The sequence below is a fragment of the Camellia sinensis genome, chromosome 6, assembly GCF_055761805.1.
Source record: "Camellia sinensis isolate YWXY chromosome 6, ASM5576180v1, whole genome shotgun sequence".
Classification (NCBI taxonomy): domain Eukaryota; kingdom Viridiplantae; phylum Streptophyta; class Magnoliopsida; order Ericales; family Theaceae; genus Camellia; species Camellia sinensis.
Window position 1 is genome coordinate 183,209,411 of NC_138966.1, and position 72,089 is coordinate 183,281,499.

A 72,089-nucleotide genomic window follows, 5' to 3' on the forward strand; every position below is an offset into this window, starting at 1 on the left:
TGCTAACATTACTGTATGAGGCAAACAAGTATAGATCACGTCACTTACTTTGGAATGCTTTGATTTCATGCTTTCTTGAAAGAGTTTTTGAATATGTGCAACTCAAAAGGAAAAATGAGGTCATATGTACAATAATCAAAGTCATTCCAATTTAAGCAAAATGGCCTCCATCAACAGGTATTCTAAGAGATATTTCAAGTAAGAAAGTAGCCTCATGGTAGTATGCTCGACATGGTAACACAAACACACATATGATATGCTAAAGAAAAAATGCTCATCGAGTACCTAATCGTGGCAAGCCAAAGAAAAGAAGACAGTTAGAAAAAATGCATGATCCTAATATGCAAAATGGCTAATGCAACTATTAGATTCGGCTACTAACATGACATGCGAATCAACTCAAAGCATGAGGTTGTGCACATAATTAAGTAGGAAATGATAGAAACATCAAGTATGATGAGCACCTTAATGCATGCAAAAATTGATACAAGGCATGGAAGTGATATGAAACAAAAACATGATGTTTTGTACAACCACAATAAGCATGTAAATAAAAGGGAGAAATAAATGTAGGTTGGAAGACATACATCAAGTGTTACAAATTTGCCCCCTTACAAGAGGGTCCAAAGTGCTTCTAAAGAATGTTCATCCTTCCTGCTCCCTCCTATCATAGAGATATTCAAGGAGGAAATAGGTTTGCTTCACAAATCATCAAACATCCCGAGGGTATTACATGATGATTAATGAAGCAATGGAGTGGAAGATTTAATGAGAATTAAAGCTAGAAATTTCAAATGAAGAAATGGCTCAAACCTACTACCTCCCATAGTGAATAAGAGTAAATGAGTATTCGAATTAGAAAGAATAGGTTAATGAGAACCATTTTTGAAAGAGAAGCTTGTAAACAAGAGATTACATCATTGAAGAAAGAAATTAGAGACTCTTCTCCCTACTCATGGAACATGGATTGACATCCATTTCCATGCTCCAAAATAAAACTAGAAGAGAGTTTATAATATTTCGATAAAAGAGCTCCCATTTAGCTTCAAACCAAAATAATAATAAAAAATTAAACAAATGAATGAAAGCCATAAAAAGTTGTTGCATGCTCATCTTCCTACTCATGGAATATGGATAAGACATCCATTTCCATTCCTCAAAAATGGAACTAGAAGAGAGCTTACAATACTTTAAAGAAGAAAAAAGAGAAAATAAAAAATTAAGCTAACTATTTAAAGCTTTAAACACACAACTCGTCAAAAATTGTTGATAACTCCTCTTTTATTCATGGAACAAGGATGAGACATCCATTTCCATGTTTCGAAAATGATCGAGAAGAGAGTTTTTCAACACTTTTGATACGGAAGCTACTACCTAACTTCAAGGTTAACAACAATAGTATGAAAGTGAAAGATTTACAACTAGTTAATCCAACTTGTGGCAAGGTGGCTAAGCTCTAAACCTCTCATGACCACAAGGTTCCAATATACTTAAGAAAAGCTATAAAAATAAAAGAAAAGCTATTAACTCAAATGGATTGGGGGCTACGTCCTAAACACACCAAATCCATGAGGACTTACAACAATACAACTATAGTATTCAAAACATAAATTAACATATTAAATAGCCCACAAAAAAAAAAAAAAAAAAAAAAAAGTGCTAAAACTAATAGAAAGCAAGAAAAAAAGTAAAAAAATAAGCTATAGGTAATAAATAGTAACCAAGCCGAAGGAATAGTGGATAACCCCTCCACCACTTTTGTAACTTTTAATCACATATTTTAGCCCCAAAATACTATGAAAAAAACAATATGTAAAGACAAGAAAAAAGAGTAGGAGAAAAGATGACGAAAAAGTTCAAAGTTCACCTCTTGAAGAGAGGAATATCTTCTTAGTTAACAAACTTGATTCCAAACACCCTAAAGTTTCTTAAGTATGGATTCCACAGCATAACATTTCATCATCGGGTGTTCCAAAATGAAGCGGCCAAGTTTTAAGGGCGGTCAGAATGGGGTGTCCACAACATGGCTAAATTGATCAAAATTTAAAAAGTGTGGGGGGCAAATTGAAATTATACGAAATCTGTGAGTCAAATTGAAAAGAGCGTGAAAGTTTGGAAGGCGAAATGATATTTCTTCAAATTAAAATTAAAATTAAAATTTTATAGTCGTCTTGATTTGCAAAGAAACTTTGTTATCTGAGTCCACATACTAACCTTGCATTCTAATCCTTTTTGTTTTTTATTTAGTTACTTTTTTCAAAATGACAAATTTGACGATTTTTTTTGTTCATCCCAAACTCACCCTGAACGTATATCCTCTATTGTATTATAAGCAATACTACGTATACAAAATTAATATTTAGAATCCAATAATGATTGAGACCTCCAATTTTGGGCACCCCAATGACTCCCTAAATGATCTGGATCACTTATGTGAGGGAGATAGAGAAAAAAAAATAAAACAAAACAAAAGAAAACAAATACATGAGTGGTCCAAATTATTTTGGGGGTTATGGGAGTGCCTAAATTTGGGAGTCTCAATCATTTTTGTAAATATATTTAAAAAAATAGTTGTATAATGTGAGCTCTACTATATAAAAATTAAAATTTGACCATGTATTATATTTTTGAATATTTTTATGTGTACATACCTTTAGTGTTATAAACTCAGGCCTTTTTGGAAAGATGGAAAAAACCAGTCTATTGACTTATTGACTTATTTGAATTATATTACATTTTTACTTTCTTTACATGTTTTTTTCATAATAAGTCAATAAGTTAAAAAAAAAAAAAAAAAAAAAGAGAGTCACTTCTCAACATAGGCCTAAAAATACATTACTATAGATGAGGTGACTAATTTTTTTTATTTTTTATTTTATTTTATTTTATTATTATTTTTTTAAAATACCAAGAGAAAGCAACGCTTTGTAAATTGAAAATATAAATACTAAGGGACGTATCTTTTTTTGAGTAAAATTATGACAATTTATTATTTAAAAATAAAATTACACATAATGTAATAATATTATATATTTTATAGTAATGTTACACATTTTGTGATTAGCAACTGTTTGAAGAAAAAAATATGTAACATTACTATAAAATGTGTAATTTCATTTTTAAATGACAAATTATTGTAACTCTATCAAAAATTTACGTAACATTTATCACAAAAATATAATATATATCACAAAAATACATAACAAATAAAAGGTATATATCATAGCATTACCCATACAAAATAAGAAGATAATTTTTGTACAATTGTTTGTAGTAGTAACAATCCCCCTAATTGTCACCTAGCCCTGTTTTCAGTATTTATTCTTGAATTAACAAATTCTAAGATCGTTATTAGTTCAACCGTGCTCCGGACCCCAGGACCCCTCCACATCCACGTGGGGGCAGTGAGAGGAAGGGAAAAAAAAAATAATAAAGTTTTGAGCCAATCAAAAATGAGTGGGGGTGGTGGGCTCACCAACCCCGAAAGTCTAAGGCATTTTTGTTATCAACAATGATAGAGACCACTAATTTTAGAATTCTAAAAAGACCACTAATGACATGACACTCAATAAAAAAAAAATACAACACCAAGACTAAAATATCAAATCATTTATGGTGAAACCTACTGCCACATTGTTAGTGGGAGTACTTTCATTTTCCTTTTGTTATTATTTTGCATTTTCCCATGTATATCACTTAGCAACAACATGTGCAACTCCATTCTATGGACATCTATTAAAGCAAAACGAAACCTTCTCAATCAAAGTAGGAGTAGAAAAAATATTATGAATATATGACTAACAGTGCTTACTCGTCGTCCATGAATTCAAAAGGTCTCTCCTTATTGTTCAACAAGTTCGGAGTGGTGAAAGATGTGTTCATACCAGATAAGACTAGGAAAGTTACTAGGACAAGGTTTGGATTCATTAGGTATGACTGCTCTGTAGCCACAGAGGTGGCTATCCAAAAAGCTAATGGGATATGGTGTGACGATAGAGCTCTTAACGTAAAAATGGCAGAGTTTGGGAAGACCCAGTATCGTGGCCAGAATGTGTCCATTTTAAAACCAGGGGCAGGCAAAGACAAAGACCATGTTTCCGACGCAGGGTGGGAACATAAACAACAGCCATATGGAGGAAATGGAAAAATATCATTTGCTGAAGTTACAAAAGCTAAGAACGGTGGTGTTGTGGCAGTTTGGGAAAAAGAATAGGGTAATGTGGATGATGAGGTGGCGCATACAGATGGGATGTTGCCACGAGTTAGGACTGGGATGGGATTGGAAGTTGGAAAGGCCAGTGAAGTTGTAAGGTCCTCCCCATCAATGGTGGAGGAAACGGGTGTTAGTGGTCTTGGAAGACCGAACGAAGTGCCAATGAGCAGAGATGCTGGGTTAGCTGGAACTCAGTTTGGGGTTAATGTGCAACGGCATGTATTGAATGTGGATGATGTAATTATTACACCTGGTTTCATTAGGAGTGCAAATGGGTCAGAAAGTGGAAGGCATCATGTTAATGTTGAGGTAGTGCTGGATAAAGCCCAAGTGCTTGGGCCTGTATTGGGTGAAGCTTAAGTTGGTGGGCCTTTTAGTGGATCGTGTACTGAAGCATGGGTAGGTGATGTTGTGGGCCATAGTCAGCCACTAAGAGCATCTCCAACCCACTAGGCATATGATGCTTGTTAGTCAAAATGCCTAATGTGACTCACTTTTTTCAACTCCAATGCACTAGGCATATGCTTAGGCATTTTGGCTCAGCTCACATTCACTAGCTACATGTAGCTAGCCTTCAAGGCTAGGCAAAATGTATTTAATCATTAAGATTATTTCCCTCCATCTTTGTTGCTGACGTGGCATTCTATAAAGTTAATAGTATTTGGATGAATAGCTAAAATAAAGAGCATGGTTGGGGTAAAAACATGAAATCGTTGATAGGCAAAATAAAATGTATACTTTATAGTAATATTTAGATAGGTAAAATGCCTACTACCATTGGAGATGCTCTAAGGGATCCAAATCAAAACCAGATTGGGAAGGTGGGCATTTGGTGAAAGATGCAAGCAACCGAATAAGGGGTTCTGTGTGCCCTACGTCACAAACTAGGGGAAATAGATCCAGAGGAGGAAGGAAATTGTCAAAAGTAGAAACAATTCTGGTTCGAAGAATGGCGACAAGGGCAAAGTTTACGAGGATAAGAGGGCCAACGCCAGCTAGGAGTTGGCATAGGGGAGCTTGGTGTCAAGCAACTATGGTGGCTCTATCCTTATCCTCATCAACATGCAATCGGAGGGGGAGGTGGTTGTTGGATGAAGCTAATAGAACGGTGCAGCTGGGTAAATGTCTTGGGCTCAATTGTAATAGGAAAGAATCAGAAGTTTTAGCTAAATGTGTGAAGTTGGAGTTGAAGGATGCGGAGCTTACAGCAAGTTGTGGAGGGGCAGATTGTCCCTGAATCCCACGGTTAGGTGGTTTTCAGTGTTTGACCAATTTCCAAATGAAGACTCTGTCATTGAATATAAGAGGGTTTGGCAGGGATAGGAAGAGGAGGAAAATTAAGTCAGTATTACGTGATCGATGTTAGTTTTTTCCAAGAAACAAAGAATGCTAGAGTCTTTGACAATTTCATCTGATCTATCTGGCCAGGGACTGAGATGGCTTTCATGGTAGTTGATCCTGAAGGGCTTGCAGGTGGATTACTTTCTGTTTGGAATCCATTAGTGTTCAGTATGAGTAGTTCCTGCAGTAGTAGGAATTTTCTCCTGCTTTCAGGCATCATCCTCCATTCTTTTGATTGCATCCTACTGAATGTTTATGCACCAAATGAGGTGTTGCGAAGGAAATGCTTATGGGACACAATCATAAGGTTAAAACCGTTGTTTGTGTTCCCTTGGTGCCTAGGGGGTGATTTTAACGAAATAAGGAATCTTTGGGAAAGAAAAGGGTGCTCAATTAGGGGTCGAGGGATAAGGGAGTTTAACCAATTCATTGAGTCATTGGAAGTGTCTGATTTGACAATGCTGAGGAGAAAGTTTACGTGGTGTAATGCCTTAGAAGGAGATAAGTGGAGTAGAATTGATAGGTTTCTCATATCTCTGGAATGGTTGGGAGTGTTCAATTGCAAGGTGTGAGGGTTACCAAGAGTTGTATCCGATCACTGTCCAATTATATTAATGGGAGATGTTAGGGACTGGGGGCCGAGACCGTTCAAGTTCATTAACGCTTGGACCTTGCATCCACAGTTCTTCCAAGTAGTGAAAACATCTTGGGAAGAATTAGTGGTCTCTAGATGTGCAGGGTATGTCATTCATGCCAAGATGAAAGCCCTTAAAGCTAAACTAAAGAAGTGGAATACTCAGGTGTTTGGTAATGTTAAGCATAAGCTCAAAGAAGTTGAGGATGAACTCCATTCGCTGGATCTGTGTGCGGAATCTAGGGAACTTAATGAAAGTGAAGTGGCTAGAGCAAGATTGCTTAGAGAAGAGGTTTGGAAGTGGAGCAAATGACATGAATGGATGTGGCTTCAGAAGTCTAGGTTGTCATGGGCGTTAAAGGGTGATCGTAATACTAAGTTCTTCAACATTATGGCTTCAAGTAGGCAGACTAGGAACTTGTTAAGCTCTTTAGTTGCGGATAGTTCTCAGTGCGATGATCCTGCAACAATTAAAAGGGAAGCACTCAAGTTTTTCGTTACCTTGTTCACAGATGACTGGAAGGTTAGGCCTTTGTTGGATGGGCCATTTAGCACTATTGGGAGTGATGCTGTGGCTTCGGCAGTAGAAAATGAGTTTTCAAAGGTAAAAATTTGGATGGTTATAAAGGAGTGTGATGGTAATAAAGCCCCGGGCCTGGATGGTTTCAACATGACTTGCGTTAAAAAATGTTGGAAGATCTTTAGGCTAGAAATTCTGCAGTTCTTCAAGGATTTCCATCGTCATGCAAAATTATTCAAAGGTATTTCCCATTCCTTTATCACTCTTATTCCGAAGAAGGATTGGCCTGTTGCCTTGATGGATTATCAACCAATTAGTCTGATTGGGTCGATGTATAAAATTCTCACTAAGGTGCTTGCAAATAGAGTGAAGAAAGTCCTACCTAGGGTGGTCAGCAGTGTACAATCATTATTTCTGAAAGGTAGGAACATTTTGGATAGGGTCCTGATAGCCAATAAAGTCATTGATTGGTAGAAAAAGAACCATAAGCAAGAGGTGATATTAAAACACGATTTCCAAAAGGCGTCCGACTCAGTAAATTGGGGATTCCTGCTGCATATGAAGCAAAACTTCGGGTTTGGTTCTCGGTTCATTGGGTGGATTAAGGAGTGTATTTCTTCGACGAGTATTAGTTTTGGTTAATGGGTCGCCTACGAATGAATTCTGCCCTGAAAAAGCGCTTCAACAGGGAGATCCATTGTCCCTTTTTCTCTTTATTGTTGTGGCTAAGGCATTCAATATTTTGATGATCAGGGCTAGGAACTTGGGCCTATTTAGAGGTGTGAAGATTGGAACTGTAGAGGAGGCTTTATTGCACTTACAGTTTGCTGATGACACGATTATATTCTGTGAAGATAACAGGGGTGAGATTCTAACAGTCAAAAGAATTCTTTGGTGTTCGAGTTAATGTCTGAGCTTAAAATTAATTTCTATAAGAGTAGTGTTTGTGGTGTGGGTGTGGAGGATAGTGTAGTGGAGGGCTTCGCTAAAATTCTAAGGTGCAAGAGTCAAAAACTTCCTTTCATATACTTAGGACTACCTTTGGGGGCAAGTCCTAGAAGACTCTCTACTTGGAAACCAGTAATTGAGAAGTTCAAACTTAAGTTAGCATCATGGAAAATAAAGTTTCTATCCTATGGGGGTAGAGTCACACTGATTAAAGCAATTGTAAAAAATGCAATGTATAAAAGGAAATAAAGAAATGTATTTATTGATTGATATATTGATTGTTATACTGTCTATTACAAATGGTTCCTTATATAGATGTAGGTGTAGTGGATGGTGGTAGTGGTGTAGTGGGTTAGGTTTAGTGGAGTAGGTGAGGTGGTAGTGGTGTAGTGGGTTAGGTTTAGTGGAGTAGGTGAGGTGGTAGTGGTGGTAGGTGATGGTAAATTCTAACAGCCCCCCGCAAACTCAAGGAGGATAGAAACTAACCAACTTGAGTTTGAAGAGAGGAACAAAACAAGAAAATACATAAAAATAAAAGAGGATAAGAGACACTGTATGGTCGTGTCAGACCATTGGTGAAGACACTGGATGGTGGTGTCATAACGTTGTAGAGGACACTGTATGGGGGTGTCATAACGTTGTAGAGGACACTGTATGGTGGTGTTATAACGGTGTAGAGGACACTGGATGGCGGTGTCAGACCGATGTAGAAGACAGTTTATGGGGTCATGTCGGACCGTTGTAGCAGACAATGATGTGACAGTTTACGGAGTCTTGCTGGACCCTTGTAGAAACTAACCGGAATCAATGTCGGGACACTTTACAGAGTCTTGTCGGACCCTTGTAGAAACTAACCGGAATCAATGTCGGGACAGTTTACAGAGTCTTGTCGGACCCATGAAGGAGCTAACCGGAATCAATGTCGGGACAGTTTACAGAGTCTTGTCGGACCCTTGTAAAAGTCGCACCCTCAAAAGGTGTGCCCAATCTGTCAAAAGGCGTGCCATCAAAAGGCGTGCCCAATTTATCAAAAGGTGTGCCGGACATGATGGCGAGGCACGTGGGCGCCTTGGCTTGCGCGCCCGTTTTGTCGTCTGGTGGCAAGAGGCGCGCGATGCGCGTGGCTGCCTCGGCTATTTAACCAAGACGGAGGCTGAGGCTGAGGCAGACAAAAAACTTCTGAAAATTCTCTGAAACAAACTCTTCCTTTGCTGAGAAACTCTGTAATACTCTGTAACTAACCCGTCTCTGAAACACTCAGCAACATGGCCTCTTCTTCCCGTCCAGCTACCCAGAACATGGCCTCCTCTTCCCGTGGTCTGCTCACGCTCTTTCCAGAACTGAACGAGTCCACAAGAGAAATAACTGGTGCGATGGCCAGTGAACCTCAACCAAACACCTCTGGTTTTGCTCCATTGAACTTTCCGATGCGGTCGGTGGAGCAAAAAATGGCGGTGCAAACTGATATTGAGGCCAATCAGTATACTCTGAAGTCATGTGTGGAAACCATGACGGCGGTCACAAACTTGTCGCACCGGCTGCAGAGCAGGACAAATGAGGTGCAACAGTTAAACTCCCAGCTGGCTCTGCTCCAACGCATGTATAAGGATGCGCGAGCAGAGATAAGTGTGTTAAAGACAGAAAATAAGGAGCTGAAGCGGAAGGCCACCGTGATGTTTCGATTTGGAGGTCCTCCATATGCTGCAGTGGAGGAGTATGGGGGAGTGAACGTGCTCGGTGGACAAGCAAACACGGAGGCAACACCGGCAAGGGCCGTCCAAGACGGAGGCAAGAAGAAGAGACCTACAGCAGAGTAGAGAAGAAAAATCCCACTGTGCCGATTTGTGTTGGTTTGGTTTTTTTTTTTTTTTTTTTTTGGTGTAAAATGGTGATCGGGGTGAGCCCGACATAAATAAAATAAGTTCGTCTTCTTCCTCTGTGTTGTTTTGTTTTTTTTTTGTTTTTTTTTTTTTAATTTATTTATTTATTTATTTTTTTTTGTTTGGGAAAGGAAATAAAAGAAAGAGTGGAAATATCAGAAGGCGTGGGAATCGGTGAGCGAATAAAGGGGATATAAAAAAATAAAAAAAAAATAGACAAAAAGGTAGTGGATTGAAATAGTGAATAATAAAATAAGAAGAGAAAGTGGACTGTCGGTGTTGGTTTTGTATAATAATAATAAGAATAAGAAGAGAAAGTGGGGTGTGCGTAAGTGGAGGCAGACACTGGCGTGATTGGAAAGACAAAAAGTAGGGGATTGAAATAGTAAAATAAAAAGAAAGGAAAAGAGACAGTTTAAAGTGAGAAATCAATGGGCATCTGTGACTGATGGCCAAGTGGGTGGAAATATTAAAAAAAAATTGTGGGAAAAAAAATAATTGATTGAGGAATGGTACTTTTAAAAGCTTAAAGAGTCTCTCACGTTCTTGCACCAAAGCCACTTTAACCTTCTCGAGATAGGCCGGATTCTTTAGTGCTGCACATGCAGAAACTTATGCAGTAACAGACACATTATATGGTTGTTTTGCTCTCCAAAGATACTCCACAATGCTCGAAGGAAATGCACCATATCCAATCTAAACGAAGGCTCAGCAGTACAATTACCATTCAAGAGACCCAACACATAATTGTAGTATTTGATGAATGACCAATTCCCCAAAGGAGTACTGGAGCCTCGATTTTCTTGCTTCCCAAAAGCACTTCAGACTGAATGAATTCAGCACTAGCAATCAATGTAAGATTACCATCTGTGTCTGAAACTGCATAGCTGATGTGATCAATAACCATAGCTCCCGGATCCTCATCAAAATCAACTCCGCAGTCGGGGGCAATCTCTCGAATTAGATTAGAGGCAGAAGAATTAGCCCCCATAATCAAATCATAACCAGCATCGACGAAATCCATAATAGCTGCCAAATCAATGGATCCCCCGAAACGCTCGACCGCTGGAGAGAAGAGGATCAATCCGTCGTACAAGTACTGGTTGTATCTGTGTAAGGAGATCTTGGGATCGTCGGCAAGTTTGAAATCAAGGTCGAAGCCGCGAGATTGAAGAGAATTGAGGAAGATGGAGTGCGAAGATCTGATGGCGAGGTCATCGAGCAAGACGAGAGTTCGAGGATCGGTGGGGTGTTCGGGAGAGAAGGAGCTGCAGAGTGTGGCGAGAAATGGGATTGCAGTGAGGAAGATCAATTGTAGCGTCGACATCGTTGGTTCGTCGGGTTTACGAGCTCTCCAGATTTTTCCCACTCACAGAGATCCGGGACTTGTCGAGTGTTTGTTTTCGAATAGACCCACGCCGATTTGCCAACTCCACTAACACCTGGACTGGTTCTCCAACAACCCAAATCAGCTCATGCGTACTGACCCAGAGAGAGAGAAGGTTCAGCCACTTGAGTCATGTTATGTTTATCATTAACAGTGGTTTGGCTAAGGCTTGAAGGGACTGTAGCAGACACTGGTGTTCCACGAGGGGTTTTGGGGTTGTTCCGGCGAAGTGGTGAAGAAGAATTTCAAGGTATGTGTAGAGGTCCGGCGGACGGCCAAGGCGAGGCTGCCGCCCGCCGGTGAAGCAGAATTTTTAGATTTTAAACCTGCTCTGATACCATGTAAAAAATGCAATGTATAAAAAGAAATAAAGAAATGTATTTATTGATTGAGATATTGATTGTTATACTGTCTATTACAAATGGTTCCTTATATAGATGTAGGTGTAGTGGATGGTGGTAGTGGTGTAGTGGGTTAGGTTTAGTGGAGTAGGTGAGGTGGTAGTGGTGTAGTGGGTTAGGTTTAGTGGAGTAGGTGAGGTGGTAGTGGGAGTAGGTGAGGTGGTAGTGGTGGTAGGTGATGGTAAATTCTAACAGCAATACTAAATTGCTTGTCGGTATACTATCTATCCTTATTTAAAATTCCAGAAGGTGTAGCAAAGGTAATTGATAGGGTGGAAGCAGCCTTCTTATGGGGAGGTGCTGACCACATGGTGAAGTGGAGGGAAGTAACGAAAAACAGGATTCTTGGAGGCTTGGGTATCAAGGATATTAGAGAATTCAATGATTGCTTGCTAGCAAAATGGTAGTGGAGATTTGGTAAGGAAGACAAGGCAATGTGGAAGATTGTCTTATGTGCTAAGTACGCATCATCAAGTGGGACCTGGTTACCTTTCGTGGATGAATCATGTAGAGTGTCCACTGTGTGGGGTGGCATATTAGCAGTGATTAGTCGTAATTCACATCTGGGGAATTTTTACTCATTCAAACTGCATGATAATCCCAGGGAATGGGTCTCGAATTCGATTCTGGGTTGATACTTGGATTGGTAGTCACAGTTTGAGTTCTGAGTTCCCAAGACTTTATTCTTTGTCTGTCGAGAAAGAGGTTTCTTTGTGCCCCATTGTGGAAAGGAAAAGTTTGTCGGATGTATGGGTCTTTAATTTTAGGAGAGTCCTCAGAGCTTGGGAGGTGGATGAGCTGGGTCGACTTTGCGCCATGTTAAATGCAGAGAGTTTTGCTCTGTTTGAGTCTGAGGACAGATTATGTTGGAAAACATCCCCCTCAGGTGAATTTTCGGTTGCTTCTCTTTATAGTAGGAATGTGGTAGGTGTCTCCTCTGAAGTGCCCTCTTTGTTATGGAATAATCTGTCCCCTCTTAAAATGCAATTTTTTGGGTGGTTAGCTTGGAAGGGTAGGATCAAGACAGTGGCTTATCTCTAGAGAATTGGAGTTCTAAGTGGAAGTGTTTGTAATCTTTGTAAATTCTGTAACTATGAAGTGGAGTCCATTAACCATGTGTTATTGTTATGCCCGACAATTTGGAAGGTGTGGTCAAGATTGGTGGATTGGTGGGGCTTGTAATGGGTTGCTCCTGGGACAAATGGGGGCCTTCTCGACTGGTGGGCTGGGTTCAAATTTAAAAAGCTCGAAGGATCAGTATGGAAGTCTATTACATTGGCTCTGTTGTGGTCCATTTGGAAATGTAGGAATGTAGGAATGACTCTGTGTTTTCAGGTTTGCAACCACAATTGGATTTGTTGTCTGATCTTATGAAGGTTAGGATTGCTCTTTGGGTCAGGTATCATTATCCCAGATGTAATTTTTCAGTACATGATTTGGTGTTTAACTGGCAGCAAATCAGATGTTCTAAGTGACACAGATGGGTTGTCCTTTGCAGTGGAGGTGCTGTTTCCTCTGCTTCGGCTAATTGCACTGCTGGAATTTTGCTTTGGTATTTCTATCCTCTGAGTTCTGCTTCGGTACAGTTGGGTTTAGCATGTCAAAAGGTGTATCTGTTAGGGGATGGTCTGAGGTGAGTTCTGAGCAGAGAAGATCTGTTGAGGATGGTTGTTGCTGCCGCAGTTTGCTGTAGGTCTGTTTGGGAAGTGATATATTGAGAATGACAGCTCCTGATGGTGATGTTTACTGCTGGTTTTTTGTTATCGGTTACTGGGTTTGATCTGTTTGGGCAGTGATCTGTGGAGCAGGATATTTCTCTGGTGTTTTTGGTTTTGTTTAGCTATTATTTTGGGTGTGGTTGGTTCCTGTGTTGGTTACTCGCCATTTTTTAATGGTGTGCTAGCATATGATTAGGCGGATCTATCGGTGCTAATCTAATTGGAATTGATTTATTTTGTTATGATACTTTTTGCACTCATCATTTTTTTTTTATTATTGATGTAATATTCTTAATTTATCAATAAAGTTTCCTTCTTTTTCTAATAAAAAACAGTGCTTACTTCTTGAGCCACTAAATTAAAGGAATGACTTTTCTTTATATTATTGTCCTCCATGATGATGGTTGACTAATGAGGATAAAAATATTAAATTGACATATTAAACAAACTGGTTTATAAAATAAAACTAATATTAGGAAATACGTCTGTTTCAGCATTTTGGCATACAAATCATCAAATACAAGAAAAATAAAAATAAATAAACAAAGAAAAAGTTACATAACTGGTTTACTTAAATTTTTTAAAAAAAATGATTTCAATAAAATAAATGAGAAATGAGATGCAACCAATAAGACATACAGAAATTGCGAGGCCTAAGGAATGTGCAACCACTGCAAACGAACCTGTAATGAAGGCGACTATCATCGCTGACTATATTTCTCCCGCCACTGCCAGCAAGTAAGTTTAATTCCTGTTTATTTTTTTGTTATAAGATCAGTTTGAAAAGTCGAACTTAATAATATTCTGATGAATCTGAAGTATTATGTTAATACTACAAAGTGTTGTAACTAATGGCATAAAAATGTATCATAACTAAACAACATTTAAGGTACAACCAAATAATTAAAAATCTCTTTGGTTATAATTAAAATAATCAAAATTAAAATATAACTAATATCATAATAAATCATGACTAACACCATAATAGATTATAACTAAACAACCATTTAAGTCATAATCAAAGTCATCTTAGATCATAATTAAAAAAACAACCACAAAAGATAATAACTAAGTCATAAACCACACGACAGTGTATCATACATAAATCATAATTAACAGTACAATATATAAGAGATTTAGAGACTAATTTTTTATCCTAAAAGTGAAAATTTTGTTTCAAAAAATATATATTTATAGTCATTAAAAGATAGTCCCGAAAAAGTAAAAAACAAAGCTTTTAGTTACAAAATTTAGAGAAATGTCGCTAATAAATGTAGAAAAAATAATTTAGTCCCCAAAAAGTTCATTTTTTTGACAAAAAATTTGGTCCCAAAACATATCTAAATTTCGTCGCTAAAAATAAAATAAAGATACTTTTGACAACAAAAAGTTTGGCATCTACTAAATAATACAAAAAATCAAAAAGTCACTATCGTATTTAAGTCACATCATCTTATTTAAATCACATCACCTCTCTAACACATCACATCAAACCCAACCCAAACCCAACCCATATAAGATAATAAGTCAAAAAGTGTACTTTTTTAGAACATCCCAAACCAATAAAATGTAATTTCATTCCTAATTTTTTGTAATAAAAGATGACAAATGTAATAGCTAGAGAATAACGTATACCCTGTTTTGAGTGTGTATTATAGAATTTCCTTACAAAAAAAAAAAAAAAAAAAAAGCCCCAAATAATTTACTTATAAAGTAATTGTTAAGGCTATTTTTGCTATAGAAATATATTAAATATCTCTACAAATTTTAATGAGAATAATTCTGTTATTTAAAATTATTTGTCAAAGACAATTAGATATTATCTATGAATTATTTGTCAAAAATATTCCAACATAAGGTAGAGAAGAAATTATTGGTTGGTTTTGAAGTACCGCCATGTGATATCCCAAAAGTATTGTGATTGAAGAAAGGGAATATAACCTACGAATTTGTGTGAGGTAATTGAAGAACATGGAGGAGTATGATGAATTACGATTGGTAAGGATGTGATCACGTAATATTCCTAGACAAACTAACAATTTTTCAAGACGAAGGTGCTAATTAATCTTATGGTATTATCTACCGGGAATTACCTGCCAGCGATGGTAGGAACAAAAATATTACAAAACAGCAGGTTACTTTCAGAAATTTCACTTCAATGGTCCTGTTTGGTGTAGTTGTTAAAACAGATTATAAATTATAGCTAACAGATTATAGATTATGACTTTAATCAGAAGTTGCTAATCTGTTTGGTATAACTGTTGGATTGTAGATTTAAGTTACTGAGTAGTGTTTGTTAAATAAACTGTGAAGTAGCTTTTTCAATTAATTTTTATATTTTATTATTCACTATTTGTCTACATTTCTCATAAAAAATAATAATAATATTTTATAGTCCATTTATGTCTTTTTTCTATTTTTAAAAAAATAAAAAATAAAAAAATCTAAAAGTATAACCGTGAATTAACATGTCCACAGCAGAAGCTGATAATCAGAAGCAAGGGGTGAGCAGCTTCTCAGAATCAGTTTTTTTGACTTAAAATAAATTGTTAGAATCAGAAACTGTTTGAAATAAGTTTAACCAAACAGTCCAAAATAACTTTTTAAAAATCAGAAGCCATAAATTGGCTCAAAAAAACCCTACTAAACACCCCAATGAAGTGTAGAAAAATTATTACAGATGTATCAACCTTTTTGATTAATGGATCAAATTACTCTTTTCTGGTTTTTTTGCCTCACACTCTTTCGGGTTGCTCATCTCTCACATGTCAAATCAAAGTAAGTTAAAAGTTAGTTTTTTTTAATTTTCTTTCATTTTTTTTTTGAAAAAAATATAAAAATGTAGAGAGTTAATGTGACTCAAAAAAAACCGAGAACCAAAATGCTAGCTTTTAGCCCAGTTCCCGAAAGAGGTTAAAAGTAACTTTTTTGTTTTTAACCTCTTTTGGATCACATCACCTCTCTATTTTTTTACATATTTTTTCAAAAAAACCCAAAAAATTCAAAAAACTAGACTTTAACCTTTGTTGTGATGAGGTTTTTTGGCTTTTTAACTTTTATGAGAGAAAAAATAAAATGATTATGATTTAAATGTGATATTTTGTCTACTTTTTGATCTTTTTTTTTTGTAATTATTTTAACCTTTTAACCCCCAAAATCTCTCTCTCTCTCTCTCTCTCTTGTTTTTCATCACTCCTATTATTTATTTTGATAAATTTTGTATAACTCCTAAACTATAAACTTGATTTTTACAAAATTAATTCAATTACAAGTTATCAACAATATCTTTAAAATAAATTAATATTAAATATATTTAATAATAATTTTAAAATAATTAAAATTTTATATTATTTTAAAATATTTAAAAAATAAAAATGAGATGTGTAATTAAAAAGTGTACGGAATTTTTTAAAAAAATGAATATAAATTATTTTAAATTACTTGAATAAAAATTTTATTTTTTTTCTTTAATACATAAGCATTAATAATTACTATTTGCTTACGCATTCAATATTAATTTTAATTTTTCCTATAAATTATTTGAATAAAAATTCCATTTTTATTCTTTAAGCCGTAAACATAAATACTATTTGTTTACGCATTCAATATTAATTTTAATTTGTCCAAAGTATAAATAAGTTAGATAAAAATAAACGTAAAAAAGATGTTTTCTAAATTAAAAAATTAATTTTCCTCTAAAATATTATGAAATATATTTTTTAACTTAAATTATTGGCATTAATTTTCAATTTAAAATTAACCTTTTTTTGTTTGTTTTCATCAAACTGATTTCTATAGTTCTTGGAAAAAAATTGTGAAAGTAATTTCTTAAATTATCTAAAATTTAATAAAAAATATATGTAAACTAGTTTGATGAAAATAATAGAAAAAAATATTAACTCAAATTATACAGTTAAAAATAAAAGTAGGAATATTCAAACATACAAGTATTAGCACGTGTTTTTGTTCAAAAAAGATAGATTCATATGAAAATAAAAATAATTTTTTTTTACCAAACTATTATTAATATTTTTAGAAAAAGAAGGAAGACAAAAATTTAAAAATTTAACCAAATATTTTATATTTCAACTTTAAAAATAGTCACAAAAATTAGTTTAAAAAAAATTAATTGCACAGTATATTTCAAAATTATAAATAGTTATAAAAAAATAAAAATCAAAATCAAAACTTAGTTGCAAAAAAAAAATGAAAGAGAAAGAATTCACATAGTATGTTTTTAGCTTTAAAAATATTCGTGTGGGATGCAAGTCCAATTTGTGTGAGGTGCAAGTCCACTCTGTGTGGAGTATAAAGCAAATCTGTGTATGGTACAAGTCGAATCTGTGTGGGGTGCAAATTAGTGTGTTGAAATTTTGTAAATGCTCTCACAAACTAGACTTGCACCTCCACACAAATTCGACTTGCACAATACACAAACTAGACTTGCAGTCCATGTAGAATGGACTAACAAACAGATTAAACTTGCACCCCACATAGATTCAACTTGTACTTCACGGAGACTTGCACCCAACACAAAATGGATTTGCAGCCCACACAAATTGAACTTACATCTTTGCACCCTACACAAATTCAACTTGCAATCCGCACAAATATTTTTAAATTTAAAACATATTATGTGAATTCTTCTTTTTTTGTGATTAATTTTTGCTATTTTTATAACTATTTGTAAAGTTGAAATATATTGTGCAATTAATTTTTTAAACTAATTTTTGTAACTATTTTTAAAGTTGAAATATAAAATATTTGGTTGAATTTTTAAATTGTCTTATATTTTTTTTCTTAAAAAAAAATAGTTTGGTAAAATAAATCATTTTCATTTCATATGAACCTATCTTTTTTGAACAAAAACACATGTTTTTAATATTTGTATGTTTGAATATTTTATTTTTATTTTTAATTGTATAATTTGAGTTAATATTTTTGCTTTTTTTTTTCGCCAATCTAGTTTACATATACAACAAAATAGAGTGATAATATTTATTTTATTAAATATATTTAAAATTTTAGATATTTTAGGAAATTACTTTCACAATTTTCTTCCAAGAACTAAAAATTAGTTTGCTGAAAACAAACACAAAAAGGTTAATTTTAAATAAAAAAAAATTAATTTCAATAATTTAAGTTTAAAAATATATTTTAAAATATTTTCGGGCAAAAGTAATTTTTTTAATATGCAAAATATATTTTTTGTGTTTATTTTTATCAAACTCGTTTGTAGTTTTTGGAAAAATTTAAAATTAATATTGAATACGTAACCAAACAGTGATTACTAGTGTTTACATCTTAAAAAATAAAATTTTAATTCAAGTAATTTTAAATAGTTTATATTCATTTTTTTTTCGTACACTTTTTAATTACACATCTCATTTTTAATGTTTTAAATATTTCAAAACAATATAAAATTTTAATTATTTTAAATTATTATTAAATACATTTAATATTAATTTCATTTTAAAGACATTGTCAATAACGTTTTAATAAAATTAATTTTGTAAAAATCAAGTTTATAGTTTAAAAGTTAGGCAAATGCTAACAAGTTTCTCCAATGCATTGTTTAATATTGGAAAGTGTGTATATAAAGTATTTTAAAATATGTAAAAATATTAAAAATGTGTATTGATTTCAGTAAAAGTGTATTAAAATTAGCCAAAAATATCTTTTTTTCTTCAAATTTTTTGTCATTTGCTTGTGTCATATGACACTTGTTAGTAAGACCTCGCTTTGTACCCCACACATATTCACTTTACATCCTCACAGAAACTGAACTTGCACTCCACATAGATTAGATTTGCACTCCACAAATCCAAATAGCGGCCTCCATTTTATTATACCACACAATCTATTATTTAAAAAGGAAAACTTGTTTAAACTTTTTTTATTACTTGAACCCCTCGATACTGTTAATCACATCATCACTACACCTATATGCATACTAAAAAACTTGTTTAGTTATATTTACTTTTTTCTTGGGGGTTTTTTGTTTTTTTGTTTTTATGGTGTGTGATGTGCGCGAAAGATAACGTGGCATAGCCAAGGCAAGATGAAAGGTATGCTTCTCAACATTATGGTATGTACGATGCATGCCATGAGAAAACATGTCATATGCTGTCAAAGTTTGTATCCTTACCTTCTCATATATGTCTCTTGGGGTCTCGTTTTTATTGTTTCTAGCTTCCTGATCTCCACTACGTTCGACCCAGAGCTTGGCCCAGAGCTTTCCCATGTCGCCCCGGGACATAGGAGCAACTAGATGGAGTGGTGTGTTTCCTTCAATGTCTTTCTGATTTATAAGGCAGATAATCCATGGCTTTTTTAAAATATATTCAATCACCTCTACCTGCTCCGTATCCAGAGCAATGTGAAGGACATTTTGTCCTTTACTATTGACCATCTCCCAACAATCTGGACAGCATAATAAAAGCTTTTCCATTATATCTACATTTCCATGAGCAGCAGCTATATGAAGAGCCGTCTTTTCATCACCCTCCTTGCCGGTTGTAATGTACGCCACTGATGTATCTTTTTCTAGCATCAATTTAACTTTATTGTTATTATCATCTAGTGCAGCATAGTGAAGTGGTATACACCCGTACTCATCTGTTTCCTTGATTAGACCTGGCTTCCATTCCAATAAAAGTTTTGTACTTTCTGAAACAGAAAAATCAGAGAAAAAGTATTAAAGCTTCAACTTTCATTTTTTTTTTTCCTCTATTTTTTTTGGAATTAATTTTGAAAACAATTTCATTTGCAAGTGCCTATGTATCAGTCCTAAGTTGGACATTTGTCCTCTCACTTCAAAAGACCTACTATGCTAGACATGCACTTGAATTTGAATCTTTGTTTCAGGTTTGATTAAAAAGACATCCTCTTTTTCAATTTTAAGCTCTTATCTACGATACATGTAACTTCAATTTTTTCGAAAGATATTTTTGATGCTATTATTATGATGAAATAAATGATTACTGCAACTAATAAATGAACAGAGCAGGGGTATATATGCCTAGAAAAATATTTATTTCTGTAATCCAACTCTCTACCCCTCTTTTTTCTCTACAATTGTACATGTAATTAAATTGGTTGAAGAAATTGAAGTAGCCACAAACCTGATTCCCATCCGCTAGTTACTGCCGCGTGCAATGCCGTCTGACCCTTCGGGCCACCATAAGCTGGCGATGTGCAATTTTTCAAAATCATAGACACCATGTCACTGTGTTGTCTCTCAGCGGCCAGGTATAGTGGAGTTTCTTGGGCATTATTGGGTGGATGTGTAAACTCAGGATCTTCTTTAGTTAACCATCCCACCACATGTAAGTTACGAGGATTTCGCACGGCCATGTGCAAGGCAGTGTCATTGTCCTTATTTTGGGCCCTCAACATCTCCATGGCTGCTCCACCCCCGCTTTCAACTTCTTCATGGTCTAGTCTTTTTGCACATTCTATGAGTGCTATCACTATGTCCACCTGTCCTTCCCTCGCTGCAATATGAAGAGGAGTCTCGTCATCGATATTCAAGCAGCGTAACAACGATGGTAACGGACTCTTTTCTAGGATTATTTTCACATATTTTTGGTTACCGAATTGGGCTGCGACATGGAGGATTGTGTTTTTATTTGAAGTGAATGGTAGTTCAAGTTGTTGGTCATTAATGCATCGCATGAGGTTGAGAACATCATCATCGTTGTCTTCATTCTCTTTGCCTCTCATTTTTTGTTTTGATGACTCGGTATCTCGCCCATTGGACCAATTAATCCAGGGGAACAATCGGCTAGACCAACTAATCTGGGGGACCAATTCAGGTTTCTCTTCACCTCCCATTTTCTCTTTGTCTCCCATGGCTCCTCTGTACAACTTGGGATCCATTTTGGAGGCTGCAATAAGATAGTAATAAGAATGTTATGATCTATTCGGCTCATACCTTTTACAACATCTATTTATATGTATATTAAACAAAATGAAGTTTCTTACAACAAGCCTTTGGGAGCTCTAAATCCTCAAACTAATTTTGTTAGTTTTCTATATTTTCAAATAATTAAAAATCTTTCTATTGGTTAACCCAAAAAAATAAAAATAAAAAACTCTAATTGTCCAGTAAATTTGAATTTCAAATTCAAATATCCCATTAATATGGAAAATCATTAACATATCTCATATATTTGCCTCCTAAATAATGCCAATAAAAACCATAAAGTAAAATTAAAAGACAGAGAATTTTGAAAACACTAAAGAACATATAACAACAATTCAACATGAAAATCATTTTAGAACAATGCATAATCCTACACAATCGAGCAGTATGCAAAATGTATTTAGAAGAAGTTAGTTTTATAAATATATTTGTCTCTTTTATCATGTACAAATATTTACATTTAAATGAATGTTTGAATAACTCTTCTTTTCGTATTCTCTTTTTCTACCTTTTTCCTTGAGTATCTAAATGTAATATGTTTATAAATAATATATGTATGTGATGTTAAATATATTTGCATATGTATAAATGTGTACATTTTGTATGTATATATGTCTGATGTCGATTATATATAATGTATCATCACTTATATGCATACCTTTCCTTTTAAATCGTTGTTCAATTTACTTTGATTAATAGATTGATCCTCCATATATTACTATTTCACAAAATTTTGTATTGAAATCCTTCTTAACTATCTTGATCCTCTTCAGATGTTTATCATTCAAAATATATAAAATATAGCACTCAAAATCTCAAATTTCATAAAAAAAATATTTATGGTGAGGGGAATATAGATTTTTAAAATCCTGACATAGTTAGAAGCACCATGCCTCATATTCATTGAGTTCATTTAATTTTTTAAAATTTAAATGAATTGCTTAGTTATCAAAAATATAAATATAAAATTTAGAAGTAAATAATTTTAAAATTTTGAAATTATATAAGATTAAAGTTATATTTAAAATTTCCTTTCAAAGATTTTCAAATTTTGAATTAAATATGAGTTGGATATGGCTATTTTTCTCTCTCTCTCTTTTTTTTTTTTTACTTTCTCTATTAAGATTTTTAAATTCCAAAATCATAGATATGATTAGATGGATTAATATTTCTATGCCACATGCATTACTTAATGTTTACAAATTTTTAAAAAATTAAGAACTTTCGATTAATGTTTTGAAACTAATGAGAAATCCCTTTTGCTTAATCCATAGTATAGTGATGTCTGAAAAACTAAAAAAATTTTGAGTGTCAAAATATTTATAGCACATTTATTAATTAAAAGAAAATTTTGCATGACATATGTCGTGCAAATGTTTATGCCATATCAATAGATACATATATCGTATTTAAAAAATATGTATTTTAAATTGTATATATTAATCATATCTAAGCCTTCTATTTTTAAAAAAAAAAAAAAAAAAAATTAAAATGTCTGCCATATATAAGATATTCGTGGTATAGAACTGTTGGTCTATCTATTTTTTTTTAATTTTTTTTTTAAATTTAAGATTTTGCAGACGGAAAAAAAAAATGTAATCATATCTAACTGGGAATTTTTTTGATAAATCTATTTTCTAAGAGTTTTATTCCATCAAACCCATATTCTTTTTTACTATTCCATTAGGTCCTATTTGAGATAAGAAAACCAAAATATCATTTTCATCTACTTATGTTCCATTTAGTTCACATTATTTTTTTATGTTTCAATAAGTCCTATGGGTGACATAATTACCAAAATACCCCTAATGTGAATGTTCATACCGTCAATATGAATGTTCATATCGTCAATGTGTAGGGGCCCAGCCCATTTCGATCCTCGTGGGTGACCGAAAAAATTCAAGTCGGGCCGGGCTGGCCCACAGGCCAAAAAAATAGGTCCGGCCCGGCCCGTTGATAATGTGAATATTCACATTGACATGTTAACATTCACATTGATAAGAGTGTAAAATTGACTCACGTCCCATGGGTAGCCCGAAGCCCGTGGGCGGCCCGGGGTGAGCCCAGCCCGGCCCATTGACAATGTGAATATTCACATTGACATGTTAACATTCACATTGATAGGAGTATAAAATTGGCCTGCGACCCATGGGCGGCCCGAAACCCGCCCCGCCGCCCGGGGCTGGCCCGTTCACAATGTGAATATTCACATTGACATATTAACATTAACATTGATAAAAGTGTAAAATTGGCCCGTGACCTGTGGGCAGCCCGAAACCCGAGGCGGGCCCGGCCTGGCCCGGCCCGTTGACAATGTGAATATTCACATTGACATGTTAACATTCACATTGATAGGAGTGTAAAATTAGCCCGCGGCCTGTGGCCGGCCCGAAATCCGCCCGCGGCTCGTGGGCTGCCTGGGGCAGGCCCGGCCCGACCCGTTGATAATGTGAATATTCACATTGACATGTTAACATTCACATTGATAAGAGTGTAAAATTAGCCCACACCCCGTGGCTGCCCGAAACAAGCCCCCCGCCCGAGGCGAGCCCGGCCCGACCCGGCCTGGCCTGTTGACAATGTAAATATTCACATTGACATGTTAACATTCACATTGATAAGAGTATAAAATTGACTCGCGTCCCATGGGCGGCCCGGGGCGAGCCCGGCCTGACCCGTTGACAATGTGATATTCACATTGACATGTTAACATTCACATTGATAAGAGTATAAAATTGGCCAGCGGCCCAGGGCGAACCCGACCCAGCCGGGGCCGGCCCGTTGACAATGTGAATATTCACATTGACATGTTAACATTCACATTAATAAGAGTGTAAAATTGGCCCGCGTCCCGTGGCGGTCCGAAACCTGCTCGCGGCCCATGGACGGCACGGGGCGGGCCCTGCCCGGCCTGTTGACAATGTGAATATTCACATTGACATGTTAACATTCACATTGATAGGAGTATAAAATTGGCCCGCGGTACATGGGCGGCCAAAAGCCCGCTCGCGGCCCGGGGCGGGCCCAGCCCAGCCCGTTGACAATATGAATATTCACATTGACATGTGAACATTCACATTGATAGGAGTGTAAAATTAGCCCGCGCCCCGTGGCTGCCCGAAATCCGCCCACCATGGGCGGCCCGAGGCGGGCCCGGCCCGGCCAGTTGACAATGTGAATATTCACATTGAAATGTTAACATTCACATTGATAAGAGTATAAAATTGGCCAGCAGCCCAGAGCGGGCCCGACCCGGCCCGGCCCTGTTGACAATGTGAATATTCACATTGATATGTTAACATTCACATTAATAGGAGTGTAAAATTGGCCCGGGTCCCGTGGTGGCGTGAAACCCGCCCGCGGTCCACGGGCGGCTAGGGGTGGGCCCGGTCCGGTACGTCGACAATGTGAATATTCACATTGACATGTTAATATTTACATTGATAAGAGTATAAAATTGGCCCGCGGCCCGGGGTGGGCCCCACCCAGCCCGTTGACAATGTGAATATTCATATTGACATGTTAACATTCACATTGATAAGAGTGTAAAATTGGCCCGCAGCCCGTGGGCTGCCCGAAGCCCGACCGCAGCCCGAGGTGAGCCTGGCCCTGCCCGTTGACAATGTGAATATTCACATTGACATGTTAACATTCACATTGATAAGAGTGTAAAATTAGCCCGCGCCCCGTGGCTGCCCGAAACCCGCCTACGGCCCGTGGGCGGCCCGGGGCGGGCCCGACCCGACCTGTTAACAATGTGAATATTCAAATTGACATGTTAACATTCACATTGATAAGAGCGTAAAATTGGCCCGTGACCCGTGGGCAGCCCGAAGCCCGGCCCATTAACAATGTGAATATTCACATTGACATGTTAACATTCACATTGATAGGAGTGTAAAATTGACTCGCAGCCTGTGGGTGGCTCGAAGCTCGACCGTAGCCCGAGGCGGGGTTGGCCCGACCCGTGACAATGTGAATATTCACATTGACATGCTAACATTAACATTGATAGGAGTGTAAAATTTGCCCGCTGCCCGAAGCTCGCCCGCGGCCCGGGGTAGGCCCGGACCCAAACCCGGGCCGCCCATGGGACGCGAGTCAATTTTACACTCTTATCAATGTGAATGTTAACATGTCAATGTGAATATTCACATTATCAACGGGTCGGGCCGAGCCCGCGTCGGGCCGCCCACGGGCCGTGGGAGGGTTTCGGGCATCCACGGGGCACGGGCTAATTTTACACTCTTATCAATGTTAATGTTAATATGTCAATGTGAATATTCACATTTTTAACGGTCCGGGGCCGGGCTTCGGGCTGCCCACCGGTCACGGACCAATTTTACACTCTTATCAATGTTAATGTTAATATGTCAATGTGAATATTCACATTGTCAACAGGGCGGGCTGGGCCTGCCCTGGGCAACGGGCGGGTTTAGGGCAGGCACGAGGCGCGGGCTAATTTTACACTCCTATCAATGTGAATGTTAACATGTCAATGTGAATATTCACATTTTTAACGGGCCGGGCCGGCCCGCCCCGAGCCACGGACGGCCTTTTGGCCGCCCATGGGCCGCAGACTAATTTTATACTCTTATCAATGTGAATGTTAACATGTCAATGTGAATATTCACATTATCAACGGGCCGGACCGGGCCCGTCCTGGGCCGCCCATGGGCCGCGGCGCGGGTTTTGCGCCGCTACGGGACACGGGCCAATTTTACACTTCTATTAATGTGAATGTTAACATGTCAATGTGAATATTCACATTGTCAACGGCCCGGGCCGGGCCGGCCCAGCTTGCGGGCGGGTTTCATGCCGCCCACGGGCCAATTTTACATTTCTACGAATGTGAATTTTAAAATATGAATGTTCACATCATTAAATTGCTAATCGTTCAAAAAAGATTTATAAGGGCATCAAAATTAAATATAAGGGCATAAGCGTCCAAGAAAATAGTATAAATCTAGAAAAAAGGACTTTATGGAATAAAACTATACATATATGGGACTAAATGGGTTAAAAAATTCCTTCATGGACTTCTTGGGTTAAAACACTTCTAAATTGGACTTATCAATAAAAATCCCTATCTAAATTGCATCTAATTTGAGTTTTTTTTTTTTTTTAATAAAAAAAAGAGTCCAAATAAAACTTATTTATTTGTAATTTAAAAAGATTTAAATAGAAAATATGAATGAATTTTTTAGTTATATATAATTGGTTAAACTTTAACATAAAATATACTAAAACTGAAAAACATTATATTTTAATTTTATTATAAATATAATTTTTGTAATTTATTCTATTTTTTTCATGAAAAATGTTTGGAGGCCCAAATTTTGTGGCTCAAATGTGGCTCAAATGGCCAAAACGACGTCGTTTTGGCCATTTTGATGTTGTTTTGTACTCAAAACGACGTCGTTTTGGCCATTTGAGCCACATTTGAGCCACAGAATTTGGGCCCTCTACCATTGCTCTTTTTTCATCTCTACCAATCAAATTATGACATCGATTTCTTATTGAAAACTTAGAATATATAATTAATGAAATAACTGCAATATATATATATATATATAAAAGAATCCAACGATTGAATTTATTATTCATTAAATATGTATATCTTAATGAAGATTATATCTTAATTCAAATATTCTAATGAAATGGTTAAAATTTAATTCATTCTAAATTTTTTTTCTTTTTTTATTATATGCACGGGTCATATGCTAGTATATTAATATTTCAAAACTTATTTCTATAAACATAAAATATTAGGACAATTAAAATTTATACTATGTGTTTTTGTATCAATAGTTAAGGTCAATGTAAAATGTTTAAATTACCAAACTTCTGCTCCTAACAAATCTTCTATTTGAAATGAAAAAATAAAAAATGGTTCAAAGCTACATGAGAATTTGAACTTAAATATAAAAGTCATACCAAAAAAAAAAATTTAACTGATTGACTTTATTAAAATTGAATTTGCAGAGTGGTTCAAAGCTGCATGAGAACATGACACATATAAAAATATATTAACAAGGCACACAAAAAGAAGAATTTGCTTTGTTAAATTTATATAGCTGCAGATGATCAGTTCTCTTTCAAATTGTTTGAGTGAGTGTAAGGCAGCTCTCACTGCTGGAAATTTTACATTTAGCGGCGTTTAAAAAACGCCGCTATAAGTGTGAAAAACGCCTCTAATACTTTTTGCGACGTTTAGTATCAAACGTTGAAGATGCGGCCGTCGCTATAGCATTATGACGTTTTGAAAACGTCGTTAGATTAGTATAGGCGGCGTTTTTAAATGTGATACATAACGGTAAAATGACATCATTAGTATTTAGCAACGTTTTAAAAACGCCGTGATAGATTTTTTCCTAATTTAAGAGTATGACCGTTAACACTGTAGTGGCATTTTGGAAAAACGCCGTTAATAGCTTTTTTTTTTTTTTTTTTGAGATTGTGCTAATTCTGTTGGATTTAACTAAAAAACATAATTGTAATAAAGCTGAAAATTAGTAATAATATGGATAAAACTTTACTGCTATTTCAATATATTGACTAAAAACATTATATGATTATTTCTAAACTAAAATCAAACAACAAACACAACAAAAAATAAAAGTAAACAATATATCAAACTCCAGATGTATGCAAGAGCGATCAGACTCGAGTTTGAAGTTCTCTCTGAACAGCAACACTAACTCTTCAAGCAATTCAAAACACTTGAAGGTCAGTTAAAAAAAAAAAAAAAAAAAAAAAAAAAAAAAAAAAAAAAAAAAAAAAACCTCTACCCTTAGTATCTATGTACATCCACTCAAGTTATAGAAATCATAATTTAACACATGAACCTTGCTGTTCTCCAAAACAAATTTGGATTTTGTTTGTGTCACCAAATCAAGCTTAGCGATGAGTGACATTGAAACTTGATTCATACCATGTCCTTTTCCAACCAGTCTCAACTGAGTGACAAAGTCTGCAATTTTCTTAATTGCTTCCACCTAACGAAGGAAAAAAATAAGAAAGAAGTCGACAATATTAGAAAACTCATAGAAAATTATTTCTTCTTTAAGAAGCACGGACACTTCTAAGAAGGTGACGTATCCGTGTCGTGTCCGTGTCGGACACCGACACTCTTTGGACACTCTTAGGACACGTGTCCGATACTCTTCAAAACGTGTCCTATTTTTTAAATATTTTTAAAGACCCGGACACTCTTTGGACACTTGGAGGACACACGTGTCAATTGTTTAAACACATGTTTCTATTGATTATAGATATGTAAAACTAATTATAAGTTTGAACAAAACAACTTAAGATACAATAATAAAACAAAAACCATATAAATTTATAGGAAATAGTGCTATATTGCATTTTTTATTATCTTTGAATGATATATTCATATATATAACATATAATAAATATATAAAATTATATATTTCATGCGTGTCCTCCACGTGTCGTGTCCTGCATTTTTTTAAAATTAACATTTCGGCGTGTCCGTGTCGTATTCGTGTCGTGTCACTTGTTCGTGTCCATGCTTCTTAGCTCACAGTGTTTTCTTCCAAAGTTTTGTTTGTTTAGGGATGAAAAAAAAGAAACATTCATGTGTATTAACTGGTACACGTAAAAATGAGGTTCAGATTTGTGGGCAATGGGGATAAGATATATATCAGCCTATTCACGGTTCTAATCGGCACAGTTTCTGGGCAATGGGGATAAGATATATATCAGCATTCAACAATGCAAGGGACTGAAACAAATACCGTGCCCACAACGTCTCCAACTTCACTTGGATTCAGATTTGTTCTCTCTCTCAATGCCTATACCAAATACTCATCATAAGAACAGAATATTCTAAATCTCATTGAACCTTGTTTTACAGGACATATCAACACATTAGAAGACAACAAAGAAAACAAACCCTCAGAACAGGTGCGAGTAAATCATCAGGACAAGTATCCTTGAAACCCCCCCTCTTTGACTTGCAAAGTGCAGTCCGATATGCCCTGTACAGAGCGAAAAGCACAAAAAGTGTAAAGATATATTACTTCACAAACTTGAGCAAAAAAGAGAACTTTAAATAGTGTGAGTTACTAACGTGACAATGACTACATCATCCCCATAAACAGAACTCCTACGGTATGCTGCACTATCCCCAGCAGCACAGATAGATTAATGTCATTCATCATGTAGAAATGAAATCAAGGAATGCTAAAACACCTTATTGTACAACCATTCAATCCATGAGGCAGACTTGCATAAACGGGATACAAGTATCAAACCAAGTACACGCTCTGTATATTTGATCTGTAATACATAACCTTGAATTAAGCAATCTAAATACCATTCTAAAACACATAAGAGTAGCAAACAAACAAATGTATCTATGTGGAAAAAAAAGTAAAGCATATAAGTGAAGCTCCCTAGACAGTATGTGTTTAACAGGTAATTTAATGTCGACAGGAAGATCATATTTCTGCTCAGGTTTTTTGTTATCAGAAGGAGCAGCAATAACTACAATTGCACAATCATTTCAAATATAAGGACCTCTTTATGGGCTCTAATAGCTACAAAATGGAAGGGGTTCAAGTAAATAAGATCTAGTAGTGATTGAATCCTTCTAGTGTTCCAAATAAGAAAAATGTTTTCATGTATGTCCAATTGAACTTTTAAGTTATGTATAGACCTTCCACAGGAGCATTTTCTAGACTAGCAGGTTGTACACCTTCAATAGCCAGCCAGTGACAAACAATTGAAGTATAAAGCAGTGTTTTTGGCAAAGGCGCTTCAATCACCTACATGTTAAAATTTAAGGGAAAAAAAGCAATAAATAAATAAATAAGAAAAGAAACATGGAAAAATGATCTGGCCAAATTAAGACAGTTGGCATAAGAAGCAATCTCTTACATCTTTAAATTCCAAATCCTTGTCATCAATGTAAAACAAATCCTTGTGTCCAGCAGTTCTTCTGAACCGCAAAGGATCCCCGGAGGCAAATCCATAAATTAGCTGAGTCAAAAATAGTGGCCAGAATAAACAAATCCTTGTGTCCAACAGTTTTTCACTAGATTTTTTTACTGTTACACACAAAACAATGGGTCTCACTTGTATTCATTAATTTGGACTATTAACTGTGTAAAATAAAAAATAAAAACTTGATAAAAAAAATCCATTTACGTAGAGCAGCACTCTAGTAAAAAAATCTGTTTATGTAGAGTATTTTCCTAAAATATAGCATTTTATGCATAAAAGTGAAGTGCATACTCATATATTAAATTTGATTATTTACATGTACTTGTTTATTGTATGTCTAAGTAGGTGTATTGGACATAAAAATAAAAAGTAAATAAAAATAAAGACATACAATTTAAAATTTAAAAAAAAAATGAATAATATTTAAACTACCCACCTCATTCAATTCACTTCTAGACTCTAAAATTCAAATGAATAATATTTAAACAGAAGTCCTAATCAATGCCTTCAACCTGACCCCTCCCATACGATGGAACAATCTCAAAAAATGTCATTGCTGCATTTCATTCCCCACCCTTTACTTAATATGAGGAATCAATAGATGACAACAAAATGAAAATACTGGATATGATATTATGTTTTAAAATTTGTACGTAATTAAGGAAAAACCAATATTTTTAGTGGTAGCGAGTATCTTTATTCCATTGTCTGCTGTAGTAACAGCGAGAAGATTTCCTTCCTTGTTGAATCTCAAGCGAGGAAGACTCTTTTAAGGCAAAAAAATGTCATAAAGTAAGAGCTGAATTCAAACAAGCTGGGTGTTTCCCAAAACAACTATAAAGATTACACTGACCGGAAGTCCACCCTCTGCATCCATACAAGTGAGAATGTCATTATTGTCCATGTTCCAAAACTTTATTTGCTGATCTTCACCCACGGCCAAAAAGTGGTTTTGAGTTGTGTCAAACTGCACAACACCAACAGATTTCTTTCTGAACCCAGAGTATGTCCTCTTTATTGCTCCTTCACTTTCATTCCATTCAACAAGGAAAGAATCCCCATCTTTACCCGTTCCACAAGAGAACAATCTGAAAGAAAGGATAAAGAATGAAGACAAGAGGCTGAATGATTAACAGGATTTGACCAGCTATATTTCATCAAGGGATTCAAAAACACAAAAGAGCAGGGGTACAAGAAAATGATCAAGGAACCAACCTACATCATGTTTGATATCTTTAATTTCAATAACCTTACCTACTTCCATCGGCACTGTAAAGCATAGTAGTACATGAGTGTCCAGTAGCATCGTAGTCAACTCTAGATCCACTAAAAAACTGAACTTCCACAAAACAAAAGTCTATCTCTAACAGCAATAACGGCCTACTGTTCCCATTAATTAAGAGGTAAAATGGTGGTTGAAAATAGTACCTATCTTATCAATATCTTACAATTCGTGATTTGATTCACGATTCAATTCATGATTCATGCATAGATCGATGTGAATCTATTTTGGGACAGAATCGATGGTGAATCGCATGATTCACAATTCGAGTCATGTTAAACGATTCAAAATGAGTTTCAAGGGGATGGTTTCCAAGATTTTCTTCTCAATGTCTCCCCCAAGCTTAGCAGTCATATCAGATGCAATGAACCTTGGGGCAACAGCATTAACCTGTTGAACCAAAAAACAAAAAAAAAAACCTTCAATAAAATTGGTTTCTATTTACTACTCGCCTACTCACTAGAATTTAGTGGACTACTTTGCGAGGACTAGAATTTAGAATAATGAGAATCGTAAAAGCAAAAAAATGCATATGAAAGGTAAAAAAAAATCTAATAAAATGCCCATACCTTTTAAACATTCCACCTTTGGCTGCCTTTGGATACTTGAAAGGGCAGCTTTGAAGTTCTCTAGTGATAGGAACCCAGAATCCAAATCCATATGACTAACAGTAGAGAACCTAGTGTCATGGACCACCAATACTCATAAATAAGGTTTAGGATGAAATTAATTACAGCTGTACAACTTCAAACTAGAATTCTATGCTTCCAGGACAGAAAAACTTACAGAATATGTGGAATCAGAATTTGATAATGTATCAATAATTCGTTTGAATCTCTCCTGGGCCAATACATTCTGATAGATGTCAAGGAGTTCTTACCGCATGCCCCACAGCATTAAGATTCAGGAACAATAGATATTATCATCAAAGCTCTAAAAACTGCCCTGGGAATACATAAACAAATAATTTCTCTAGTGATAGCAAATGCACTCAGCGTGCAAATTATTAAGCCTAAGCTTGTGGTGCATGGGAAACTAGTTAGTTCTTGACTGGACTTCAGCCACTCAAACTGTAAGGGCATAAAAAGGCCCATTACAAACTGAGGTAAGGTTTAGATGAAGGATACTGGATATATGTGAAGACAAATGTGTCATATTATGAGATGTGACTTTATCTATCCGAACCAACCTGATTGAGACACAAGGGCTTAGTTTGGTTTGGTCTGGTTTATTTATCTATCCGCCAAGTTCACAAATACATACATGCATACACACAATTGAATACATAATACACACACACACACACATAAAACATTAAATAATTCATGGTTACTGTCAGAAAAGGGGAAAAAAAAAACAAGGGAAGAGAAAGAAAGTGAAAGAAAGACAAACCAGTTTTGTCGATGGAAGAATCAACCAAAGAGGTCTGATGATCTTGACCTTCATCTCTCTCTCCCTCTCCCATGGCCTTCTTCCAAACGGCCCTTCAATTCAAATTTACAAATTCAACAATAATAAACCCTTTTAGCATATATACATACACACATATATATAGATGGTTGGTGCGTCTTACAAGTCATAATAGTGGACTACTTTTAGTGCCAGAGACAAACTAACAAGTGCATTTTTGTGTCTCTTTTTGTATTTTGTGTGCAGTGAAAAATAATAGAAAAATAGAAATCTAACAGAGAACAAGAAAGAGAGGACTTCAACTTGAGCTTAGCATATTAACAAACATGTAATATACACAAATAAATCCAAATATACATACACACAAGATTTGAAGGTAGAGAAAGTGAAGAGATTGGAGATTTGTACCTCAAGCTAAAGAGAATCTAGAAAAAGGAAAGTAACTGTATATATTCAGAGATCTTTCAACTTTTTCAACATAACAGATCAGGAAATGATGCCTTCAGACACAAATCAACTCCTTCTCCTCCTCCTCATCCTCATCCTCATCCTCATCCTCTCTCTCTCTCTCTCTCACTCACTCACACACACACACACACATACGGACTTGAAGCAAAGACTTTAAATCTAGTTCAACGAAGCAGAGAGTAAAGAAAAGAAGAAAATGATGTGTTCAGCCACAAATCAGCTTGTAGTTTCTTGTTTAGAATTTCAATTTCAATAACCAGATCGAGAGAGACGAGAAGGAAGAGCTTGAGAGAGACAGAGAAATTGATACCTCGCTGGTGCAGATGGTGGTGGGAGTGGAGCTTCGAAATCAAAATCTGAGAAATCGAGCCAGTGCAGACGGTGGTGGCAATGGAGCTTCGAAATCGAATTCGCTCTGAATCTCAAAGATGAATCTGTGAGAATGATAACGGTTTAGAGAAGGTTGAGAGAGACGAGATTTGAAGGCATGAGGATTCCAAATGAGGGTTTACAAAGGGCTTTAACAATTATTCTCAGATTCAAAATAGACTTTGAAATTGAGAGAGAGAATCACCGAGACAGAAATCTTGAAATCGAAATCGAGAGAGAACTTCGAAATCAAAATCAAAATCGAAACCGCCAAGATTAATCAGCGAGATTGTATCATTCTGAGCTGAATCAGTGAGAGATGAATCGATCCATTGAGAGGGTTTAGAGAAATAGAGAGAGCGAACGAGAGACTGAGTGAGTAAGAGATTAGGGCTACGAACTGAGCGAGTGAGAGAGATTAGGGATTCAGAGGGTTGCCCATTTAAGGGAGAGAGAGAGGACAATCGAAGGCGTTTTTAAACGCGTGAAACGGTGCCGTTTTTATTTTTTAAAACAGCGACGTTTAAGAAACGTCGTTAAATGTTATAAAATGTGACGTTTTATAAAACGCCGTTAAATAAACGTCGCCAAAACTCATTTTTCCTGTAGTGTCTCTTGTTTCGAACAAATACTTCCTAAAGCTTGAAGTGCGTGGAATGACGGGGTGAGCAACGGATGTATCGATTCATTCAAATTGATCGAACCAAATTAATCTGTCACATTTTGGATGGATGCGTAATGACGAGCAGACGGTTGCGGATTGATTTTTTTCAATCCGCCTAGTTTTGGACGGATGGCAGATTTGAGGTTCATTTGACCGCAACCGAACCGCCAAACTGCCGAGCATCCCTAGTAATTTGTAAGACTTTGTGTTTTTAATTTGTTTATATATTCTATTTCTATTTTCAATTGAAAAAGAGTTTAAATATTCTGTTGAATATATTATATTGAAAAAGAGTTTTCAACTTAAATATATTTTTTGAATTGAAAAAAATAAATATATTATTTATCTATATATTTTAGTTTTTAAATCTAATTCTAAAAATAATAAATAAAAAAGATTATCTATGCTGGTTGGTTTTTGTTTTCAAAAACAGATATAGATGTAATAATACAGAGGTATACAATCTCTACTACTACTCTGTTCATGGTTTTGATGGTTTGAATTGTTTTTATATTTTAAGAACCACAGATTATAATATTTTATGTGGATGATGCATGTTGTAATTGTAATATGTAAATAAAGTTTCAAACTTTCTTTCTTTTGATGAGGCATGTAGTGATTGTAATACTTTGTTAAGTCATTGACTGTAATTGAAAAATCTAGAAATCTTGTAGATGTTGATTTGTGATTATGTATCAATTTTAAGCAGTATATAACAATCTCAATCAAACAATTAAGACAAATCGACACAACGATTTTTACGTGGAAAAATCACAATTGGACACCTCCAATTGTGATAAAAAAAACCACAGGCAACAGCCACAAAACAATCCACTAAGAAGATATAAAGGAATTACACAGGTATACTCTTAACTACCTAGCGAATTCACGCCCGAATTGAACCAACCCCTATGTACCTCTTCCAATCCCGCTTCACCTCGGAATTGTCTTAACGATGAGCTACTCTAGAATCCACTAAAGCTTTAGGCTCGAATTCTTCAGAATCCACCGAAGAACAACTCTCTCTTTTGTGTAGAACAAACAAACAAACCTTTGATGTATTCTTCTTAACCCATGCGTTGAATACTCAATAAACATCAAAGAAAACTAGTAAAATATCTCCAGATATAAATCTTAATATCCAAAAAGAAGATCTGGAGAAATAATCCTAAAATCTGACAGAAAAACGTACTTATAGAAATCTGGGACTGCGAAACTCGCTCAAGCGAAGACTCTCTCGCTCGAGCGAGGAACCAAAAACGCATGTTTTCCATAAGTGGCTTCGCTCAAGCCAAACAACCTGCGCTCGAGCGTAAAATCATCTCTTTCAGGTTTTTATAGGGACGCAGCCTTCCCTCAAGCGAGAACTCCTTCGCTCAAGCGAGCAAGGACGGACAGGCAACTTTGAATGCAATTTTGTAATTTGCTTCGGGGGCGCTGCCCCTTGACCCCATCGTGGCGCTGCCCCGGACCCGCCAAAAGGCGCTACCCCCTGGACCCCCGCGAGCTGACTGGGCAGCTCGATCCCCGTCATAATCAACGAAGTGGCCATCTTGAAAGCATTAACATCACAAACTTCTCTGCAAGGCACAATTCGGGTTGGATTCGCATCTAAAACTCATATCCTCACTAAAATACAAGAGCGAATAAAATTACAACTGAAATGAGTTTTGTCAAATGGGATTGCCAAGAATAAAAACCTAACAGTAATTTTTTTTTAAACCGCCAAACCAATTCGTATCCATCCGCCAATCCGCTCAATCTACATCCGTCGGATTGGCGGACAGATGCGGATTGATTTTCTCCAATCCGCCAATCTGGCGGATGAATGGCGGATTTGAAGTTTCGTGGCCGCAATCGACCCGCACCCACCCCTAGAATGAACTCCAACATTTCCCAAAATGATTAGATAGATGACAAGTATAATTTAGAAAATGGATCATGAGTTTTTTTTTTTTTTTTTAAGATGAATAAGCTAAAATCAAGTGGCTTTGAGATGACAAGCACATATAAGCTAAGATTTAACAAAGAAAATATGTACGCTAGGTGACATTGATGTTGTATTTAACCATTACATGGCAACTACATTTCTTTTCCCCCAAGTTAGGTATAGTATATATAATTATATTTTGCTAGAGTAGATAGAAATAAGCTCACCATTGTTAATGATATAATTATATCGAGGAGATGTGGTGGTCTTTTGGGTTGAAGGGAGAGAATGCGGTGCCTGCAAAGGATAACAACTGATTTTTTTTTTCAAGAAACTGGCGATGTGGCCTCTCTTCATACCAAACTGAGCAGAAAGATCATCATTGCTCAACTCAAGAAGCTTTGCAAGAGATTTCCTAGAATCCTCAAGTTTATCTCCATATTGCATCAGAGCGCGATCATGGAGGTATGACCTCATTTCCAATGCATCCTATCAGATGTAAGAAAGAGAGATATGATTTTGATGAAATTACAATAATTTTTTCAAAAGTAGAACTGTGTGCCTGAGGAAAATTGAAGAAGAGAGGGTTTGATAGTAATAAAAGTACCTTTTGTTGTTGAGTCATATTGATTGCATCCATATCTTCTGATTTCATAAGTTTTAAGTTTCGTACATTGTCCCAACCTTCCTCCAACAGCTTTGGAAGAATTCCCTTCAAAGCTCCATTCCCAACAAAATCCTCCACTGGAAAGTAACTCATCCTATATATTTTGAAACACACACACACACACAGGGAGAGAGAGAGAGAGAGAGAGAGGTGAAACCTTTGTGGAAATGAGTTCTCGATATACAACAATAAGACCAACTTATCCCCTTATATATACATGGGGGGAAATTACCGGCCGCATTTCACTCCTATTCAATTTTTAAATTATTATTCTCTTCTGCTATTTTATTCTATTATTAGAGTTTTATTAAATTTTTTTTCGGTTTATCTTTTTTATTTTAAAATTTTAACTTAATTTCTTTTTTTCAACATTCATTTGATATTTACTGAATTTCTATATACCTCATTTTTCTAGAATTTATTTAATTTTCTCTTTTTATTTCTTATAGTTTGTCTTCAAATTTAAACTTGATTTTTTTTTTTATCTTTATCTTATATTTACAGAATTCACTCTTACTCTTGTTTTTTAGTTGAGGTTTTTTTTTTCGAGAATTTATCTAATTTTTCTTTCTAAATGGTTATAGTTTATTTTCAAATTTAAACTTAATTTTTTTTTATTATCTTTATCTTATATTTATAGAATTTCACTCTTTCTCCTCCTTTTCAATTGAGTTTATCCAATTGAGTGTATTTCAAAAAAAATTTGAATTAGTCATGTATATTTATATAAACATAGTGAAATCCCTCAAATCTATTATTTAAAAGGTAAATTACTAATAAATCTTAATGATTGGACTTAGTTCTCATCAAGTCTTATTAAAAATAAATCCTAATAAAATTGTCGCTAGAAATAATTTTTTCTGACGATTTTTTGCATATCGCTAAAAATTGACAATCATGACTTTTTTGTCACCATTTTTATTAATTGTCACTAAAACTTACTATTAGTGACATTTTTCTGTGACGAATTTTTTAAATTGTCACTGAAAGTTGAAAATTAGCGACTTTTTTGTAAAAAATTTTTTAAACTGTCATTAAAACATATAATTAGTGATATTTTTTTTGATAAAATTTTCAAACTGTTACTGAAAATTAACAGTTAGTGACGTTTTTTTAATAGTGTTTGATAAAAACACCATTAATTATCATAGGACCTATTGCACAATAAATCCACTTATTAAGACCTACGCATAAGTCTCCCTTATTTAAATACTCATCTAAATTAATATCATAATAATTAGCTAATTTTAACATGTTTAATATTGTTCATTATCTTTTATTATTTATTCATACATAGAACAAGCGATTTGCTAATTTGCATATGACACAAATCCCTTAGAGAAGGACATGTGTTTTATGTTTTTGTTTTTACAAATTTTAAAAATCGAAACCAAAAACAATTTTGGTAACTGTTTGTTTGCATTTTCAAAGCATGACAACAATTTTCAAATTCCCGAAACTTCGGGGGGGGGGGGGGGAATTGGAAAGTAAGAGAGAGAAAGATAAAAGAGAAGGAAAATGATTGGTGGTCCTAAAAAATTTGTCCCTAATGCCCCTAATTTCTAATTTTGAAAACTGTTTTCTTTTTTTCTTTCTTTTTTCCTTTTTTTTTTTTTATACCTAAAATGGAATTTCGGGGCATTCGAGCCCCAAAATTTAGGGCCCTCAAGCAGCACCGATATCAAAAATGTCTGAGAGATTGAAATATAGAACTATAAGGAAGCTTTAATGAACTGGTCCTCTCATAATGTGATGGTTATATCTCTCTATTTCTTTCTTTTTTTAAAAATTTTTAATTCATTAGAGCTGGTTTATTATTATTATTATTATTATTTTAAAGAGATGTATCATATATTCAGTCCAAACAATGAATCTAGAGTAGCACTCTGTAGTTGATGCTCAAAAGGACAAAATCACATCTGGCTTTCGTCTTTCTCTCACTCCAATAAAATCACGTCTGGCTTTCGTCTTTCTCTCACTCCAATAATATATGCCTCATTTTTTTAAGTCCAACACATTTCACTTTTGCTTTGTGTATCTTCTTCCCTTGCAATGCAGTTCTTTTTGCGCCTTTTGAAAGTCCCTACTTCAACAAATTGTTGTTCAAATTGAGTAAATCAAACAAGATACATAAATTTATAATTAATCAATTATTTTATAAAATAAGAAAATATGTTGAATATTACAATAATATTGTACAAAAATACATAATACGATAAATGATAAAGAAAGCAAACTGAAACTTGTGTGATCCCATTATATTCTTAAAATAGATTAGTCGTCTCACTGTGCGTGCTGAAGGTATGTCGACTTCTGTCTTCCAGAATACGATGATTGTCACGACCCAAACCCGGCCCTATGGGTTTAGCACCGTAACCGGCCAGTAATCCGAGATTACCGAAGGCCTGCTTGACAGTAATACAGTAAAAACAGAGTACAGGGCCTGGCGGAAGCCAATACAATAATTAAATAATGTCCAACGAGCTGTGACAGTCTGTATGCAAAAGATTTTTCATGCATTCATACATAAACAGTACAGAACAGTATGTATAATATTTACATCCATTCAAACTAGGGACTCAACCCTACAAAACAGTACATAAAACATTCCGTCTGTACAAAACAGTACGGTCTATACAAAATTTACAGTCACACAGTACAGGGACCTAATCCCTATATAACAGTACAGTAGTCCAAACAGTATGGAGACAGACGGGGGAAAACAAACAAAACACCCCAAAGCCATAGCATGGCAACTCGGAACCTCGCAGTGAGGCACATAGGCTGGCTTGACAAAACTGGAGTCTAACCCGCGCTCCTAGCTCCGGTCTGGTGCCTGTACACCTACATATATATATGAGCAGTGAGCTAAAGCCCAGTGAATAACATAGAGCGTAAAGGGGTTTAGAATGAATGTCCTTACAGTAATGAAAACAGTTCAATTCAATCAGTATTTCAGTTGTTCAGTACAGTAAACAGTCATATGTGGTACATCCATTAGCATAACAGTAACAGTAGGTCTTGAAAGACCGAACAGTAATGATGGCCATCAGTCAGTAAACAGTAGTGGCTCCACGAGGGAACCGACAGAGATCTCTATAACAGTAACAGTAACAGTAAACAGTAGGTACTAAGGATGCCACAGTACAGTTCAGAAATAAAGGACATACATTCATTCAGTAATACCAGTTCAGTAACCAGTTCAGTTCAGTATTCAAAAGATATCAGTTGAACATATCTTTACACAATTGTTACTCACAGAGTTCTGGGCTACAGTATGCTAGAGCGTATCTCCCCAGTCGCCAACCCTACACAGTTAACAGATTGAACACACTAAGCTACACAGTTGGGAAATCTCATAACTTAATCCCTAATTTGCCTTGGTGTGTCCTACAACGATATCCTCATCTAAATGTCTTAAACTAGGCCTAAGAATGCCTAGGGTGGGATGAGGATAAAAAAATACACTTAGAAAACATTTTGCAAAGTTTGCTGAAAATAGGAGCTTCGCTCGAGCGAGACTTTCTCCGCTCGAGCGTAAGTCCAAAATCAAAGGCTTCGCTCGAGCGAGGAATCCTTCGCTCGAGCGGTCTGCAAAACAGTAAAAATACTGGATGCTGTGATTTTACGCGCGATGGTCGCTCGATGGTCGCTTGAGCGGAGCCCTGGACAAAGGTGCTCGCTCGAGCGGGGAATCCTTCGCTCGAGCGAGGAAGCCAAATCTGGAATTTCCAGATCTGCCTCCCAAGCTCAAACCAAGCATTCTACCACTCCAAACTCGACCTCTTGGGCCCAAATTCTGGAAAACATCACTAAATTCAATGTATAACAAGTTTCAAAGCTCAATTTATGGATTCAAGCCCCAAAGGTGAGTCAAATAAAACCATATTCAAACCCATTTTAAGAACAACATTCAAACATGCAAACATGCATGGATTCAAACCAAATTCAACCTTCAAAGCTTGTTCAAATGGACTCATTTCTTCAAGAACATGATGAACTCATGGAGTATGACCAAAAGATGGACATGCATGTAACCTTTTGCCATGAAAACAACTCAAACATCTACATTACAAACATGCATGCATGAAATGAGTTCCAAATCAACAACAATGAACCAATTCTAGACTTGAATCACTAGAGGCTCAAGAATCTTACATGAATGAGCTTAAACACAACAAAGAGGGGTTGAATTCCTTACCTAGAGCTTTAGTTACAAGGTGAGGAAGCTAAATTTGCAACCTATGTTCCAATTCCTTCAATTTCCAAGCAATTCACAAGGTAGAACTCAATTTCTCTCCCTTTCCCTCTCTTGGTCGGTTAAGCTCAAGAAATGAGCTGATGAAATGCTCTGATTGAAGTGTATACAAGGCTCAAGTGTGTGTATTTGAGTGGACCACTAAGGTGGCAATTCGGTAATTAAGTCCAACTCTTTAATTAGCTTATTTAATCTAATTTAATCATACCTAATCAATTTTCAGATAATTGTACTATAAAATCACATATATTATGAGGGTCATAGAACACTAATCGGTTTCGGATTCGGCCGCCGATAAGGCCTTCAATTAGCAGTTTAAACATATGAACATGAACAGATAATCATACTGTCAACAGATGAAATGCAATTTAACTAACATATACTCAATCAATTCGGTTTCCAATTTCAGTCAGTCAGTTCAGTACTTTTAATCAGTTCAGTTATCAGTCATTATCCGTTTCGTTTAACAGTAATCGGTAATTATCGGTAATCAAGTAGTCATTAATCAGTAAACAGTATGGGGGTTGTTACAGTCTCCCCTCCTTATAAAGAGTTTAGTCCTCTAAACTCGAGTTACCTTCATTCTGGAAGAAAACAGGATTCAGTGGAAACAGTTCAGGATATCTTTTGGCCATGTCATCTTTCCTTTCCCAAGTGGCATACACGCCACCGTGGTTCTGCCAGTCAACTTTCACTAACGGGATCTCTTTGTTCCTCAGTTTCTTGATCCGTCGGTTTACAATCTGTATAGGCCGTTCCTCGTAAGTGTAGTCATCACTCAACACTATCCAAGTAGGCTCAATCACATGGAAGGGATCCCGGAGGTAGTCTCTCAACATGGAAATGTGGAAGGCGTTATGCATATGCTCCATTTCAGGAGGAAGCGCAACTTGATACGCCACCGGATTGATTTTCTCAATGATCTCATATGGTCCGACGTATCTCGGTGCTAACTTGCCTTTGACTCCAAAACGAGTCTGGCCTTTCATTGGTGTCACTTTCACAAAAACGTGATCACCCACTTCATATTCTCTCTCCCGTCTTCTGACATCAGCATAACTCTTCTGTCTGCTCTGCGCTGTTTTCAGTCTCTGTTGTATCAGTTTCACTTTTTCAGTTGTTTCATACACCATCTCGGGCCCAAGCAAAGGCCCATCTCCAACTTCTGCCCAGCAGATTAGAGATCTACATTTTCTGCCATACAATGCCTCAAAAGGCGCCATACCAATACTCGAATGGTAGCTGTTGTTGTAGGCGAATTCAGCTAAGGGCAAGTGACTTTCCCAGTTTCCCTGAAAATCAAGGACACACATTCTCAGTAGATCCTCCAGAGTTTGGATGGTCCTTTCTGATTGGCCATCTGTCTGAGGATGATAGGCACTACTCAGTCTCAATTCAGTACCCAATGCAGTCTGTAGGCTTTGCCAAAACCTCGATGTAAACTTCGAATCCCTGTCAGAAACAATAGACACAGGCACTCCATGCAGTCTAACAATTTCATCAATATAGATAACAGCCAATTTGTCCGCATTATAAATCGTCTTGACAGGTAAGAAGTGAGCAGATTTGGTTAGTCTATCAACAATAACCCAAATTGAATCCATACCTTTTCTGGAGCGAGGTAACCCAACGATAAAATCCATCGTGATATGCTCCCATTTCCATTCTGGTATGGGTAGGGGTTGCAATAACCCAGCGGGTCGTTGATGTTCCGCTTTGACCTGTTGGCAATGAAGACATTTGGATACAAAATCAGCAATTTCTTTCTTCATTCCCGGCCACCAGAAATTCTGTTTCAGATCTTGGTACATTTTCGTATTCCCCGGGTGGATAGAAAATCTTGAGTTGTGGCCCTCTTGCAGAACTCTTCTTTTCAGTTCAGTATCATTTGGTACACACAGTCTTTCTTGAAATTTCAGTACATTATTCTCAAATTTGAATCCCGGTCTCTGTTTGGATTCTCTTTCCTCGATAATCTTCTTCAAGAAATCATCCAGTTGCTGTTTTTCTTTAACCTCTTCAATCAGTGCCGGTTGAGCAGAAATAACAGCTAAGATTCCACCTTGTTCTCTCAAAACAATTTCAATTTCAGATTTTTCAAGGTCACAAAGCAACTCTTTCTGTCCTGTAAGCAAACAGGCTAAGTTTCCAATCGATTTTCGGCTCAATGCATCGGCAACGGTATTGGCTTTTCCCGGATGGTACAATATCTGTAGGTCATAGTCTTTAATCAGTTCCAGCCATCTCCGCTGTCTCATGTTCAGTTCTTTCTGTGTGAAGAAATACTTTAAGCTCTTGTGGTCGGTGTATACTTCACATGTCACCCCATACAGATAGTGACGCCAGATTTTCAGTGCAAACACCACTACAGCAAGTTCCAGGTCATGGGTCGGGTAGTTCTTTTCATGTGGTCTCAACTGTCGGGAAGCATAAGCAATAACTCTCCCATTCTGCATTAAAACACACCCCAGACCCTTATGAGAAGCATCACTAAATACAGTATAACCATCCGTACCTGAAGGTAAGGTAAGAACTGGTGCAGTCACTAATCGAGTTTTCAACTCCTGAAAAGCAGATTCTCTTTGGTCAGTCCAGTCAAATGATGTCCCCTTTTGAGTTAACTGAGTCAATGGTAGGGCAATTTTGGAGAAATCTTTGACAAATCTTCTGTAATATCCAGCCAATCCCAAAAAGCTTCGGACTTCAGTCACATTTGTTGGTCTAGGCCAGTTCACTACAGCTTCAATTTTCTGCGGATCAACAGAAATTCCATTTTTGCTAACAACATGCCCCAGAAACATAACATGGTCAAGCCAAAATTCACATTTAGACAGTTTAGCATACAGTTTCTGTTCTCTTAAGGTTTGTAGGGCAAGTCTCAGATGATGTTCATGCTGTTCTATACTTTTGGAGTAAATCAATATGTCATCGATAAATACAACAATAAAGTCATCAAGGTATGGTTTAAAAATTCTGTTCATGAGGTCCATGAAAGCAGCAGGGGCATTCGTGACTCCGAAAGGCATAACTAAAAATTCATAATGTCCATACCTTGTTCTAAAAGCAATTTTATCAATGTCTTCCGGTTTAACCTTCAACTGATGGTATCCGGATCTGAGATCGATTTTGGAAAACACTTGTGCACCCTGTAATTGATCAAATAAATCATCAATACGCGGCAATGGGTATTTATTCTTTACAGTTACCTTATTCAGTTCACGGTAGTCAATGCACAGTCTCAGTGAGCCATCTTTCTTCTTGACAAACAAAACAGGAGCACCCCATGGCGAAGTGCTAGGTCTGATGAACTTTTTGTCTAACAGTTCTTGCAATTGCACTTTCAGTTCTTTCAGTTCAGTTGGAGCCATTCGGTAAGGAGCTTTAGAAACTGGTTGTGTTCCGGGAACCACATCAATAGTAAACTCAATCTCCCTGTCAATCAAATCTCCTGGCAAATTGTCTGGAAAGACGTCTGGGAATTCCCTGACTATAGGAACACAGTTCACATTAACATTATCATCAGTAGATACAGTCAGTACAGAACACAGATATCCCTTACACCCTTTTCTAATTAGTTTAACAACTTTCACTGACGAAATCAAATACGGAGGAGGTACTACTCCACTCCCATTAAACACAAATTCAGGCAAACCAGGTGGACGGAAAACAACTTGCTTGGTCGCACAGTCAATAATAGCATGATATTTTGTTAACCAGTCCATTCCCAATATGACATCAAAATGATCAATGTTCAATGGCAGTAAATCAATAAACAGATGCATATCCCCAACAATAATTTCACATGCAGGGTACATATAAGCACATGCCATGGATCCCCCTGCGGGTGATGATACGGCTAGCAGATAGTTCATAGGTTCTAAGGGTCTATTCAATTTCCGTGAGAAAGCATGCGATACATAAGAATGTGTAGACCCCGAATCAATCAATACATATGCATTTTGCGTACAGATAGAGAGGATACCTGACACAACAGTCTCAGTATTTTGCACGTCTCCCGGTACTAGTGCGAACACTCGGCCTTGCCTCATGGGCTCTTTCCCGGTAGCTCTGGGGTTAGGCTTTGGTGCTACAGTTGATGCTGCTGTGCTTGGTGCAGCTTTACTACTGGCTTGTGGAGCAGAGGGGCAGTCTTTAACCATGTGGCCCACCTTGCCACACCTGTAGCAGGCTCCAGATATTCTGTAGCAGACCCCCTTGTGCTTCTTGCCACACTCAGGACAGGGTGGTATGAACCCACTCCCTTGGCTGGGGCTAGTTGTCGACCCCGTATTCTGTTTCTTGTTGGCCGGGTTATGCTTGCCTTTCTTGAATTTGAAACCCTGCCTTTTACCATGCCATTCAGCTGTTGGTGTTTCAGATTGTTTCACTGCTGCAATGTTCGACTCGGCCATCAATGCCCGGTCGAGAACACCCACAAAAGTCGGTAGTTTCAAAACATTTATCCGGTCAAGTATTGCCACCTTAAGGCCACCTTCAAATTTTCTGGCCTTCTTATATTCAGTATCCACCATGTGCGGTGCATAACGGGCAAGTTCAGTAAATTTGGTTTCATACTCTGCAACGGACATTGTGCCCTGCTTCAGCTGTTCAAATTCAGTCACTTTTCTATCCCTGACACACTGAGGGAAGTACTTTTCAAAGAATGACTCCTTGAACTGAGCCCAAGTCATAACAGTGCTTGTATCGCGGATCAACATCCACCACCTTCTAGCTTCTTCTTGTAGGGTGAAGGTAGCTAGCAATACTTTGTTCGCTTCTGAGCACGGAAACACTTCAAATAATTTTTCTGTTTCCAGAACCCAAGCTTCAGCTTTTAACGGTTCAAGGCCTCCCTGAAAGGATGGCGGTTTCATTTTACTGAACTTCTGGGTAAGAGCAATAATATCCCCATCATTCACATTAGGTTCCGGCTGAACCGGAGGAGGAGGAGGTGGGGGCTGTTGGTTCTGTTGCTCAAGTCTAGCAGTTATCAGTTCCATCATTCTTTCCATTCTTTCCATTCTTGCCTCAGTAGATGAGGACTCAGGTTCATTTGCATTGTCCATTTCACTATAAGCAGTTATAACAGTTTTAAACATAAGCAGTCATTTGTTTAACAGTTTACCACATCAGTAGGTATTCAGTCATAACATAGCCACACACTTTTCAAGTTCATGAAATGTCCTAATCACTTTTCTAGGACACCCTATAGCTCACTTGGACACGTGTGTGCGGTATAACTCGTGGTAAGTATCGCTCTGATACCACTCTGTCACGACCCAAACCCGGCCCTATAGGTTTAGCACCGTAACCGGCCAGTAATCCGAGATTACCGAAGGCCTGCTTAACAGTAATACAGTAAAAACAGAGTACAGGGCCTGGCGGAAGCCAATACAATAATTAAACAATGTCCAACGAGCTGTGACAGTCTGTATGCAAAAGATTTTTCATGCATTCATACATAAACAGTACAGAACAGTATGTATAATATTTACATCCATTCAAACTAGGGACTCAACCCTACAAAACAGTACAGAAAACATTCCGTCTGTACAAAACAGTACGGTCTATACAAAATTTACAGTCACACAGTACAGGGACCTAATCCCTATATAACAGTACAGTAGTCCAAACAGTATGGAGACAGACGGGGGAAAACAAACAAAACACCCCAAAGCCATAGCATGGCAACTCGGAACCTCGCAGTGAGGCACATAGGCTGGCTTGACAAAACTGGAGTCTAACCCGCGCTCCTAGCTCCGGTCTGGTGCCTGTACACCTACATATATATATGAGCAGTGAGCTAAAGCCCAGTGAATAACATAGAGCGTAAAGGGGTTTAGAATGAATGTCCTTACAGTAATGAAAACAGTTCAATTCAATCAGTATTTCAGTTGTTCAGTACAGTAAACAGTCATATGTGGTACATCCATTAGCATAACAGTAACAATAGGTCTTGAAAGACCGAACAGTAATGATGGCCATCAGTCAGTAAACAGTAGTGGCTCCACGAGGGAACCGACAGAGATCTCTATAACAGTAACAGTAACAGTAAACAGTAGGTACTAAGGATGCCACAGTACAGTTCAGAAATAAAGGACATACATTCATTCAGTAATACCAGTTCAGTAACTAGTTCAGTTCAGTATTCAAAAGATATCAGTTGAACATATCTTTACACAATTGTTACTCACAGAGTTCTGGGCTACAGTATGCTAGAGCGTATCTCCCCAGTCGCCAACCCTACACAGTTAACAGATTGAACACACTAAGCTACACAGTTGGGAAATCTCATAACTTAATCCCTAATTTGCCTTGGTGTGTCCTACAACGATATCCTCATCTAAATGTCTTAAACTAGGCCTAAGAATGCCTAGGGTGGGATGAGGATGCAAAAATACACTTAGAAAACATTTTGCAAAGTTTGCTGAAAATAGGAGCTTCGCTCGAGCGAGACTTTCTCCGCTCGAGCGTAAGTCCAAAATCAAAGGCTTCGCTCGAGCGAGGAATCCTTCGCTCGAGCGGTCTGCAAAACAGTAAAAATACTGGATGCTGTGATTTTACGCGCGATGGTCGCTCGATGGTCGCTTGAGCGGAGCCCTGGACAAAGGTGCTCGCTCGAGCGGGGAATCCTTCGCTCGAGCGAGGAAGCCAAATCTGGAATTTCCAGATCTGCCTCCCAAGCTCAAACCAAGCATTCTACCACTCCAAACTCGACCTCTTGGGCCCAAATTCTGGAAAACATCACTAAATTCAATGTATAACAAGTTTCAAAGCTCAATTTATGGATTCAAGCCCCAAAGGTGAGTCAAATAAAACCATATTCAAACCCATTTTAAGAACAACATTCAAACATGCAAACATGCATGGATTCAAACCAAATTCAACCTTCAAAGCTTGTTCAAATGGACTCATTTCTTCAAGAACATGATGAACTCATGGAGTATGACCAAAAGATGGACATGCATGTAACCTTTTGCCATGAAAACAACTCAAACATCTACATTACAAACATGCATGCATGAAATGAGTTCCAAATCAACAACAATGAACCAATTCTAGACTTGAATCACTAGAGGCTCAAGAATCTTACATGAATGAGCTTAAACACAACAAAGAGGGGTTGAATTCCTTACCTAGAGCTTTAGTTACAAGGTGAGGAAGCTAAATTTGCAACCTATGTTCCAATTCCTTCAATTTCCAAGCAATTCACAAGGTAGAACTCAATTCCTCTCCCTTTCCCTCTCTTGGTCGGTTAAGCTCAAGAAATGAGCTGATGAAATGCTCTGATTGAAGTGTATACAAGGCTCAAGTGTGTGTATTTGAGTGGACCACTAAGGTGGCAATTCGGTAATTAAGTCCAACTCTTTAATTAGCTTATTTAATCTAATTTAATCATACCTAATCAATTTTCAGATAATTGTACTATAAAATCACATATATTATGAGGGTCATAGAACACTAATCGGTTTCGGATTCGGCCGCCGATAAGGCCTTCAATTAGCAGTTTAAACATATGAACATGAACAGATAATCATACTGTCAACAGATGAAATGCAATTTAACTAACATATACTCAATCAATTCGGTTTCCAATTTCAGTCAGTCAGTTCAGTACTTTTAATCAGTTCAATTATCAGTCATTATCCGTTTCGTTTAACAGTAATCGGTAATCAAGCAGTCATTAATCAGTAAACAGTATGGGGGTTGTTACAATGATTTAGACCGACTAGTGCAGAAGCACCTTCTGGTAGCTTTGACGAACCGACAATGGCAGCACTCTCTTACACAAGAAGAAAATTATAGGAGGAGACTGACTTGACTATAATCTAAGAGCAAAATTTCTCTATTGAACCCAAGGAAGATGGGCCTCCTTTTATACACAATGGGGGAGAGATGAGTAACCTTGCAGCCATGAAGGCTGGCAACCAATGCCCATTATTCCTGCAAAACTGCTGTAGTAATGCACATAATTGATGGGGATTCAATGTGTGAGTTACACACACTATACACCTGTGTGTATGTACATATCTGCATATTTGCAATAGCCCTGGCCTAAAAAGATTAGGTTGGTAGACCACCAATCCAGCCCAGCCCAAACCTAACTCATTCCAGCAAACCTCAAGCCTCAAACCTCAAGCCTAAGCCCAAGATCCAAGATCCACGATCCACGACCCACGGATCACGCGCCACGAACCGGGATCGGGTGGGCAAACAGCGCGCACGTGGTAATTTTTCCATAACCAACTTGGACCATAGTCTTGGCCTAAGCTCATCCTTGAAGCATCCATAACTCCCTTCTGTCGAAAAATTTGGATGCCCCAAAGGGCTCATGTCCTTATCACAATCTTGAGGTACAAATACCCATCAAAGCTTTCATCTACAATCAATGTGGGATTGGTAGCTATATACAATTCCCAATAACTCATTCATGAGACTAAATTTATGAGACAATTTCTCATTCAATTCTTAATGATTTTTTGTCATTTTTTTTTTTGTGGTATAAAGACTTTGTTACAAAGAATCTACACACATTTAATCCTACCTCAACCAATGGTTAGGACCTACTTTAATTTTATATTAAAGTCATCAAAAAAAAAATTGCAACAATCCCCCACATGAATAAAAATTGACCAAATAAAGAAAACGGACAACGTTTACAACAAAAACTCAGAGAGAGAGCACACAAACTAACCCTACATTAGAAAAGATAGCTGTTGGCTTTGAACCTTTCGTTGTGAAAGCCTATCGGATTTACTGGTTGACCAGTGAACGTGATGTCTTGAACTATTCTTCCATTTGTGTAAACCGAGACAATAGACCTCACACAGGAGTTAGTCTAACCATTGTTCTTGTTCTCACTTGTGTGTCCGGTATGGCCCTGGAACACTAGCCTGGTTCAGTGAGTGTTTTTAAAGAATTCGGCCTTACTGTGACAACCCTCACCACTAATTAGTGCTAAGCTATGATTAAGCATGTTAACTGACTAATTGACTGAAATCCTGAACTGATTGATTTAGTGTATTAGTTTAAATGCATTTCTATCTATTGACCGTTAAATGATCTGTTCATGTTTTATGTTTTAAACTGCAAATTGAAGGCCTTATCGGCGGCTGAATCTGAAATTGATTAATGTTTTGTGTTAATTATAATTAATGTGATTTTATGGTATATTTAATTAAAATTTGATTTGGTATGATTAAATTAGATTTAATAATGTTAAATTACATAAGTTGACTTTATTTACCAAAATGCCATGTTAGTGGGCCATCTCATAAAACATTTGAGACTTAATTCATATCTCTTCCTCAGCCATTTCCTTATACCAAACCGACTAGAGAGAGAGAGATAGGGGATAGCTTGATTTCATCTTGTTTTGCTTGGAAATTTAGAGAAATTGAAGAATTCATTGCATATTTGAGCTTCCCTTCTTGAAATTGGAGACTTGAGGTAGGAGACTCACTCTTTTAATTGTGAATTTGAGTTGTTCTTGCATGAGTCTTGGAAGGGTTAGTAATTTAAGGCATGAACTAGCTTAACATGTTGAATTGAAGCTTAAATCATGCATGCATGTGCATATCTTGAAGTTTAGGGTTGATTTCATGGAAATTATTGCATGCATGTCCATGTTATTGTTATAATCCATGAATTCACCATGTTTTGGAGTGAATTGACTCATTTGATCAAGTATTTGAAGCTTTGATTTCAATTGAATTCATGCATTTTGCATGTTCATCATGTTCTTAATGTTTATTTGGAAATGGTGTTCAATTGACTCACCCTTGAGCTTTGATTTTACAAATTGATCTTCAAAACATGTTATACTATGAGTTTACAAGAGTTTTCCAGAAAATTAGCCCAAAATGATCGAATTTGATTCTTTAAAGTTGAGTTTTGAGCTTGAGGTTCAAATCTGGAAATTTCAGATTTTGGATCCACGCTCAAGCGAGGAACTCCACGCTTGAGCGTACACTCTGAGTTCATGCAGTCCACTCGAGCGAGTAAAGTAACGCTCGAGCGTGAAATGCGTGTATCCAGTACTTTACATGTGTTTACAGTCCGCTCGAGCGAGGGAATGCACGCTCGAGCGAGGACTTGTGTCTCACGCTCGAGCAGGGATCGAGCGCCCGTCGAGCGTGAATTTCATGCATCCAGTACTTTTACAGTCCGTTCGAGCGAGGAAAGTCACGCTCGAGCGGAGCTCCTTTGTCTGCATGTCCGCTCGAGCGTAGAAGGCCACGCTCGAGCGAGACTCCTATTTTCTGAAAATTCTGAAAAGTGTTTTAAAGTGCATCTTTGCATCCTCATTCCATCCTAGACATTCTTAGGCCTAGTTTAAGGCATCTTAATAAGGATATTGATGTAGAACCACACCGAGGCAAATTAGGGATTAAGTTATTATTTTTCAACTGTGTAGCTTAGTGTGTTTCGTTCTGTAACTATGTAGGGTTGGCATCCGAGGACGCTTTAGCTGCTTATAGCCCAGTGCTTTGTGAGTAATAATGTTGTAAAGATATGTTCAATTGAGATTATTTTCTGAACAAATGACTGTACTGCTTTATGAAATGACATTGTTTACCGAATGAATGTTTGTCCTATTTGTGAACTGTATTCGTGGCATCCATAGCAATTTACTGTTACTGAACTGTTACTGCTTCTGTTACAGAGATCTCTATCGGTTCCCATGTTTGGAACCACTACTGTTTACTGATATGTTGGCCATCATTGACTGCTCGGTCTGTTAAGACCTACTGTACTGTTTTGCTATTAGATGTACCACATATGACTATTGTGGGGATATATTTTCTGAGTACCAACACGTGGCAAGGTGACACCGACGTGTCAGCCGAGGTACCACGTGTCCTGGTCGTTACGCCGAGGTCATCTCGGTTAGGCCGAGGTTATCTCCGAAGATATCGAAATCTGAGATAAGCGGATAAGGGATAAGGGACAAAAAGTCCTAGAATAAAGAGGAGACTTAGCCAAGATAAGGATAAAGCTCTTAGGGAGTTTATCTTTATCTCTTGAGGAGTCCAAAGTAAGTACTGAACAGGAATCCATAGAAGTCGGGCTTCTATTGGGATTAGCATTGAGGTAACTATAAAAGAGAGGCAACCCCATGGGTCTAAGGTATGCTTTTTATGCTCAAGCTAGAAAGTTTAGCACTATTGATTATCTTTAAGAGATATTGAGTACTGACTTGATCGTCGGAGTACCCCCGGGTGACGAACCACCACCGAAGTCTTCTCTTTCTATTGCAGGTTAGTCAGGTGCCATCTATTCTACCGGTGCTCTCCAGCTGGATACTAAGATTGCAGTGTGGTCAGAAAATCACTCACACAATTTGGCGCCGTCTGTGGGAAAGAAATGAGAATAGATGGCCATCACTATACAAGATCAACGTATCGGAAATGACGAGTTTAGCAAAGATGGAGAATGTGTCGACATAAACGGAGTGAAGACCTTTCCAGAAGGGACGCAAAGACAGGGGGCATGAGTGCTCCCAAGGAGATGACATTCAAGTATAGAAGAGCTCAGCCCAAGTGAGCAGATCCCGGATTCCAGATCCTGGATCCCAGATCCCAGAAGACAAGATCTCGGCCTAAATAAGTAGGTCCGAGAAGATAAGAGCTCAGCCTAAGTGAGCAGATCCCGGATTCCAGATCCTGGATCCCGGATCCCAGAAGACAAGATCTCGGCCTAAATAAGTAGGTCCGAGAAGACAAAAGCTCAGCCTAAGTGAGCAGATCCCGGATTCTAGATCCCGGATCCCAGAAGGCATGATCTCGGCCTAGATGAGTAGGTCTGAGAAGACAAGAGCTCTGCCTAAGTGAGCAGATCCCGGATTCCAGATCTTGGATCCCAAATCCCAGAAGGTATGATCTCGGCCTAGATGAGTAGGTCCGAGAAGACAAGAGCTCAGCCTAAGTGAGCAGATCCCGGATTCCAGATCCTGGATCCTGTATCCTAGAAGGCATGATCTCGGCCTAGATGAGTAAGTCCGAGAAGAGAAGAGCTCAACCTGAGAGAGCAGATCCAAGATTCCAGCAGACAAGACCTCGGCACTTATGCCCGAGAAGAGAAGAGCTCAGTGAGCAGATCTCAGATCCCAGAAGATAAAAAGAAAACATACAAGGTCAGACTACAGTTAGCCAGATTGAAGACCTTTTATAAGGTCCACAAAAGAGCATGTAAAAGCCATACAGGGGGCAAAGAGAAGAGAGATTCTTGTTTAACACCTGTTGAAATTTGTAGCAATTTACAAGTTGAAGTTAAACCGAAGCGATGTTTAACACTTGTTGAAATTTGTAGCAATTTACAAGTTGAAGTTAAACCGAAGCGATGTTTAGCACTTGTTGAAATTTGTAGCAATTTACAAGTTGAAGTTAAACCGAAGCGACGTTTAACACTTGTTGAAATTTGTAGCAATTTACAAGTTGAAGTTAAACCGAAGCGATGTTTAACACTTGTTGAAATTTGTAGCAATTTATAAGTTGAAGTTAGACCAAGATTATTGTTTAATACTTGTTGAAATTTGTAGCAATTTACAAGTTGAAGTTAAACCAAGATGATGTTTAAACGCTTGTTGAAACTTGAGGAAAGTTTACAAGCAGAGTTAAACCGAGATGATGTTTAACGCTTGTTGAAACTTGAGAAAAGTTTGCAAGCAGAGTTAAACCGAGATGATATTTAACGCTTGTTTAAAACTTGAGAAAAGTTTACAAGTTGAAGTTAAACCGAAACGAAGATTAACACTTGTTGAAATTCTGAGATAATTTACAAGTTGAAGTTAAGCCGGGAAAAAAGATTGGTTTAAACACCTGTTGAAATTTTTGATAAAAATTTACAAGTTAAGCCAAGGTTATGTTGAAAGAAATATCTACATACTTGCCAGGATTACCATATTGCTGAGACTTGGAAGAAATTTGAAGACAGAAGTCTTGCTAAAAGTGGAGTATCAAGTTGTAAATAAACACTTGTGAAAATATTATTTTCAAGTGTTAAGCCAAGGCTAGGAAAAACCGATTAGTGGGTACAACCGAGGTGTTACACCCTGAGGAGATTGCACAGTTAAAGTGTATTTTGAAGACATGGAAATTATTAAGCATACAAGACTAAAAAGAAGAACACATCGGCTTGAAAGGGTCTGTGCAACTTATGTTTACATTAGTAGACATGAAGAAGGAATAAGCAAGGAATGTTAACACTTGTTGAAATTTTTTAGCAATTTACAAGTTTGTTATAGCCGAGATTACACCGAAAGACGTTTTTGAAATATAATCATCCAAGATGACCAACTAGCTTGTTAAAAACTTAGAAGGTTGGGAAAGGAGAAGCATGTATAAAAGAAGGCAAGTACAAATGAGGAAGCAACACTTGAATACCTCTGTTAAAGAGCACACTTGTAGAAATAAAATACCGAGGTTATGTTGATCCGAGGTGTCCACCTGATGATAATTCCGAAGTGATGCTTATCCGAGGTGTACTACCCCGAAGTGATTTGCAGAATATATTCGAAAAAAATTAAAAAAATTCTAAGTATGGGGAAGCATACAGACAGTCAGCAGAAGAAAACATTCAACATTCAGAAAAACACAAACGTGCATTAAAAAAGGCACTTCGACCTAGTAAAGTGATTCCTTGTTCAAGATCAAACCAGTAGCACATCGGCCAACGACAGACATTTTTCAGAAGCAAAAAGGTTACATATGCAGAAAAAAACAAAAGTACAAAAATGAAGACCCTAAGAACTAGGGACTAAAGCAAGAACGTCAGAATGATCTGCTTCAACAGTTGACAGAGGTTCAGCCTTGGCAATCAGTTGTGGGAGCTTCTTTACCATTATCTCGGCATCAATTGCAAAAAAGGGACGTGGTTCTAAGACTATACAGAAAACAGAAACGAAGGCAAGAATCTGAAAATACAACAAGAAAAACAAGAAGAGAAAATTCATAATCAAGAAGACAACAAAGTTCAAGAATAAAGCCAAGTGCACAGGCACTAAGTAACTATGTGAAGAACAAGAAAGTAATGACCCAGACACGATGCTAGCAACAGAAAGCGGATATGGCAAGAACAGTGCCAGGCATTCAAACAATAAACAATTCAAAACTTCAAGACAGACGAAAATAGAAGGCAACAGATGGCAAATAAACAGATTCGAAGTAAAACAGAAGAGTTATGAAAGATTGAGCTTAAAAGCAAGTAAAAAATAGCTGAATTACCAAGTGAAATGAACGCCGATATGAAAATCGCCGGAGTCAAATAGATGACTGGAAATCAGGAGCCCACCAGAGAGTGTCAATGGAGCAGTTGCAAAGCTCTTGGAGTTTACGAATTAATGGAACTGGAACCTTGGTTAGGAGGTGCAATCTCAAGCAGCGTGGAAAGCATGAAACTTGATACTTGACACAAGTGGACAGTAAAGTCCAGGGAACTTTGAGATCGGCGAGTTTGGTCTCGGACAGAAGGGCACAAATGGTCGAACAATGTAGGTTCTATCACCTCAGAATGCCGAGGTAATAGAACCTAGGGGTAGTTGTGGGGATATATTTTCTGAGTACCAACATGTGGCAAGGTGACGCCGACGTGTTAGCCGAGGTGCCACGTGTCCTGGTCGTTATGCCGAGGTCATCTCGGTTAGGCCGAGGTTATCTCTGAAGATATCGGAATCCGAGATAAGCGGATAAGGGATAAGGGACAAAGAGTCCTAGAATAAAGAGGAGACTTAGCCAAGATAAGGATAAAGCTCTTAAGGAGTTTATCTTTATCTCTTGGGGAGTCCAAAGTAAGTACTGAATAGGAATCCATAAAAGTCAGGCTTCTATTGGGATTAGGATTGAGGTAACTATAAAAGAGAGGCACCCCCATGGGTCTAAGGTATGCTTTTTATGCTCAAGCTAGAAAGTTTAGCACTATTGATTATCTTTGAGAGATATTGAGTACTGACTTGATCGTCGGAGTACCCCCGAGTGGCGAACCACCACCGGAGTCTTCTCTTTCTATTGCAGGTTAGTCAGGTGCCATCTATTCTACCGGTGCTCTCCAGCTGGATACTAAGATTGCAGTGTGGTCAGAAAATCACTCACACAACTATTATAGTTTCTAAATGACTGTTATGGCATGAATTATGAGCCACAAGCTGAATGACTGATATACTGATAATGACTGTTTGCAATACTGTAAGGATATTCATTCTTAACCTCTTTAAGCATATGTTATTCACTGGGCTTTAGTTTACTGTTTATATATATATGTAGGTGTTCAGGCACTGGACCGGAGTTAGGAGCGTCGGATTAGCTCTTGTTTCGTCAAGCCAACATCATGCCTCACCTTGAGGTTCTAAGTGCTGCCAAGCTAAGGCTGCTTCAGGGTGTTTTAGATTCCCCCTTTCTGTATCTGTTTGTATAGATTGTATAGACCTGTACTGTACTGTTATGGTAGGGACTTGGTCCTTAACCTGAATGTTAGTATATATATGTATATGTTGCTTGGTACTGAATGTGAATATGTATGAAAAATCTTTTTACATACAGACTGTCACAGCTTTTGGACATCTTTTAATTACTATTTTGGCTTCCGCCAACCCCTGTACTCTATATTATTGTTTTACTGTTAAGCAGGCCTTCGGTAATCTCAGATTATTAGCCGGTTACGGTGCTAAACCCATAGGGGCGGATTTAGGTCGTGACACTTACCAATTCTTAAAGAAGCGGCCCCACTTCGTACTCACATAGGTGACCTATAGAAGGTATCTCATTATACCACGGTCGATTACTCATATCACTTAGGTCATTAAAAGCATTAGCATAACCTTCCACCCTACAGGATATCACTGTACAAAGGAATGGGCAAGATGATTTACCTCTTTAGTGACTCACTCGTTACACGAAATTAGGTTGTTCTTTTGAACCTAGATCTTGGGATCTCCAGTCAATTAGGTTAGGTTTTCTGTTTCGGTGACATTACTAAAGGCCTTAACCCCATTCCTCTTAACGACATTTCTATTAACTCTCGAGTTAACCCTTTGGTTAGCGGATTCGTAATGTTGTCTTTAGACTTTACATAGTTTAAAGAGACAACTCCATTAGAGAGTAGTTATCATATGGAATTATATTTACAACGGATATGTCTAGACTTTCCATTATACATATGATTCTGTGCCCGTCCAAGCGTCGATGGGCTATCACAATGAATACAGATAGCAGGCACATGTTTCGGCCAACGTGGAATATCCTCAACGAACTGGCAAAGCCATTCAGCTTCTTCAGTTGCTTTATCCAAAGCAATAAACTCAGACTCCATCGTTGATCTCAATACACATGTTTGCTTGGAAGATTTCCAAGACACGACTGCCCCTCCGAGGGTAAACATGTAACCACTAGTGGATTTGGAGTCCTTTATATTAGATATCCAATTAGCGTCACTATACTCTTCTAGTACCGCTAGGTATCTAGTATAATGTAGCCCATAATCCCAGGTGTAGTGTAGATAACCTAACACCCGCATAATGCCCCTTCAATGAGTGGCATTCGAATTACTCGTGTATTTACTAAGCCTACTAACAGAGTAGGCTATATCCAGCCTTGTAGAATTCATCAAATACATCAAACTTCCAATGACCCAAGAATATTCTAGCTGAGAGACACTCTCACCATTATTCTTGGTCAAATGTAGACTCACGTCTACCTGTGTCCTAGACACACTTGTAGTTAATTTCCCATATTTCTCAAGTATCTTCTCAACATAGTGAGACTAAGAAAGTACAATACCACTACATGTTCTGGTAATCTTAATACCCAGAATAACATCTGCAAGGACCATATCTTTCATGTCAAACTTAGAGTTTAACAATCTCTTGGTCGTTCTAATCATTTCATCATTACTACCAACAATGAGCATGTCATCTATGTATAAACACAAAATGACATAACCTCTGTCAGTGTATTTAACATGTACGCATTTGTCATATTCATTTATTCTAAATCCATTTGACAACATAGCATTGTCAAACTTCTCATGCCATTGCTTAGGAGCTTGCTTTAAACCATGATGACTTAATAAGCTTACAAACTTTCTTGTTTTTCCCTAGAGCTAAAAACCCCTCGATTTGTTCTATGTAGATTTCTTCATCTAAATCTCTATTTAAAAAAACTACTTTTACATCCATCTGATGTATCTCCAGACCACGTAAAGCGGCTATCACAATCACTATGCGAATGGATGTAATCCTTGTCGCAGGTGAATACGTATCAAAGTAATCCAGGCCTTCTCGTTGCCTGTATCCTTTGATAACTAGCCTAGATTTATACTTATCAATTGACTCATCCGCTTTCACCTTTCTTCTAAAGATCCATTTACTCCCCAAGGCCTTACTGCCTGGGGATAGATTAACCAACTCCCAAGTATGGTTCTGTAAGATGGAGTCAATTTCACTTTTAATTGCTTCTTTTCATAAAGAACTTTCAGACGAAGTTACAATTTCATGAAAAGTTCAAGGTTCTCCCTCTAACATATAAGTCAAGAAGTCTGGGCCAGAGGACTTTGCGGTCCTAGCCTTTTTACTCTTCTTGGCTCATCTACTTCCTCAATTTGATCATCTATGTGATCATTGCCACCTTCAACCTCTTTCATGGAACTCGGAACTCCTTCTTGTATAGAAGGAAATATATTTTCAAAGAAAGATGCATTTCTAGATTCCATGATAGTATTCTTGTGTATATCTAGAATAGCATACTTAAAAACAAGAAATCAATATGCACTGCTATATTGTGCATAACCGTTGAATATAAAGTCAACGAGTTTTTAGGCTTATTCTAACCCTCGTTTCTTTGGTTTTGGAGCATGTTCCACCACATTTGCCTTAGACTTCATTGGATGCTTACCAGCCCGCTTATCAGAATTGCGGTTGTCCTCCTCAATTCTCAAACGTACAATTAATTCCTCCAAAGTCACTTCTTTGCGCTTATGTTTAAGGCAGTTCTTGAATTTCTTCCAGCCTTGTGGTGTAGACACCCCATTTTTGACCGTCCTCAAGACTTGGACGTCACCGTTTGAACACTCGGTGATCATCCATGTTCGTGTCCGTTTTGCGTTCTCGGAGGTCTTAGCCACGCGCCTTGCCTCAAGACCTCTCGATTTGACTGTTTTGTGTTTGGTTTTGCACCAAACAATTGTGTTTTTGCTTTGGAGGGCAGGGAATGGCTTGTTGGCCATCCCCACATGTGTTTTGTTGCCATCGACCAAATGTTTGGTCGGTCAGCACTCTGTTTGGTCGGTCGACCATTTATTTGGTCAATTTGTCATTTTTGGCTGGCCGAACACTGTGCATCTACTTTTGCAGATATTTTTATGCCAGCTGTGCTAGCTGGCATACACTTTGCACCCTCTCCATACATGGATTTCACTCTTGCTTAGCTTGTTTTGTAAGCTTTGCAAGAGTGATCCTCTATAAAGGGAGGGCCTCTCCTCCCTCCTCCAAGGTTCCAGAAGTTTAAGAGAGAGGTCTGAGATTAGGGTTTGAGTCTTGTATCTATCCTATCTCTATATCTCCCTCTCTTTGGTGTTTAAGGTGTTTTGTTCATAGTTTTGCACACAAACACCTAGAGTTACACTTTTCTTTAGCTACTGAGGTACTAAGGAGTGATTTTCAGAGTTCTCAAGCTGGTTTTGGCCTAAGGAAAGCAGCTGGAGTGCTGTTCTTGAAGGGGTCTACAAGGGTAAGAACTTTACCTTTAAATACCCCATTTTTGCAGTCTTTTTGCCTACCTTGCATCTGTTTTTGAGCTTAGTGTATAACATATAAAATTCTTTTTTTTACTTGCTTAAAATAGTTGCTTAAGGTTGTTTTGGTGTTTGGGGTTGTTTGACCCCTCATAGGCCTTGTTTGGCCCCCATTTTGTGCTATTTTGGTGAGCTCCGGGACCACCTTGTTTGGGCCTCCTCACCATTGAAATCTTGAGGGATTTCAGTGGTGGGGATGGTGCTTTAAGGTCCTAAGAAGGAGAGGGCCATCCCCTCTCCTTGTTGCCTTCAATATTGGCCATTTTAGCCTCATGTGTGAGCATCTTGTTAAGACCATGTTGGCCATGTCTTAGTGGGTATTTGGTAGTATTTTTCCATGTTTTACCTCTGTTTTAAGTTGGTTTAGACACACCATGCTTGCTTTGCATACTTGTCTTGTAATGCCATGAAATTGCCTTAACATGTGCCTAGCATTTAGACCACTATGCTTACTTGTTTTGGCTTAGCTTTGTGAAGCTTTTGTGCATGTTTTAGTATGTCTAAGGTCTGTTTATGGTTGTTTTGGCTATCCATGACATGCCTTGTATAGACACCTTGCATTTTGGCTTGTTAGCCTTGGGTGTGTGAGTGTTGAGCATGCATTGCTTGTATCATTTCAGTGGTTTGGAACCACTTAACATGTCATTTCAGTCCCCATGGGATGCTCGTATGCTTGCATTTGATGTTCCTTTAAGGCCTTAGAGGGTTTGTGTTTCATTCTCCATGAATGTGCCATTGCGTATGCCATCATGTTTAGGCCTCTAGGATGCCATGTCAATGTGTTTTTGGCTTTGTTTTAACATGTTAAAACTCTGATTTTGGTTGTTCAAATCATGTCATATTTGGTTTTGCTAAGTGTAGTTCAATACCACTTTGGTAAGCCTTAGGCCTTGGACCATAGTTCCATGCTTGGCTTGTCTTGTTTACTTGGCTTGGCACCTTTTATAACATGATTTCAGAGCTTAGTATGCTTGCCATATGTCCATGTTTATCCCCTTTTAAGTATGCTTAAAAGTTGCTTCTATGTGCCTAAGTGTTGGACCATGTTTGCATACATGATTGTATGTGTTTTAGCCCTCATTTCCTTGGCATTTGGCCACTGTTTTGGACCTAGTAGAGAGCTGTCCATCTTGGTGTAAGTCCCTCCCTTGCATGTGGTCGCATGCTTACCTTGTGTGTTGTTGCATATTTGGCCTATCGCATGTTATGGCATGCTTGAAACACTTTGCATTTGGCATGCATTTCCTTGGTCAAGTTGCTTAACATGTTATATGTCTTGCATACTTGCATGTTTTAATTGCATCTTGTATGCTTATTTGCTTAGGTTAAGTGCCTAGTGCACATTGCTTGCTTGCATGCTTGCTCATGTTGCATACTTAGCTAACATGCTTAGGTTGCATTTGGCATGCATGCCTTGCCTCTTGATCAAGTGATAGAGGTTGGGCCTTATGTGTTTATTTGGTTTGCATTTCATTTGAAATCAAAATGCACAACTTGGCATCTTGGGCCATCACGCATTGAAATACGCGATTGGTGGTCCGAGGGTCGAGGACCATCCTTCTTTGAGTCATGAACATGATAAGGAGGGTGTTGGTGCATACATTTGCTTGAAATGCATTGTCATGCCATGTTTTGTCCTCTGCTACTGTCAAAACAGGTTTCTGCAGACAAATTTGGCCGGTCGACTGAATATAGTGCCGATCGACTAATTATGGATGGCCGAGAGCTCAATAAATGGTCGATGACCATTACCTTATGGTCGGTGGTGTTCCCCCTTGGCCGGTGACCCTCCACAGTGTTCAGAGAGTGTTCCTTGGGAATTGTGCAATTTTTAGAGGAGTAGAGCAGGGTAAACAGAGACAGCTTATGCATGGCATTGGATTTCCGGGCGAAGCCAATCCGAGCATGCGTGCATCCCTCTTCCCGAGGCCCTTTACTGCTTTCAGTAGCTTAATTGATTCGTTAATTAGTTATGTGTTGTATAATTGAATTAATTAGCTTGTAGGTTAATTAATTTGTATATTCTTTTGGTCCCTCCGAGCGAGGGCGAATGTGTAATAAGTGTAGGTGCGTGTGTGCATGTCTTCTAACCCCCACTTCTTTCTCCCTTTTACTTACCTACTTTTGATGGTTAGTATTAGGTCATATTTAATTTAGCATACCTTATGCTATGCATGCGTGCATCTATTCATTTGTCTTGCATGCACCGGGTTCGGCGCATCATGATAACTGCATAGTATTTCAAATCTAACTTGAATATATGCTATCTGTCGCATTTCACATGCCATCCATAGATTAGCCGAGCCTATTCTAGTGACATTTTGCATGCGATGCATTAGCCACTTTAACATGAACTAGGATCATGCATGATTACTAACTAGTTTCTTGTTTTGGCTCGGAGTACGCTGTAAGTATTTATGCTTTAGCATCTCGCATGAGTGTGAATGTTAACATGACAGCATGCTTACCCTGTGGCTACGTGCTTATGTGATATCACTGCCTGAATGCCTGTGGGTGAAGGTTGGATTGCTTGAGTTGGAACAACTCATTGAAATCCGTATTTTAGCCTACTTGCGAGTAGCAAATTTCAAACCATTTTTCGAACAAACAGATATGCAATGCTTTGTTCCAAATTAGGCGATCTAGTCTATACTTTTATGTTGTGCGCATCACATAATAAGATTAGCTAATTAATCGGAATAAGAACACATAACGTTTTCAAAACTAGATATCATGGTTAGTAGAGGCCGATCTTCGGATCGGGCGAGTGGGGGTGCTCATAGCTGACCTTCCCCAATCGTACCCAAGTTCCCGAGCCGAGTCAACTTTGGTGATGACGGACACGTGGCCTTAGGCAAACGAGTCAGGGTTTCCTAAATTCTCCCATAAAAAAATATTTAGGTGGTGACTCTGTATCTGGAAAAGCAATCCATGTTTGGCACTTCTTTCTCAAAAATTTATTTTTCAAAACGATTTACCGGATTTGGACTCTTTGGTGATTTATTAGTCTCACATTGCACATTGTGAGACCAGATTAAGAACCGACAACAAAACGAGTCCGAACTGTAGCATGAGGCCCACGAAGGCGCGTCTACATGTGGTAATTTCTCAATTAAGGCAGCAACTTGGAAGGATTCACTGAGAGGCATGCCTTCTGCATGAATTTCATACAGAATGAGTTGGAGATTCTGAACTTGGCTGATCACAGTCTTAGAATCAACCATCACAAAATTCAAGAATTTGCCAACCACAAATTTCTTTGTGCCAGCATCTTCTGTTTTGTACATTTTCTCCAAAAACTCCCAAAGTTCCTTAGCCCTTTTGATAGGACCGTAGATGTTATATAATGTGTTGTCAAGTCTGTTCAAGATGTCGTTTCGGCAAAGGAAATCAACATGTTTGCAGGCATCGACTGTAGCAACCACTTGCTAGTCGGTTTCGTCCTCTTTTAAAGTAGGAGCATCCTTACGGAGAAAACATGCCAGGTTGATAGTAGTAAGATAGAACAACATTTTCTGCTGCCATCTTTTAAAATCAGTTCCTTAGAACTTTTCTGGCTTCTTACCGTGACTGACTGGTACAGTCACAACAGGAAGAGGGGTTAGCCCAGTTGCAGCCACCATATTAGTACTTGTTTGAGCATTAGTTTCAGTAACCATGAATTCTAAATTATAAAACAAAATTATAATTAGAATTTTATACTACACAGAAAATTTAAACCAAAACCACAAAATTAAATTCTGTAAAAATAAAAGAAACAAGAATTGTTACTTTTATTTCTAATTAATTTGAAAGTAAAATAAAATTTTATTTAAACAAATTAATTCCACACAGAAAAAATATTTCTATAACACTTCACAAATTAAAATACTGAAAACATAATTTTAATTAATGAAAACTCATAAATTATTTCTGAAATCAAAATTAATTTCTGACCAACTTCACAAATAAATATTCTAAATTGTTAATGACACTAGTATATTACTACTAATTGTCAAAGAAAATAAACAGTATATTATTACTATTTTTTTTCCAACCAGAATATTATTTTATAAAACCACAGAAAATAATTTATGTAAAAAGAAGAAAGAGAAAAGGAAACAAACGAAAAATTCTGTATAAATATAATAATTCGAATCTGTCTTAAGATTGTTGGAACAATCTTCTGTGTAAAATAAATAACTTGAAACAAATCAAACAAATAAAAATAAATTACTTACAGAATTTATTTTACCAAACCGAATAAATATTTAAAAGATCAAGTCGAGTGTGTGACACTTTGTCCTTAAGACAGATTCGCCCCACTTCGGTGCTTATAGATAAATAGCGTCTATCTCTCAGGATACAATGATCTTTGCACAAATTGTAGTAGCACTCCAAATAATTTGTACAACAAACAAAACATGTGGTCTATACTCTTTGAATTTTTTCCCTGACACAAATATGAAGAATATCAATGCACAAGAGCAAAAACTAGAAGGAAACCAAGACAATTTCAGATTTTTTAGGATGTTTTGACTGCTGGAAATGAGTCTCTATTTATAGGCAACTTGGTCACCATTCAATATAGCGATCCCGGTTTTGACCTGACCTTTCGGTTTCATGGTTTAATATTGTTATCCATGTCTTGTTTTCTTTCATTTGTCTTTAGATTTGAGTATTGGAATGTCTTGGGCATGTTCGTAGCAGGTTAGTTGCTAGTTGTTCAAGTTGTTATGTCCAAAAATTTGCTTCTTCACTCGAGCGAGGATTCTTATGCTTGAGCGAGCCCTGTGAAATTTGCTTCTTCGCTCCAACGAGGCTTCTTAAGCTCGAGCGAGATTTAAGAGTTCTCAGTATTTTTCCCAAACGCAGAATTTCTGGGAAGGTGAAGTTCTTTGCTCAAGCGAGGCTTCTTACGCTTGAGCGAGGGTATGCGTCTGTAAATTCCTGAAGGTATGTATTCTGCGCTCAAGTGAGGTCATCTGTTATGTCTGGTCGCTCGAGCGACAACTTCTTCGATAGAGCGAGCCACGCGTATATCGATTCACAGCAGCTCATTTTTACACAAAAATTTTATATCTTTTCACCCCAAAACCCTAAATCGGCTCATTCTCTCTCTAAAACTTGACTTCTCTCTACAAATACTCCAAGATCTAAAGATCTAAGCATCTCTACCCTAGTTCCTTTTTTAAAAAGATAGAGCATCTTGTAGGCTTCCATTTTATCCGAACAAAGCTTGGTTTCGTCATTCTTGAAGTTCCTCATCATCTCCTTTGGGCTTCTACACTTAAGGTAGGGATATTCTACACCTTAATATGGCTTTTAACGTAGATATTTGTTATTATGTATAGATGATGGGATTTGAGAGTGATTTTGGATGGACTAGGGTTTGGGCTCAAATTAAAAGAGGGGTTTTCCATGTTAGGTTGCAAAATGAATATGGGGCTTTGAATATGAAGCTCTCTTGTGTTAAGATGGTGAAATTTAGCCTTTTGGTTGACATTTGGAAAAAAGGAAAAATTAGCCCTAATATGTGTTAAATAATTATTTTGCATAAATAATGAAATTAATATGGGAAATATGAAATTGGAAGGATGTATGAATGACTGGTGTAGTTGGATTTGTTAAATCACTCACCTATGGACATTTGACAATTTATCTGTTATAAAGATTGTACATCTGTTTAGAAATATCTATTTTGAGCTATCAGTGGAGGATAGCTATGATTGTTGTAGAAACTGCATGAGGATTAGGTGAATTGAAACTAATCATTTGAATTATGTAATTGAATATGACAGTTTGATTAAACCATTAAATATGTATTATGGATAGTCATTGTATATGACAATGCCTTTAAATACATTGTATATGTATCTTTGTTTAGGAGAAAATATGGGATGCACTCCATTGTTTGGGAGGAGATAGGGGATGGACTCCATTTAAAATTAAGTTGGTTAGAGTGTCCAGGGTGAAAGTCCCGAAACCTTATATATACATAGGTGTCGATTCCCTCGGACGAAAATTTCATAAAATGGCAAAATTGAAGTGTTTGAATAATGGTTGTATTGAATTATGAACCACTGAGTTGTAGTCTCATTTGGTTTATTTAGATAACAATGAACCTAACTCATGAATTGACTCGGAATGAAATGAATTTAACTTGAAATGAATGAATGGAAATAGAATGAGATGTGGATATCAATATTGGGTGGTCATGGGAAGAATGTAAGTTGGTCATGAACATTGAACATTTATCTGGCGATTATATCTTAGTTAAACCTCATATATTGTGTTAGTTTATCTCTGTTGGGTTTTGGTTCACCCTATTTGGGAAACCATTTTTAGGTACAAATGATATGCTTCCTCCAAGGATCTAGCTTAGAAGGACTTAGGAGCTGAAGGCTCTATTTGTCTTTTTTTTTTTTTTTTTTGTGTTTAAATGTTTATTCAAGCCAAGGGCTTTAAATGTATAGAGCTTATAACTCTCTTTTGTTTTAACCAAGTTTTACCTTGGAAAGATGTAAGCTCGTAGGGTATTATGTTGTTGTTATTAACTAGTGTTACATGCTGTAGTTTCATAATGAACATTTATGAAAGTATAATGCATGTAATACATTTTGTAATATAAACTCTGATGAATGAAAGTACATCATTTCTATTCCGTTCATAGATCTTATGGAATGGATTATTTGTGTTATATTTCAGGGGCGTTACATCTTGGTATCAGAGCGTACCGGGTTTGAATACTTTGGGTATGTAGGAAGTGGTTAGTACCACAATGGGCTTGTCTCACTTGTTAGAGACTTAAGTATGGATGTTATATGCTTATATGATAACATGCTTATGCGATTATATGGGTATGAGATTTAGTTCTTAAGATGTTGATTGGGTTTACGGGTTTCTGAAAGTCTTTTTAGAAGAGCACTTGATCACTGCTGTTTCTAATTAGAACTCTAGCAACGTCGCGAGACAATCACTATCTAGGAAGGAAATTCGTATGTGTTTATGTGATTATATGCTTATGTGGAGTGAATTACAGTTGTCCATCGTATTAGGATGTGAGTGGATTAGCTTCGGCACTTTTGTAAATGTGCTAATGCCTTTTGTTACCTTTATTAGGATGTTCGGACGTGGACGTGGACGTGGTGGTGGTAGGTGTGGTAGGCGCAAGATACCTATATCGGATGAAATTCCGGCGCAAGAGAAAGGAGTTGGTCAGGCCAATATGGCCGAGCTAGTAAGTCAACAGGCCATGGGCGCCTTAGCCCGTGAAATGGCCGGAGCATTGCGGGAATCCATGGACATTCTCAGGGCTGAGAATCAAGTCCAGGCCCAAATAGCTGAAGCAGGGCCATCTTTCTTGAAGAAAGAGTTCTTTCGGTCGAATCCGGATGAGTTTTTGACTGATCCCAAAGAGCCACTGAAGGCTAATGAGTGGCTAGAATTGATGATGAAGACGTTTGAGATGCTCGGCATCGAATACGGAGGTTTGAGGGTGACCTTGGCGTCCTTTCAGTTGAAGGGAGATGCGGATCAGCGGTGGAAGTATGTACGTGGGCGCATTAGAGGGACTTGGGAGGCCTTTGTTGACGCCTTCCAAGACAAGTACCTACCTGCTACAGTAAGGGAGAAGTTGAGGGATCAATTTTCTCAGCTCAAGCAATTGAATACACCAGTGGCTGAGTTTGAAGCCACATTCACTAGCCTGTCTAGGTTTGCACCGGAGTTGGTAGCGAGTGAGGAGCGCCGTTGTTTGGACTTTGAGAAGAAATTACGGACCAGGCTCATGTTTAGAGTGGTCGGATCCATGATTAGGGATTATGGACGCCTTGTGGAGGCTGCAGCCCATCTTGAGACTATCATACATGCGGGGGAAAAGAGAATGAGGGGCTCCAGGAGGAATCAGGATAACTAGGGGGACAGTAAGAGGCAGAGGGGTTCTAACCCTCAGCAGTCCCAAGTAGCGCATTCGAGGTCTACCTTTCCAGTGCTGAGTTCGGGTTCTGGGAGAGGTGGTCAGAGAGATATCACTTGTTTCAAATGTGGTCAGTTGGGCCACAAGTCTCCAGCTTGCCCACAGAGGGGAGGAGGGCAGCGAGCAGCTTCATCTTCGGCTCATTCTCAGGGCCAGAGTCAGAGGAGAGGTCAGCCGCTCACTTGTTATCAGTGTGGGCAGGCGGGGCACCTGAAAAGATTTTGCCCGCAATTGGGTGGCACGCCTAGTGCGTCTGGTTCGAGGCAGACACAGAGTCACCAGCCAGCGCAGGTAACACAGGCCTTGAGGGCCAATAAAGGAGCCTCTTCGGCTCAGTCAGTGCGGCAGTCTTACGCTCTAAGGGGTGACCAGGTAGATCAGAGACCTACGGGGTGAGTGTATGCTGTCACCGCGCCAGATCTTGTGCCTGCTCTTTTTGTAGTGAGAGGTACCTTCTTGTGTTGCAATTTAGTTGCTAGTGTGTTGATTGATACGGGTACATCTCATTCCTTTATTTCTTTTGCATTTACATCGATTTTGGGATTGGAGTTGGCACAGTTAGCATCTCCTATTTGTGTAGAGTCACCTATTGGTGGTGAGGTTATTCTAAAACAGGAGTGTCGAGTTTGTGACATAAAAGTTGTCGGTCGTCGACTTTCATTTGCATTTGTTTTGCTTGATATGACTAGCTTTGATGTTATTTTGGGTATAGACTAGTTATCGTCATACCGGGTTGTTATAGATTACTACCATCAGAGGGTTACTGTATGTACCTTGAGTAGTGATTGCTTTTATTTCTTGGGAGACAGGGTGGATAAAGTTTTATCACTGGTATGTGCTCCACATGGGCAGAGTGAGCTTAGTTGTCTCCTTACTAGCTTTTTGAGTAGTGAGTGTAGTGAAGTTCGAGTTGAGTTGCCAAGAGTGGTTTATGAGTACTCGGATGTTTTTCTCGAGGACCTTACTAGCTCACCACCTCACCGAGAGATAGAGTTCTTTATTGATTTAGTGTCTGGCATGACACTGATTTCTATGGCACCATATCAGTTTACGTCTGCTGAGTTGAGTAAGTTGAAGATTCAACTCCAAGAATTACTAGATAAGGGTTTTAATCACCCTAGTACTTCGCCTTGGGGACCACCGGCTATCTTTGTTTAAAAGAAAGATGGAGCCTTGCGACTTTGTATCGATTACCAGAAGTTGAACCGGGTAACTGTTAAGAACAAGTATCCAATGCCACGTATAGATGATCTGTTTGATCAGTTGAAAGGGTCTCGTTGTTTCTCTAAGATAGACCGAAGATCGGGTTACAATCAGTTGAGGGTAAGAGAGGAGGATATCCTGAAGACGACATTCCGTACGCGTTATGGCCATTATGAGTTTCTTGTGATGCCTTTTAGGCTGACCAATGCTCCAGCGGTGTTTATGGACTTGATGAATCGAATCTTTCGAGAGTTCTTAAACCGTTTTGTGGTCATCTTTGTGAACGACATTCTGATTTACTCACCCTCTGAGAAGGAGCACGAGGAACACTTGCGAGTGGTGCTTGAGTTGCTTAGAGCCCATAAACTATATGCTAAGTTTGGAAAATGTGATTTCTGGCTAAAGGAAGCTAAGTTCTTAGGCCATGTGGTATCCGGAGAAGTGGTGACTGTAGATTCATCCAAAATAGAAGCAGTGCAAGATTAGGTACAGCCTAAGAATGCTTTCGAGATCCGTAGTTTCTTGGGGTTGGCCGGGTATTACGGTCGATTTGTGAAGGATTTCTCCAAATTAGTTTCGCTATTGACTAGATTGACAAGGAAAATGATCAAATTTGTGTGGAGTGAGACTTGTGAAAAGTCATTCCAATAACTTAAGGTTAGACTTACCACCGCTCGTCTTGATTATTCTAGAGAGGGGTTAGACTTATGTATATGTCTTATTAGATGGACTTATTATTCAATAGGTCCTGTGAGAATTAATGATGTTTTTATCAAACATTATTAAAAAAAGTTATTGTTCGTTAATTTTTAGAGACAATTTAAAAATTGTCACAAAAAATGTCACTAATTATAAGTTTTAGAAACCGTTTAAAAAAACCATCACAAAAAAATTAGTAATTTTTAACTTTTAATGACAATTTAAAAAATTCGTCACAAAAAAATGTCGCCAATTATAAGTTTTATTGACAATTTATAAAAATCGTGACAAAAAAAAGTTACCAATTGTCAATTTTTAGCGACGTATGCAAAAAATGTCAAAAAAAAATAATTTTAGAGACGATTTTGCTAGGACTTATTTTCAATAGAATTTGATGAAAATTAAATCTAACTATTATAACTTATTGATAGTTTATTCAAAATTTTATTCAACATATTACTATAAAATTACATTATGATCTTAAGTCTATCCTACAAACTTATATGGACAACAAAATTTGAAAATTTCAAAAATTCAAAAGTTGTATTTGAAAATTCAAAAATAAACAAACTGAATAATTTTGTAAAATTAACAAAAACATTTCATTTTTGTTTGTTTATATTCAAATTTAAACTGGTAGGTGAACTTTTCCTCTTAAAAATGTTTTCTTTACTTTTAAACATAAATAAAACTAATTATATATGAATAATTAGGTTGACCTCACTTATTAAATAAATGAGTTTAAACTTTCAGTTCAATCCAATTATTATAATCTTAAATCATTAAAAATATAACTATACTAAACAAAAAGAAAATATCAAAAAAAATACAAAGGTGAGATAAGAGCATGAGATACACACATACATAAGACTCACACGAGGTCCCACTCGTTATCTCCTATTCATGTTTCACTTTATAATTTATTTATTCGGAATTTAATGTTTTTAAAATACGTTATCTATTTAAATTTCATATTCAATTGTTTGAATTATATTTATTTATTTTTTAAAAATAATAAATTATAAATGACTTTTTAAAATTTATTTAAAATATTAATTATTTCATATAATTTTACAATTTATATTTCTCTTGTTTAAATTTTTAATTATATAAATTTCATTAATAATTTTATTGTTAGATAACAAGAAAAGTCTGTCTACCCGTCACGAATATGAAAGCAAACGCAGCGTAGGGGTGGGCCACCCAGCTCAGTTCATATTAAAATTTGAAAGTTTCGGAATCCAAAATGAATCTCAAAACTACTATAACGAGACCCTTCAGTCCAAGCAATGAATCTAGAGTAGCACACTGTAGTTGATGCTGAGCAGGACAAAATCACATCTGCCTTTTCTCTCTCTCTCTCAGTCGAGTGATATATGCCTCATTTTTTTAGGTGCTTCGATTCGGAGCACTAAATTTGAAGTTTTAAAAATATCACTAATGAGGTGGTAATGTAAAGAAATAAAAAATAAAAAATAAAGGTCAAACTATCACATCAGTGGTGGGATCTACATAATGCCATATCATTAGTGGTGCCAAATTAATGGTATGAAACATTTTTTTTTTTTTTTTAAGTACAACACATTTTACTTTTGCTTTGCGTACCTTCCTTCCCTTGCAATGCACTTCTTTTTGCAACTTTTGAAAGTCCTTACTTCAACAATTTACCCAGTTAGTTTCACCGATTGATTGCCGACAGATGCTTGTTTTTCAGGAATAAATATTTGGAGTGAAACTTGCTCAATTGTGTCCTCCATTTTAAGAGCAACACCAGTGATTATCGTTATTAATTAATTAATTTATTTATTTTTTTCACTTGTTAATGTGAAGATATCATAATTTGATAATATTGCTTATAAATTTTCGTCAAATTTTGATATTTTTATAGGAATACCGGGCAATCTGTAATTTGTTATTGTGGCTATGAATCTAACATGAATTTCCGAAGGATAAATATTAAGCATTTGGCATATTAAATTATGATTTTTCTTGTTTGAGGGAAAATTTCACTTCATGTGGGTGGTTTCAATTTTGTTAATTTAAAGTCTTTACTTTCAATTGGGTTTGGGAACACAAAAATAACCCACATTTTTTTATTAAAATATATATGTATATATATATTTTAATAATTTTTTAAATTATGATAAAAAAAATTATTTTTCCAATTAGACTTCTATAGACAAATCTAAAATGTAATAAGTATATATATATATATATATTAAAAAGTTAAAATAAGTCCAAAAAAATCTACTATTTTTAACTTATGTTTGTCTTTTCTAAATTTTTTTTAATGTTCATTTTCGTCTCTTCAAGTAAAATGTAGAAGCCTAAATTTTTTTGAATTTTTTTTTTAAAGTTCACTAAAAATAAAAATAGATTAACAAAAAGTCACTAGAAAAGCAAAAGAAAAATTAGTGAAAAATACTCCAACTTTGTAGAGTAGGAGAGATCCAAGAT

The 72,089-nt window shown here is 37.1% G+C and overlaps 3 protein-coding genes and 1 long non-coding RNA gene across 5 annotated transcripts; 1 reads left to right on the forward strand and 3 right to left on the reverse strand.

Annotated features, from left to right (window-relative positions):
• Positions 1–5,649: 5,649 nt before the first annotated feature.
• On the forward strand, positions 5,650–6,501 carry LOC145793889 (uncharacterized). The gene is made up of 2 exons (XM_082876778.1): positions 5,650–6,120; positions 6,238–6,501. Exons 1-2 carry the CDS (start codon positions 5,650–5,652, stop codon positions 6,499–6,501), a joined length of 735 nt encoding a protein of 244 aa, XP_082732904.1.
• A 3,647-nt stretch (positions 6,502–10,148) lies between these two features.
• Positions 10,149–10,863, reverse strand: LOC145793890 (dolichyl-diphosphooligosaccharide--protein glycosyltransferase 48 kDa subunit-like). The gene is made up of 2 exons (XM_082876779.1): positions 10,324–10,863; positions 10,149–10,232 (listed from the first exon to the last, which is right to left on the reverse strand). The coding sequence occupies exons 1-2, from the start codon at positions 10,861–10,863 to the stop codon at positions 10,149–10,151; spliced, it is 624 nt and encodes a 207-aa protein (XP_082732905.1).
• Positions 10,864–18,783: 7,920 nt separating this feature from the next.
• On the reverse strand, positions 18,784–36,896 carry LOC145793096 (uncharacterized). Of its 2 annotated transcripts, XM_082875627.1 has the most exons (5): positions 36,673–36,896; positions 36,293–36,554; positions 20,638–20,931; positions 20,167–20,538; positions 18,784–19,711 (listed from the first exon to the last, which is right to left on the reverse strand). In XM_082875627.1, exons 1-5 carry the CDS (start codon positions 36,823–36,825, stop codon positions 18,996–18,998), a joined length of 1,797 nt encoding a protein of 598 aa, XP_082731753.1. In that variant the 5' UTR covers positions 36,826–36,896; the 3' UTR covers positions 18,784–18,995. The 2 variants fall into 2 exon arrangements, with proteins under 2 accessions (XP_082731753.1, XP_082731752.1); XM_082875626.1 differs by having other exon boundaries at positions 20,167–20,931.
• LOC145793097 (uncharacterized) lies at positions 27,414–29,649 on the reverse strand. The gene is made up of 4 exons (XR_014333615.1): positions 29,068–29,649; positions 28,891–28,975; positions 28,733–28,789; positions 27,414–27,967 (listed from the first exon to the last, which is right to left on the reverse strand). It is a non-coding gene; the product is annotated as an uncharacterized LOC145793097 (long non-coding RNA).
• Positions 36,897–72,089: the final 35,193 nt, after the last annotated feature.

Bases quoted from the DNA above. Each gene is read 5' to 3' on its own strand.
- LOC145793889 (XM_082876778.1), top strand. From the start codon at position 5,650: ATGGCTTTCATGGTAGTTGATCCTGAAGGGCTTGCAGGTGGATTACTT. The intron at 6,121-6,237 runs GTGTGAGGGTTA...TTGCATCCACAG, and splicing joins TGGGAGTGTTCAATTGCAAG to TTCTTCCAAGTAGTGAAAAC.
- LOC145793890 (XM_082876779.1), bottom strand. From the start codon at position 10,863: ATGTCGACGCTACAATTGATCTTCCTCACTGCAATCCCATTTCTCGCC. The intron at 10,233-10,323 runs GTACTCCTTTGG...GCCTTCGTTTAG, and splicing joins GCAAGAAAATCGAGGCTCCA to ATTGGATATGGTGCATTTCC.
- LOC145793096 (XM_082875626.1), bottom strand. From the start codon at position 36,825: ATGAGTTACTTTCCAGTGGAGGATTTTGTTGGGAATGGAGCTTTGAAG. The intron at 36,555-36,672 runs GTACTTTTATTA...TACATCTGATAG, and splicing joins ATATGACTCAACAACAAAAG to GATGCATTGGAAATGAGGTC. The intron at 19,712-20,166 runs GTTTGTGGCTAC...TTTCTGTTTCAG, and splicing joins AACTAGCGGATGGGAATCAG to AAAGTACAAAACTTTTATTG.